Source organism: Suricata suricatta, chromosome 1 (assembly GCF_006229205.1).
Source record: "Suricata suricatta isolate VVHF042 chromosome 1, meerkat_22Aug2017_6uvM2_HiC, whole genome shotgun sequence".
In the NCBI taxonomy this organism is placed as follows: domain Eukaryota; kingdom Metazoa; phylum Chordata; class Mammalia; order Carnivora; family Herpestidae; genus Suricata; species Suricata suricatta.
In genome coordinates this window covers 39,052,233-39,114,148 of record NC_043700.1, presented here as the reverse complement: position 1 = coordinate 39,114,148, position 61,916 = coordinate 39,052,233, and the positions used below count along the sequence as shown (strand labels likewise).

At 36.5% G+C, this 61,916-nt stretch overlaps 1 protein-coding gene across 3 annotated transcripts; it reads right to left on the bottom strand.

The window, feature by feature from the left end:
- Nucleotides 1–21,248: 21,248 nt before the first annotated feature.
- LPL (lipoprotein lipase) lies at nucleotides 21,249–45,316 on the bottom strand. Of its 3 annotated transcripts, XM_029936914.1 has the most exons (10): nucleotides 45,047–45,316; nucleotides 39,201–39,370; nucleotides 34,705–34,884; nucleotides 32,874–32,985; nucleotides 31,877–32,110; nucleotides 30,438–30,680; nucleotides 28,329–28,449; nucleotides 27,242–27,424; nucleotides 26,152–26,256; nucleotides 21,249–23,151 (listed from the first exon to the last, which is right to left on the bottom strand). In XM_029936914.1, coding segments are annotated over exons 1-10 (1,437 nt in total). In that variant the 5' UTR covers nucleotides 45,135–45,316; the 3' UTR covers nucleotides 21,249–23,150. The 3 variants fall into 3 exon arrangements, with proteins under 3 accessions (XP_029792774.1, XP_029792791.1, XP_029792781.1); XM_029936931.1 differs by lacking the exon at nucleotides 31,877–32,110; XM_029936921.1 differs by lacking the exon at nucleotides 34,705–34,884.
- Nucleotides 45,317–61,916: the final 16,600 nt, after the last annotated feature.

Genomic DNA, 61,916 nt, shown 5'->3' with positions numbered 1-61,916 from the left:
TACTACATGGCAATGAGAGGGAATGACATATGGCCCTTCGTAGGAAAGTGGATGGACCTTGATGGTGTCATGCTTAGTGAAGTAAGCCGGGCAGAGGACAGAAACCATATGTTTGTACTCATAGGTCTAGTAGGAAAACAAGAGAGACCTAATGGAGAACCAGGGGGTTTGGAGGAGGGAGAGAGAGTTGGGGAGAGAGAGGGATGCAAAACTTGAGAGACTATTGAATGCTGAGAATGAACTGAGGGTTGAGGGGGAAGGGGGAGGGTGGAAAAGAGGTGGTGGTGATAGTGGAAGGCACTTAAGGGGAAGAGCACTGGATGTTGTATGGAAAATAATTTGACAATAAAATATTATGGATTAAAAAATAAATAAATAAATAAATAAATAAATAAATAAATAAACTTAAGAAAATAACCCTCAATAACGTAGAGACAGATGGCAAATAGCTCAACATCCTAAAGCCTATATATGAAAGACCCACAGCTAATATCATCCTCAATAGGGAAAAACTGAGAGCCTTTCTCCTACACTCAGGAACAAAATAAGGATGTCCACTCTCAGCGTTACTATTTAACATGATACTGGGAGTCTTGCCCTCAGCAATCAGACAACAAAAAGAAATAAAAAGCATCCAAATAGGCAAGAATGAAGTCAAACTTTCACAATTTGCAGATGACATGATACTCTAGTAGAAAACCTGAAAGACTTCACAAAAAAATAGCTAGAATTAAGACACGAATTCAGGAAAGTTGCAGGATATAAAATCAATGTGTAGAAATCTGTTGCATTTCTATACACCAATAATCAAGCACCAGAAAAAGAAATCAAGGAATCAATCCCATTTACAACTGAGCCAAAACTAATAAAATCTTTAGTAATAAACCTAACTAAAGATGTAAAAGATCTTACTCTGAAAACTATAGCACACGTATGAAGAAATTTGAAGAAGACACAAAGAAATGGAAAAGATTCCATGCTCATGGATTGGAAGAACAAACATTGTTAAAATGTCCTTACTAAAGAAATCAATCCACATATTTAATGCAATCCCTATCAAAATACCACCATCATTTTTCATAGAGCTAGACAAACAATCCTAAAATTTGTATGGAATAATAAAAGACCCCAAGTAACCAAAGGAATCCTGAAAAAGAAAAACAAAACTTGAGGCATCACAATCCTGGATTTCAAACTATCTTATAAAGTTTTAGACATCAAGACAATATAGTACAGGCACAAAACCAGACACGTAGATTAATGAAACAGAATAGAAAACTAAAGATGGACCTACAACTATCTGGTCAACTAATCTTTGGTAAATCAGGAAAGAATATTCAGTGGAAAAAAGACAGTCTCTTCAACAAATGGTGCTGGGAAAACTAGATGGCAACCTGCAGAAGAATGAAACTGGATCACTTTCTTACACTGTAAACAACAATAAATTCAAAATGGTTGAAAGACCTAAATATGAAACCTGAAAACCATTAAATCCTAAAAGAGAACACAGGCAGTAATTACTCTGACATTGGTCGTGGATTTGTCTGGGTTTGTCTCCTGGCAAGGGAAGCAAAAGCAAAATAAACTATTTGAATTATATCAAAATAAAAAGCTTCTGCATAGTGAAGGAAACAATCAACCAAACTAAATGGCAACTTCTTGAATGGTAAAATATATTTGAAAATTGCATGTATGATAAATGATTAATATCTAATATATATAAAGAATTTATACAATTTAAAAGACAAAAATAAATAATCCAATTAAAAATAGGCACAAGACATGAACAGACATTTCTCCAAGGAAGATATCCAGATGGGCAACAGACACATGAAAAGTTGTTCAACATCACTCATCATTAGGGAAATGCAAGTCAAAATTATAATGAGATAATACCTCACACCTATCAGAATGGCCAAAATGGAAATCAGAAAAAACAATAGGCATTGGCAAGGATTTAGAGAAAAAGGAATCCTCAATGCTCCATTGGTGGGAATGCAAACATGTGTAGCCACTCTGGAAAACAACATGGAGGTTCCTCAAAAAATTAAACAGAACTATCCTACAACCTAGTAGTAACACTACTGAGTATTTATGCAAATCATACAAACCACTCATTTAAAGGTATACACACACCCCTATGTTTATTGCATCATTATTGATAGTAGCCAAATTATGGAAACAGCCACATGTCCATTGATAGATGAATGGTTAAAGAAGATGTGGGGTGTGTGTGTGTGTGTGTGTGTGTGTGTACAATGGGATATTTCTCAGAAATTAGAGGATAAATCTTGCCATTTGGAATGACATGAATGGAACTAGACAAAATAAGTCAGAGAAAGACAAATACAATATGATTTCACTTATATGTGAAATTTAAAAAACAAAACAAATGAGCATAGAAAAAAAAGAAGAGACAAACCAAGAAACATACTCCAAACTGATAGTTGCCAGAGGGAAGAAGGTTGTGGGGATAGGTAAAATAAACTATGGAGATTAAGGAGTATGGAATTATTGAATCACTTTATTGTATACCCAACACTAATATAACATTCTTCATTAATTATCCTAGAATTTAAAATTTAAAAATAATAAATAAAATAAAAAAGATGCACAGATGATTAAACATTGTTTCTGGGTGTGTTTGTGAGAGTGTCTCCAAAGATTAGCATTTGAATCAGAATCAGTAAAGAAAATGACCTTTGCCCATGCTGGTAAGAATCATTCAATATGTTGAGTGTCTCAATAGAACCAAAAGGCAAACCTATATGCTGGGCCTGAGACATTCATCTTCTACACTCAGACATTGGCACCCCTGGTTCTTGGGCTTTCAAATTCAGACCAGGACTTAAACCATTGGCCCCCAATTTTCAAGCCTTTGGACTTGGACTGACTTCTATCACCTGTTTTCTAGGTTCTCTAGCTTGTCGACAGCAGAGTGTGAGACTTCTAAGCCACCATACTGTGAGAGTCAACTCCTATCATAAATCTCTTTATATCTCTATTTCTATCATTGTCTCTATCTCTATCATCTCTATCTTTTTGATATCTTTATATATGCTATTGATTCTGTTTCTCTTAGAGAACCCTGACTAATACGGTGCTCTTCAAATTGAGATTATACCCTTATATTTTATTGGAGAGTTTTATCATGAATGTATACCAAATTTTGACAAATGTTTTTTCATCCTCAATTTTTTATGTTTGCAAATAATTTCAATTAATGGACATGTGTGTTATTCACAAATTTGCTAGTAAAAACAAAACTGTGGTCAGTGGCACTATGCTAATATATTTTTGCAGATGTGAATCTTCAAGATAAAATTCTTGGAAGAAGGGATATTTGAGAAGGATATGCATTTATAGTTTTTATAATAATTACCAATTGCCCTCCATGAGAATTGTACCCATGCACAGTCCTGCCACAAATGTAAGAGTTCATATTTCTTTTAAGGGTTGCTAACAAAGAGTATCTTTAAACTTTGGAATTTTCCCAGTCTAAGTTCATATAAAGTGGCTTTTTGGTTTTTTGTTTATCTCTTATTATGAGAGACTATCTTCACATGTTTGAGGGTCTTTTTACATTTACTTTTCTATTTCCATTTTGCCCCTATTTGAGTGTGTGTGTGTGTGTGTGTGTGTGTGTGATTTTATTTATTTTTAAACATTTGTTTTTAAGTATCAATTTTTTTCATCAATTTGTTATCTTCTGACTTTGCTTTTGGTGTATGTGAAATTCATATATCAGCTAATCTTAAATGGTTCACATTTTCCATTATTTTTTTCTGATAAGATTTTAGAAATGTAACATGAGTAAATATGGAACACATTGTAATTTATCAATTCCTTTAAAAAATAGTCTTGTGGAAAGATGTCCACGAGTGGTTAAACATAATAATAGTGGACTATTTCTTATATTTTTATAGCTTCATACCTCTGATAATATACTTGGCATTGGCATCTTAACCCAAATTCACATATAGAAGAATCCATGGACCTCATTTTATAACCCAGACTCTCCAATGTGGGGACTTCTGAGAGACTAATTTTTCTAGCCCTTATTTAGATAACAAAGTGCTGAGTTCACAATGATGAACTCTATTTAACCTCTACTGTCATTGCCCACTGTATGACACTATCTCACATGATGTTGGCACACACAGTAAAAAAAAAAAATAGTTATTTTTTTCTTTTAAAATCAACATTAACTATAAAGTGTTAAGATATGAATAGTTTCCTTCCTTCTTTCTAACTTCTGCTTTCTATTTTTTTTGTTAACCCCAACTCAATTCACCCAAACTTTATTTAGCTTTTTTAGGTCAGCATCTCAGTTCCTCTTTGTTTTCTTCTTAGGACTTATGGAAAATCTCTTCCTGGAGCTAATTATGTTCAAGTTTGTTACATTCTTGAGAAATCCATTTTAATAAATCAAAGAATATACTTTTAGAACATCCTAAATGTCCTGTTCCCAGAAAGAATGAATACTGGTCAGTTTTTTTTAAGTTTATTTACTTATTTTGAGAGAAAGAGAGAGCATAAGAGGGGCAGTGAGAGAGAGAGAGAGAGAGAGAGAGAGAGAGAGAGAGAGGGAGAGAGAGAATGCCAAGCAGGCTGCACACTGTCAGTGCAGAGCCCAATGCAGGGCTTGAACTCATGAACCATGAGATCATAACCTGAGCTAAACTCAAGAGTCAGATTATTAACTGACTGAACCACTCAGGCACCCCAAATGCTGGTCAATTTCAATTATACACATTACTTGTATAAACCTATAAAAGTAGATATACGGAGGGGGAAGTGAAGAGTTTCATCTCTTTATGGGAGTTGTCAGAATTTTAAAAGTTCTTATTCCTTTGCTCAATTGGTTTGTTTCTTAAATGAGAGACAAGCCAAGAAACAAATTCTTAACTGATAACAAACTGACGGTTACCATAGAGGAGGTGGGTGGGGGATGGTGAAATAGGTAATGGGAATTAAGGAGTCCGTTTGTAATGATGAACACTGGGTAATGTACAGAATTGTTGAATCACTATATAATACACCCAAAACTAATATAACTCTGTATGTTACCTATACTGGAATTGAAATTTTAAAAATAAAGAAAAAAGTCCTTATTCATGATAGTCACCATTAATTTATTTATGCATCTATTTAACAAAGAGTTGTTAATATAAATGTAAATATATTTATTTTTTCTACTGTTTTTTTTAAGTAGGAATATGATGTAATCATTATTGTTAAAGAAACTTGGTATCCACCTGAGAAGACAAGACACACAATAATGTAAATGCATTTCTTGGAAAATAAAATGATAGAGATAACATAAAGCCAAAGCACAAATATAACACAGAATTTTCTAGCCCCTACTTCATATCCAGATACCTTCCACATCTTTAAATCTTATCTAATTTTGATGAAGGACAGGACAGTGAGTAAAGTCCATGCTGACATGTACAGTGCTTTTGAATGAAATACAAAAAATAATGCCCACTGGGGGCCTCTGAATTACAAAAAGGCACTTCTGAGCACATGAAACATATGAAGATCCATGTCATGCATAGCTTTCCTATCTACTCTCATATGCCTGCTCAAACTTGCTATGACCCTAGCACCTTACAAATTGCCGGCATGTAGTAGATGCCTCCTAAGATTTGTCAGCCTGAAGTGACTCTACACGCCTTCTTTTCTACCTCCAGCTGTTAACAATATCACTTGTCACAGCTCAACACCAAGAATCATTTAAGTGGCAAAGATGTCAAGGCTTTCTGATTGAGTCCCCACTGAAACCAGCGAAGCTTTCAAAAAACACCAGAGACTCCTATGCATCAAAGTTTACTGGGAAAATGTTTGGCCAAAGGTGCTACCAGACCCCATGCTATGAATGCGCAATCTACAGGCACATGGGTGGCTCAGTCAGTTAGGCGTCTGATTTCACTCAGGTCATGATCTCCAAGTTTGTGAGTTTGAGCCCCGCGTCAGGCTCTGTGCTGACAGCTCAGAGCCTGGAGCCTGCTTCAGAGTCTGCGTCTCCTTCTCTCTCTGCCCTTCAGCTGCTCATGCTCTGTCTCTCTGTCTCTCAAAAATAAACATTAAAGAAGTGAATGCTAAATCTAGCCATCCACAGATTAGTCGCTTCTCTCTAGATCTCAGGCATACCTCCATAGGGGCTGGGCTGCAAGACAATAGGAAAAACAGACACATTGCAAAACTCAAAAAAACTCTCTTTTCCATCCTGGTCCCTTGTCCATGTGTTGCTGTTGTGTATTGTTGCCCTTTATTTCCCTTAGGAGAATTTTTTCCTGCCAATAAATTTGTTGTGGACCATTCTCAAGTGCACTGAGATGCTCACAAAGGCTTGGAAAACAATGACTTTGAAGTCAAACATGAGTCTGAATGCCAATTTGTCCACTTACTAGCTATGAGTCTCTAATTTCTAAGTTACTTAATTTCTTTGCCTCTCAATGTATTTATCAATAAGAGGGAGATAAAAATAAACAGTCCCCTGACTGTTGCAAAAATAAAACAAATATAAACAAAGTGGCTTGCACAATTTATGGCACATAGTTCATGCAGAGAAAGTGGTATCTATTATGTTTTTTTTAATTAATAGTTTATTGCCAAGTTGGTTTCCATATAACACCCTGTGCTCTCCCCTACAAGTGTCCGCCTCCATGACCATCACCCCGCATCCCCTTTCCTCCTCCCTCTTCAGCCCTCAGTTTGTTTTCAGTATTCAAGAGTCTCTCATGCTTCACCTCACTTTCTCTCCCTAACTTTTGTTTCCCTCCCTTACCCTCCAATTGGTCCCTTGTTAGGTTTCTCCTGTAAGACCTATGAGTGAAAACATATTGTATCTGTCCTTCTCTACCTGACTTATTTCACATGACACCCTCCAGGTCCATCTACTTCACTACAAATGGCCAGATTTCATTCCTTCTCATTGCCATGTAGTTTTCATTGTGTATATATACCACTTCTTTATCCATTCATCAGTTGATGGACATTTAGGCTCTTTCCATGATTTGGCTATTGTTGAAAGTGCCGCTATAAACATTGGGGTACATGTGCCCCTATGCATCAGCACTTCTGCGTCCCTTGGGTAGATCCCCAGCAATGCTATTACTGGGTCATAGGGGAGTTCTATTGATAGTTTTTTGGGGAACCTCCACACTGTTTTCCAGAGTGGCTGTACCAGTTTACATTCCCATCAACAATACAGGAGGGTGCCTGTTTCTCCACATCCTTGCTGACATCTGTGGTCTCTTGATTTGTTCATTTTAGCCACTCTGACTTGTGTGAGGTTGTATCCCAGTGTGGTTTTGATTTGTATTTCCCTGATGATGACTGATACTGAGCATCGTTTCATGTAGGTGTTGGCCATCTGGATGTCCTCCCTGGAAAAGTGTCTATTCATTCATGTCTTCTGTGCATTTCTTTGCTGGATTACTCATTTTTCAGGTGTGGAGTTTGGTGAGTTCCTTGTAGATTTTGGATACCAGCCCTTTATCTGATATGCCATTTGCAACTATCTTCCCATTCTGTAGGTTGCCTATTAGGGTTTGTTTTTTTTTTTTTTTTACTGTTTCCTTTGCTGTGCAGAAGCTTTTTATCTTGATGAGATCCCAGTAGTTCATTTTTGTTCTTGATTCCTTTCCCTTTGAGGATGTGTCGAGTAGGAAATTGCTGCTGTTTAGGTCAAGGAGGCTGTTTCCTGCTTTCTCCTCTAGGGTTTTGATGGTTTCCTGTCTCACATTCAGATCCTTCAGCCATTTTGAGTTTATGTTTGTTTGTGGTGTAAGAAAGTGGTCTAGTTTCATTCTTCTGCATGTTGCTTTCCAGTTCTCCCAGCACCACCTTTTAAAGAGGCTGTCATTTTTCCATTGGATACTCTTTTCTGCTTTGTTAAATTTTAAATGGCCATACATTTGTGAGTCCAGTTCTGGGCTCTATATTCTATTCCATTGTTCTGTGTCTGTTTTTGTGCCAATACCTTACTGTCTTGATGATGACAGCTTTGTAATAGAGGCTAAAGTCTGGGACTGTGATGCCTCCCATTTTGGTTTTCTCCTTCAATATTACTTTGGCTATTCAGGGGTTTTTGTGGTTCCATATTTAGGGTAGTTTGTTCTAACTTTCAGAAAAATGCTGGTGCGGTTTTGATTGAGATTGCATTGAATGTATAGGTTGCTTTGGGTAATAATGACATTTTAACAATGTTTATTCCTCTGATCCATAAGCACTGGATGTTTTTCCATTTCTTTGTGTCTTCTTCAATTTCCTTCATAAGTTTTCTGTGGTTCATCCTACAGACATTTTACATTTTCAGTTAGGTTTATTTCTAGGTATTTTATGGTTTTTCGTGCAATCGTGAATGGGATCAGTTTCTTGATTTCTCTTTCGGCTGCTTCATTTTTGGTGTTTAGGAATGCAACTGATTTCTGTACATTGATTTTGTACCCTGCTACTTTACTGAATTCATTGATCAGTTCTAGAAGGCTTCTGGTGGAGTCGATCGGGTTTTCCATGTGGAGTATCATGTCATCTGTGAAAAATGAAAGTTTGACTTCATCTTTGCCAATTCTGATGCCTTTTATTTCCTTTTGTTGTCTGATTGCTGATGCTAGGACTTCCAGCACTAGGTTAAACAACAGTGGTGAGAGTGGACACCCCTGTCGTGTTCCTGATCTCAGGGGGAAAGCTCTCAGTTTTTCCCCATTGAGGATGATATTAGCTGTGGGTTTTTCATAAATTGCTTTTATAATGTTTAAGTAAATTTCTTTTATCCCGACTTTCTCAAGGGTTTTTATTAAGAAGGGATGTTGTATTTTGTAAAATGCTTTTTTCTGCATCTATTGACAGGATCATATGGTTTTTATCTTTTCTTTCGTTAATCTGATGTATAACATTAATGAATTTGCTAATATTGAACCAGCCCTCTAACCCATGAATGATAGATAATTCTTTTTATATGTTGTTGAATTTGATTTTCTAGTATCTTGTTGAGTATTTTTGCATCTGTATTCATTAAGGATATTGGTTTGTAGTTCTCTTTTTTTCCTGGGACTGTGTCTGGTTTGGGAAGAAAAGTGATCCTGGCCTTGTAGAATGAATTCAGAAGTTTTCCTTCTATTTCTATTCTTTGGAATAGCTTCAGAAGGATGGGGGGTAATTCTGCTTTAAATGTCTGGTAGAATTCTCCTGGGAAGCCACCCTGCCCTAGGCTCTTTTCTTTGGGAGATTTGTGATAACTGGTTCGATTTCTTCACTGATTATGGGTTTGTTAAGATTTTCTATCTCTTCCGTTTGAAATTTGGTAGTGCATGTATGTTTAGGAATTTTTCCATTTCTTCTAGGTTGTCCAGTTTGTTGGCATTTAAAATTTAATAGTAATGATGATTCCTTGTATTTCTGAGAGATCAGTTGTAATAGATCCATTTTCCTTCATGATTTTGTCTATTTGGTTGTTCTCTCTTTTCATTCTGTGAAGTCTAGCTAGAGTTTTATCAATTTTGTTTATTTTTTTCAAAGAACCAACTCTTGGTTTCATTGATCAGTTCAATGTTTTTTTTTTTAATTCTATATTGTTTATTTCTGCCCGGATCTTTATTATTTCTCTTCTTCTGCTGGGTTTGGGGTGCTCTTGCTACTCCCCTCAAGTTTCCTTAGGTGCTCTGTTAGATTTTGGATTTGTGCTTTTTCTAGTTTGTTGAAATAGGCCTGGATTATACTATACTTTCCTCTTAGGACTGCCTTGCAATATCCCAGAGTGATTGGATTGTTGTATTTTCATTTTCATTTGTTTCCATATATTTTTTAAAATTTCTTCTCTAATTGTCTGATTAGCCCAATCATTCTTTAGTAGGGTGGTTTTTAACCTCCACAGTTTTGGAAGTCTCCCAGATTTTTCCTGTGATTGATTTCAAGTTCATAGCATTGTGATCTGAAAGTGTGCATGGTATGATCTCAATTCATTTATATTTATGGAAGGCTACTTAATGACCCAGTATGTGATCTATCTTGGAGAATGTGCCATGTGCACTTGAGAAGAAAGTGTATTCCCTAGCCTCAGGATGTGGAGTTCTAAATATATCTGTCAAATCCATCTGTTCCAAAGTGTCCTTCTAGCCCATTGTTTCTTTAGTGATTTTCTGTCTGGTTTACCTACCCATTGCTTAGTGGAGTATTAAAATCCCCTGTGATAAGCACATTCTTATCAATAAGATTGTTTCTGTTTATGATTAGTTGTTTTATATATTTGGGCACTCCGGAATTCGGTGCATAGATGTTTATAGCTTTTCTGGATGGAGAGACCCTGTAATTATTATATAATGTCCTTCTTCATCTTTTGTTACTGCCTTTACTTTAACGTCCAGTTTGTCTGTTATAAGTATGGCTACTCCAGCTTTCTTTTGACCCCCAGTTGCATTATAGTTATTTCTCCATTCCCTTTCAATCTGAAGTTGTCTTCAGGTCTAAGATGAGTCTCTTCTAGACAGCAAATAGATGGCTTTTGGTTTTTTATCCATTCTGCTACCCTGTGTCATTTGATTGGAGCATTCAGTTCATTTACATTCAGTGTTATTATTGAAAAATGTGGGTTTAGATTCTTTGTGTTCCCTGTAGACTTCATGTTTGTAGTAACGTCTCTGGTACCTTATATTCCTTCCTACATTTCCCTCATAGTGTCCCTCTTAGGATTACTTGTAAGGCTGACTTGGTGGTAATATATTCTCTTAATTGTTGATTATTTGGGAAAACCTTTATCTCTCCTTCTATTTTGAATGACAGAGTCGCTGGGTAGAGGATTCTTGGTTGCATATTTCTCCTGTTCATCACACTTAAGATTTCCTGCCATTCCTTTCTGGCCTGCCAAGTTTCAGTAGATAGGTCTGTAACCACTCTGATAGATTTCCCTTTGTGTTTAAGGTCCTTTTATCCCTAGCTACTTTCAGAATTCTCTCTTTTTCTTCATATTTTTCCAGTTTCACTAATATATGTCGTGCCAAAGGTCAATTCAAGTTACATCTTAGGGGATTTCTATGTGCCTCTTGAATTTCCATGTCTCTTTCCTTCCCAGATTTGGGAATTTCTCAGCTATAATTTGATCAAGCACTCCTTCGGGATATTTTTCTCTTTCTTCCTCAGGAACTCCTATGATACGGATATTGTTCTGTTTGATTGTGTCACTCAGGTCTCAAATTCTCCTTTTGTGCTCCTGTATCAATCACTCTCTCTTTTTCTTGGCTTCCTCTTTTGCTATAACTGTGTCTTCTAATTCACCTATTCTCCTCTCTGCCTCTTCAATCCGTGCATTGGCAACCTCCACTTTATTATGCACCTCATTTATAGCCTTTTTTAACTTGTCACAGCCATTTTGAAGGTCCCTAGTCTGTGTATCAATAGCTTCTCTGATGGTTTTTTCAAACCCAGATATTAATTTTATGATAATTGTTCTAAATTCTTGTTCAGTTATGTTGCTTAAATCTGTTTTGATCAATTTTGTACCTGTGATATCTTCCTGGAATTTCATTAGAAGAAAGTTCTTTTGTTTCATCATTTTGGCTAGCTTTTTGTCTCTTGTCAGTTTTAAAAGCTCATTATGCACTGTGTACCTTTTAATATTGTTCTATTAAAGGAGGCTCATTGACTGTCCAGGAAGTGTTCTTTTAATGGTGTCTCTTGATTTCTCTTGTGTTGCCTTTGATTATTTCATTTCCCTGCTCAGTGATATTTCAGACTCTCCACCAAGTGTACTTTGTCTTGTTTCTTGAGGTAGCCCTGAAAAAACAACAGACAGACAAACACACAGGGAACAGAAGCACACCAAAGCACAGACAAATCAAATATATAAGCAAGTCAAAACGGGAAAGAAAATTAGAAACGAAAGGAAAGGAAAAGAGAAAAAGAAGTGGGGGACAGAAATGGCAAAGGACAGTCTGAGAGTGTAAAACCTGCAGAGGGGAGAGATAAGAAAGAGATAAGGAAAACTATATCTGTATGGCAGGAATTGATCTAATCACACCAGTGTATAAATGTTGGTCTTCTTTAGGCTTCAGGAGGGGAAAGGAGAAACGAAGGAAAAAAGAAAAAAGATTTTTTTTAAGTTTTTTAAAAACTTAAAAAAAAAAAAAAGCAGCTCTCCAGCGAGGATAACCGTGTTTTGGTGTTGGTCAGGTCTCAGGGGCTGCTCTCTGAGGCCTTGCCTTAGGGGGTGTGGGGAGAGAAATGGGGGCGCCCCAAGCCCTTCTCAGACGATGCGTTGCAAGCTACTTTTTTAAGTCCAACCTCCCTTTGCCATGGGCAGGTGAAATTGCTTTTTTTTTTTTCCTAATCTCTGCCACTTTTCCAAATCCTAGTCCATGCACTTTAATGCTGTTACCCCAGATGAAATGGGGCAGATGAAATGAAATAAAATGTTTTTTTGCAGGCATGCCACTTTCTAGCCGGAATTGAGTAAGGGGACTGGGGAGACAGCTTTTCCCTGGCTCTGCCTGAAGTCCCCAAGCTGCAGAGCCCAATGGAGAACAAGCATGCTAAGGGGGACTAATTTCTCTCCCTGAGCCCAGCAGCTACATATGGGATGGTGTGTCTCTCAGTACCAGGCAGAGGTCTCCCCTGCTCCTGCATCCACTCTATGAGCGTTTTTAGTCTCTCTTTCTCTTCCCCTCGGCTTTGTTCTACACGGCCATTTCACGAGGGGCTCCAAATGGCCTCTCCAAGCACTGCTTTGCAGGCCATTTTTTGCGCAGCTTCAAATGACTACGCCATGCACCACTTCACATGGTCAATCTGCTCGTGGCCCTCCACAGTCCTGTGCCGCTAATGCACACATGGCCCTCTGCAGCCTGGAACCACCTTTTTGGATGCTTTCTCTTTGGGTCGGTGCTCCTTTACCTTAGCATCTCTGGTCCCAGTTTGCACTCACTCAGCATTCATGAGGCTGTCATCTATAAGGACTCTGTACATCCATCTTCCATTCTTGGAGATCAGAATATAATGGCTTTGGTCCTTCTCAGTTTGATAGTTGTGGGCAGGTGGAGATTACAGAGCTCCCTACTTCTCCGCCATCTTGCCGCTCCCTATTATCTTTATTAAAGCAATATCTGAACAAATACATACTACACTTATGCTGATAGATACTAGTGATCATGTGGTAATGAAAGAAAAGAGATTGAGGGAGATGTTATGCCCAAGATTTCAATATCATCCCCAAAAACCAGAGACCGCCAGGGAGACCGAGTCACCCATGCAAAAGCAAAGGGCTTTATTACGGGCTCAGGCTGGCCGGGGCTAAACTCAGTCTCACAGACTTCACCAGCATGGTGGATCCATGCTGAGAGCCCTGAACAAAGGCAGGGTAGGGCCTTTATGGGTTTGGGAAGGGGGAGTTACACGAAATTGTGACACAGGTACAGTGATCCAATCATTATCGCATAACATCATTGGCAGTAACTTTAACCATACACATTGTCCAGAGTGTTCATTACTTTTGATGAGACCCAATCACAACATTTAGAGTGTTTACCAATCACAGAGTGGACCCAGGACCCAGGACCCTCATGTAGGGTGTGACTAGCCTTAAGCAATAAGTGATTATCTGTCTTCTATCTTTAGGCCTGACCTTAGAAATGTTAAGGGTGTTAGCTGGCCTTTCCTGATTGGGTGTTACAAGGGTGGTCCCTCCTGCCTTGGGCAATGTGTGCCCTTTTATTGTCTAATGATTCTGAGAAACCGACACCTAGGCCTCCAAGGTCAGAGGGAAAAATTGAAGCCTGTCATGGAGTCAGTTTGATTCAGACCTGTGTCCTTACAGAGGTAGTTTAGAACAGTGATTATAGTCACTAAAGATACAGAAAAGATAAGGTGGTTATTCTAGGCAGGGAGAGCCACATGAGAAAAAATGTGTAAGTTGCAGTAAGAAACCTTGTTTGGGAAAAGAGGTCATGCTGTCTGGGGCAGAGCTTCCATATTAGATTAATGAAAAATTATTTGTCTGAATTAGAGAAGTATGGGAAATACAATGATTTCTTATCTCTCTACTTATCCATTTCCCTTGACTTGCAATTTGGACCATTATATCACCATTAAGGGTCTAAAAGAACTCCTAATTTTGTTTTGGCTCATCCTGACTCAGGAGATTATATTGGGTATATATCTCCTGGCAGCTATGTTCTGGTAGTGCCTAGACTTTATACAGAACATTTCCTCAGCTATAATCAGGCAATGATATCAACCTCATGGATTATTATAGGATTATAAAATAGGATACATGTGAGGGCCTAGAACCATAATTTCTGGGTCGCAGATCATATGCCAACCCTCAGAATCTCATCTATGACATGATTTCTGCTACCATACTATTCCCTTATAAAAAAAAAAAACCAAAACTGTGAGGAAAATTCACCATTCTTGGCTTATGCAGCCAAATTTTGTTAATTTTATTATTGATCTTATCCCCTTAAGCAAATTCTTCTGTTTTGTCCTAAGAATGAGTTTCATTTTTATTGTGAAATCTTTGGGTTTTACTAAAGAATTGCCTCAGTTTTGCAATTAAAGATTTCTAAGCCTAAAAAAGTCTAAAGATGTGGAACCCTGTCAAAGGAATGAGGTCAAAGAAAGAACTTAGGTCTAGGTACTTAGACTTCCCTTAATCTCACATCTTAGGCAGATTTCCATATTAGGTCCAGAAGCCCTGGATGAGAAGGTAAAAAAACAACAAAAACAAAAACAAAAACTTGAGCCAGAATAAAATACAGAAATCATATGAGAACGTTTGTGCAGGATTCCTGAGTTTAGCCTGTTAAGAGTCCAAATATGCTGAAAAATCAATCATTATGAGTAATCTGTGAGGATCAGAGAACAGATTTGCCAATGTGATTCAATGGAGAAAGGGCAGACTTTACAACAAATACTGCTGGAACAATTTGACTACATTAAATAAAAATGCAAACCATTACCACCATAGCAACAACAAAAACCCCTCTATCTATAGTTGCACTGTATATAAAAATTAAGTAGAAGTGGACTAAATGTAAAATGGAACAAATTGCACATACGTATATGCACACACACATGCACATTCACATATATACCCACACACATATTTGTTCACATATGGAAATAACAATTTACAGTTTTGTTGTTAGTAAAAAGATTGTTTTGAGTAGAAGAATGGGATGTTTTACTATATTCTAAAAAGCTCATGTGGCTGTTATAGTATTACTATACCAATGGGTAGCCAAGGCAATTGCAGAGTGAGTAAGGGAAGATGATTGCAATAATCCAGGTAGACTTGATAGTGATAGCATTAAGAAGAAGAAAAATGGTTAGATTTTAGATATATTTTGAAACAGACCTGATAGGATGTTCTGACTTATTGACTATACCTTGTGGAAGAAAAAAGAAGGATTCAAGAATAAATTCTAAGGTTTTCTTTCTGAAGAACAGGCAGAAGGAATTTGCCATTATTAACTGGTTGTGAAAAATAAGGAATTAGTAGGTGTTATGATCAGATATTTTTAACATGTTAGATTGGCAATGCTTATTAGAAGGCCAGCTGGAGACACTTATTTATTTTTTAACTTTATTAAGAAATACTTGAGGCCAGATGGCGGAGAAGTAGGGAGCTCTGTAATCTTCACCCACCCACATCTGTTAAACTGAGGACTGAAGTGACAATACTCATCTGCAAGAGTGGGAGGAAAACACACAAACTCCAGAAAGAAGACCACCTCAAAGATGCTTGAGTGAGTGAGTGCTAACTGGGGAAATTAAAAAACGGACCAGGCCTGGGAGGTGCAGAGGAATGGGAGCCCCAGCCCAACACCGGAAGAGAGCGAGCCCTGGAGAGACAAGGGAAAGAGAAAGAGACTGAAAACGCTCATAGTACTGTCTCTAGAGAAGAGATCAAGAACTTGGCCTGGAAAGGAGAGAGATATTGTCATCCCATTTATAACCGCTGGGCGCAGGGAGAGAAATCTGTCCCATATAGCTGGTGAATTGTTTCTTGGGTTCCTAAGTGGCACCAGGAGACACAGCCTCCTCCCCCTGGCTGGGAAGCCAGATGCCAGCAGGAGTGCACCTAATCTCAGGTGGTGGCGGTGGGAGTCCCAGGAAGTGCCAGGAGAAACAGCCCCCTCCCCCTGCACGATCCCAGCTAGGAAGCCTGCCACCAGCGCGAGTACATCTCATCTGGGGCAGTAGCATTAAAGTGCATAGACTAGGCTTCTGAAGCGAGGTGGGGCTTGGAAAATACAACTTGGCTCACCCAAGGCACAGGGAGATCAGACTCAAAAAAGTGGCTTGCAGCTCATGGTTCTAGCAGAGATTGGGGTGCTGCAACCACCAATGTGGGGACTTGGAGAGCAGCCCCCCATCCCCCACCTACCTACATCAACCACATCCATCCACCCGAGAAAGCTGCTTTTTTCCCCCTTTTTCTTTTCTTCTTTTTTTCTCTTGCCATCCAGATATATTTTCCCTTATCTCATTCTTATCTCTCCCCTCCGCTGGCTATACACTTTTAGACTGCCCATTGTCTTTTGTTGTCTCTGTCCCCTCCTTTTTTTCTTTTCTTCTTTTCTTTTCATTCTTTTCGTTTTTTCTTTTTTCTTCCTTTCCCCTTTTGGTTTGCTTGTTTGTTTGGTTTATCTGTGCATTTTCATGCTTTTGTTTCCTGTGTGTTTGTCTGTTTCCCATTTCAGGGCTACCTCAAGAAACAAGCCAAATGGTGGAGAGTCCCAAACATCACTGAGTAGGGAAATGAAATAATCAAAGCCAAAATAAGAAAAAACCAAAGACACCATTAAAAGAACACTTCCTGAAATGACAGGCCCTGGACAGTCAATGAGCCTTCTTTAACAGAGCAATACTAACAGGTGCACAGGGCATAATGAGCTTATAAAACTGACAAGAGACAGAAAGCTAGCTAAACTGAAAAAACGAAAGAAGTCTCCTCTAAAGAAATTCCAGAAATAAGTCACAGCCACAGAACTACACAAAACAGACTTAAGCAACATAACTGAACTCAGAACAATTGTCATAAAATTAATTTCTGGACTGGAAATAAGCATCAGAGAAGCTATCAATATAAAGACTAGGGACCTTCAAAATAGCTAGGAGTAAAAAAAGGCTATAAATGAGGTACATACTGGACTTTAACGTAAAGGCAGTAACAAAAGATGAAGAATGACATTATATAATAATTACAGCATCCCTCCATCAGGAAAGGCTAACAATTAAAAACTTTTATGCACAGAATTCGGGAGCACCCAAATACATAAAACAATTAATGACAAACAGAAACAATCTTATTGATAAGAATGTGCTCATTTAGGGGACATCAATACTCCACTTACAGCAATGGATAGGTCAACCAGACAGAAAATCACTAAAGAAACAATGGGCTAGAAGGACACTTCGGAACAGATGGAATTGATAGATCTATTTAGAACTCTGCATCCTGAAGCTAAGAAATTCACTTTCTTCTCTAGTGCACATGGCACATTTTCCAAGATAGATCACATACTGGGGCATAAAGCAGCCCTCCATAAATATAAACGAATTGAGATCATACCATGCACATTTTCAGATCACAATGCTATGAAACTTGAAATTAACCACAGGAAAAAGTCTGGAAAACCTCCAAAAATGTGGAGGTTAATTTTTAACCCTACTGAAGAATGATTGGGCCAATCAGACAATTAGAGAAGAAACTAAAAAAATATATAGAAACAAATGAAAACGAAAATACAACAATTCAAACACTCTGGGATTAGGACTGCAAAGGCATTCCTAAGAGGAAAGTATATTGTAATCCAGGCCTATTTCAACAAAGTAGAAAAAGTGCAAATTCAAAATCTATCAGAGCACCTAAAGGAACTAGAAGGGGAACAGCAAGAGCACCCCAAACCCAGCAAAAGAAGAGAAATAATAAAGATTAGGGCAGAAATAAACAATATAGAATTAAAAAACATATTGAACTGATCAATGAAACCAAGAGTTGGTTTTTTGAAAAATAAACAATATTGATACATCTCTGGCCAGGCTCCTCATAAAGTAAAGAGAGAACACCCAAATAGACAAAATCATGAAAGAAAATGGATCTAATACAACCAATCCTTCAGAAATACAAGCAATCATCAGAGATTACTATGAAAAATTAAATGCCAACAAACTGGACAGTCTAGAATTGATCCATGAATTCAGCAAAGTCACAGGGTACAAAATCAATATACAGAAATTGGTTGTATTTTTATACACCAATAATGAAGCAACAGAAAGAGAAATCAGGAAACTGATCCCATGCACAATTGCACAAAAAGCCATAAAATACCTAGGAAGAAACCTAACCAAAGATGTAAAGACCTGTACAATGAAAACTATAGAAAACTTATGAAAGAAATTCCAGAAGAAACAAAGAGATGGAAAAACATTGCCTGTTCATAGATTGGAAGAATAAACATTGTTAAAATGTCATTATTACCCAAAGCAATATACACATTCAATGCAATCCCAATCAAAATCGCACCAGCATTCTTCTCAAAGTTAGAGCAAAGTATCCTAAAATCCGTATGGAACCACAAAAAAAATCTCGAATAGTCAAAGTAATATTGAAGAAGAAAACCACAATGGGGGGATCTCAATCCCAGACTTTAGCCTCTACTACAAAACGGTCATCATCAAGACAGTATGGTATTGGCACAAAAACAGACACATAGACCAATGAAATAGAATAGAGAACCCAGAATTGGACCCACAAATGTATGGCCATTTAATCTTTAACAAAGCAGGAAAAAGTATCCAATGGAAAAATGACAGCCTCTTTAAAAGGTGGTGCTGGGAGAACTGGAAAGCAACATGCAGAAGAATGAAACTAGACCACTTTCTTACACCACACACAAAAATAAACTCCAAATGGATGAAGGTCCTGAATGTGAGACAGGAAACCATCAAAACCCTAGAGGAAAAACAGGAAACAGCCTCCTTGACCTAAACAGCAGCAATTTCCTACTCGACACATCCTCAAAGGGAAGGGAATCAAGAACTAAAATAAACTATTGGGACCTCCCCTTTCCCATATGTTACTGTTCACATAGGTCAATGTGGGAGGTGACTACCTAAGGATGAGAATAGCAAAGGATGGGAATTATGGGGGCCAATTTAATGGCTGTTTCTTACACTATTCCAGTTATTTTATATATGTGTTTTGTCTGCAGACACATAGTTCTATGTGTACAATACTATGATAACAAAATAAAGAATTGAGGTGTAATGAACTAGTTGGTATCCAATGTAGAGGGTGTATTTAGTGGGAAGCTTCACCACTGCATGCATGCTGTGTCAATAGTCACAAAGGGTGTGATGGGACTAATGTAAATCCATCTTATTCTAGTAGAAGTCCCAGAATGTATGTTCTAATGGTGAATTGATGGTGCTGTTTGTATATGAAGCAGATTTATACCTAAGCACATATTTTTAATGTCTTTGGGAGGCCAGATAATGTAAACATGAGTTATTAACCATTAAAAATCAGTTCTAGTTTCATGTGTGTTCCTAACTTGCAGTATAATATCAGGCAAGTCTATTAACCTCTCTGGGCTGATTAAATCAACTAAAGAATGAGTATATGGTATTAAGTGATTTCTTTTAATTTTTAAATTTATTTTTATTTTTATTTTTATAATAGTTTATTATCAATTGGTTTCTATATAACACCCAGTGCTTTTCCCCCAAGTGCCCCCCACCATGACCTCCTTCTCTTCCTTCCATTTCCCCCTTCAGCCCTCGGTTCATTTTCAGTATTCAGTGATTTCTAAAATGCTGCTACTTGTAGAAATGTTTATTTGATGACATTCTAAATACACAAAATTTCCAATAAATCTTATAATTTAGAAGATAGTTATCTTTATGATAGCATTTCTACAGTATGATAAATGCATCACAAATAGGCCTGCAGTCTAACTGAATCAGGGCTAAAATAAAACATTTTTAATAGAACAAGGTTATGGCAGCATTCACTTATAACAAACTGCCATGTGTTGGGCCTTTTGATAGACAAGGCTGGTGTTAGAGGATACTAGACAAACACTGCAGATTCCTTCTGTAGAGGCTAAAGGGAAGTGTTCTTAAATTATTGTTTTCATAGGTTATATGTGAATTTCATACAAATGAAATTATGCGATATGGAGTCTGTTACATCTAGTCCTTTCATATAGAAAAACTACTTGAGATGCACCCAATTTGTAGCAGATGCCATCAGTTTGTTCTCTTTTCAACAGTATTCCTTTGTATGAATATGCCACATTTTCTTTATGTCTATACCTGTTCATGGACTTTTGTGTTGCTTCTCCTTTGGAGCTCCTATGAATAATGCTGCTATAAACACTGTATGAAGGCTTTGTGAATATATTTTCACTCCTCTTGGGTGTATACCTAGTAGTGGGATCACTGGGTCATATGGGTTAAACTCTATAACTAATTTTTCAAAACACTGCCAAACTATTTTCCACATCAGCCACACCACTTTACATTCCCATTAACAATATATACAGGCTCACATTTCTCTACAGCTTTGACAATTCCTGTTATTGTTTTTATTTTTCATTATATCAATAGGCATTTCTGTGAACAAAATTTAAACTGGAGAGTCTTATTGTCAGGGAGACCCCAATCCAGAAGACCCTATGCCTAATTAATAATGAAGTTTGGATCAGTGGCCACTGAAACAATTGTTTGCTAGATTAAATTCTTCCTAATTGTACTAAGAAGCAATCCCTACTTAGATGCATACACAGCTGTATGTTATTCTTTTCACAAAGAAAGTTTTTAAAAAATTCACCTTCCCATACCAAATAGTTGATTTTATCACACAAATTCACTTAGTAGGTAATAACTAGACCTCAGAAATAAAAATAATGCATTTTAGAAAATGGCCAAAACTTTTTAAATTAATCTAACATTTTAATAGTGAAAGAGTAGGTATAAGCAAGGAAAGTTCTGGGTCTTTTCTTTAAAAAAGTCTGTATTATTTCCTTTTATACTTAGTTTAAAGCATCTCTAAGGCTTGGTACAATGCAAATATAAAAATAAAATACAATGTGCACTGTAATTTTTAGAAGCTACATTTTTTTCAGCAACATAGTAATTTTACTTAGTAAATTTTACTTAGTTAAAAAATATGCTGAATGAATCTCTCCTAAGAATAAACATCATTTAGAGGACTTAAACAATACAAAATAATGACAGTGTTGTAATAAAATTTTTTCAATTTTATTAAAAGCAGATTCCATTTCTTAACATAGTTAATTAAGTTTCCTTAAAAAAAGAAGCTTACTTAAGGTATTATTTCATCAGAGTAAGTTGGCTCAGTGAGATTGTCACTGATAAAGACATGTACAAAGTTTTAGCATCACCTGTCTATAAATGCAGATAGCCACAGCCATTCCAATATATATAATCTCCCTTTACTCATACACACATATATTTACAGCTAATAAATATAACACTTAAAGCCAAAGTATTTTTAATATACATATATAGTGAAGTCTGCAGAAATCAGAGTTACTAGGCCCACACACTGATTTGATCCATATTTTCTCAAGTTTATGTATCCTTGTTCAAAGCCCAAATTCAGGAAATTAATAAATTAGCAATAAAGGGGGATGACAAAAACAAATCTTACAGTATTTTATTTTTAGAGAAAATTCATTCCAAGTTGGCTGACATTAATCACAGCATTTATCCTAATTTTCTCAAATGAAAGGCTGAAGTTCTGGCACCTCTGGAATAATTTCTACTTCAATATGTCCCAATACTATTATCTCTTGACTTTTTACTTTCCAAGCTATGCTGAATAATCAGCATATATCCAGGGCTTCCTATGTGAGTATATGTTCAGATACCCACACATGTTCACAGTTTGGATTCCCAGGAATAACCTTTGAGATTTTTTTACTTCTTTATCAATTTATAATAATACAAAGAAAATATATGATATCTAATTTATAAATAACTGTTCAGCCACTATTGGCTACTTGTTAAAAACAACAAATCTCATGGCATTTCATGGCAATTGAGGATTCTTTTAATTGCTCACAATGGTTTTAAGCAATGTTCCATAAATACTTTTTCATCTCCTTAGTAAAAATGGTCCTTGTCTAAAACTTACATGATGCAAAATTTGACCTTGAACACATATTTTCTTATCAAAACCAGGAAAGAAAGAGACATGCTAAAAGTATGACTCAGCATTACTGAGATAAACCTAAAATTGAATAGGGCCTATCAGATATTAAATGACCTCAAATTGATGAATACAACTTCAGAAATCTGCTAATAAAATAGTGGTATCATTTTCTTTCCCACGGTTAAAAGTGTGTGTGAGCTGGCAATAATAGGCTCATAGAACACACTGTTAAAATATAATCTTGAGACAAAGAAGGAGGAGAGTTTAAACAATAAACTATAGACCTATTAAGACTAAATTGTTCTAAATGTTATATTTCTTTTAATTAGTAACTTAGCAATGATGCAACCAATTGCAGGGATGGTTTAAAGTTTCAGTGATTAATCAATTTCATCTTCTATTCCTCTAAGTCACTAGTACTTGGTTAACTCTTGGGAAACACAGAACCCAATGGCAAGAGAAGAACAATTCCAAAAAAGTCAGATATTTTGACTAGTAAGTAAATGGGTCCAACACATGCCACCAAAAAAAAATCATTTCTATATTCAGACTTGGAGAAAATGTTATGAAGATATCAGTCCTGAAAATGCAGAATTCCATTTAAAATATAAAATTTCACTCAAATTTAGGCTGACTAAACTTACTATATAAAGGTTTATTATTTTACCATGGGCCCAAATGGTTCTTATTTCTTTCTCAAAGGACAAAACACAGTGATTTGCAAATCTGCTGTCTTTTAATGTTGGAAGATGTGTTATTTGGCCACTATACCCTTCAAGTTGAATTAGTCACTTATTTTTTTTTGTATCTGAGATTATATCCTAAAATAACAAAGCAGAGCTAGGGATTAATACTCAGAAAAATTGTCTTCAAAACAACCAAAGCACTGGGCATCTTTTGTAAAAGTTACTTCATTCTTCATGGAATTCATGTTCTGTTCTTTCTTCTGTAGATTTGCTCAGTTTCTGAGAAAAAGCAGAAGAGGAAGAGTAACTTATTATCTCTTTAGTGTTTTATAATCCTCCCTCCTCCCACATTCATGATATAAAAGCATTCATCTGGAAGATCAAAACAAAGGTTGTGAGTATATACCCAGTGAATATGTGGATAATGGATCATATGTGGATAATGGTAGGCTTGTGGGAATGAAAGACACTCTAATATCTACTTAGCTGTATCCCAATAAGGACTATCATTTTCAGAGGACTGAAGCAAATGATTTCAAGCAAGATATGATTTAGGAAGATTTCTTAATTCTAAAACTTGTCAAATGAAATGGCTGATTATTTTCTTCTCTTGTGGCACTAGACTTCGTAAGAGTTTTATCAGAAGATAAGAGACAGAGAACTTTTGATTTAGTCACAGAAGAGAGAAAATGCAGAATGTTATAAGCCTGATTCATAATTACTTCCACATAACGTTAAGTTGCATAAAAATAGCTGCTTAAACATCTGTGGTATCAGTAGTTTTATAATCAGACAAGGAATGTACCCTTAGATTTTCTCAGATAAATTATTATGACTTATATAGAGTATGACAAGAAATACTTTTAAAACAGTTGGAGGTATTTCCTAATCTTTTAGGTTTTGTTTTTACATTCACATATAGATTTAAAGTTATATTGGATTTGGGGAGAACAAATGAGTATATGTGTGTTTATATATGTTTGTATATGACATAAATGTATGTTTAAAGCTTCATATAGGATTTGTTTTCTAAAACTTAAAGGAAATGTGTTTCAGATTTTTGATGAGGGAAAACAAAGCAATGAACCTGAGTAGAACAGTCTCTACTTAGTTTTGGTTATTCTGCCTGGCTGAATACCATTAACTACTCCATTTCAAATTATCTTGAGTGCTCTTATGTTAATGTTTTTCATAAAGTGGTTTCACCTTAATGTTCAAAGTATGTCATAATTCTATTTTTGTAAAAAATGAAAAAATATATTATATATGCATTGAGAAGGTCTGAAACAATAAAAATTTAAATGTGAATTGGGAGTTGTCCTTAGAGGATAGAGTCAGAGCAATTGTATTTTCTTTTTGCCTATTTTTTCCTAATCTATATATAATCCATAATTATCCATGGATAAATTACATCATAAAATAGAAATGTAAAATAATAGAGATATTCTCCATAGGGTCTCTAATATGATCTTCTGATTAGGCAATTCTTATTCTGTACTTTTGTCTATAAATGTAACTGAGAGAACAAATCAGAAGCAATTGGTTTTTTTCTACATCTGGATGATGTCGTCCCCAGCCTTTCCCATCATTTCTTGTGTTACTGGTGTGTATAACATGATCAAAGTTTTCCTCACCTTTTACTTGTAATCCACTAGTAGTTGGAATCTGACAGGGGAACGAGCAGAGAAATGAAAGAGGGAAAATGTGAGAATTCAGGAGGGGCTGGGGAGAGTCACATGTGAATCTCCACTTAGTATTGTCACTCTGGAAAGATTCAGCTGACAGCTGTCATGTGGATTAGTCTTAAAGATCAGATAGGTAAAAGCCAGGGGATTGTTTTGAGATGGAAAAAAGAACCGTCTCCTAAATTCTAATTCCATTAGCTCCCCATCTTTGGTGATTTTGAGATGGGTGCTTGATGATTGCTCTTTTGGCTATCTGTTCTAGAGTCCACTGCCACTTGGAGGCTTTAAGAAGTACTATGTGAGGGCACCTGGGTGGTTCAGTTAGTTAAGCATCTGATTCTTGATTTCAGCTCAAGTCATGATCTCAGGGTTTGTGAGTTCAACCCCCACATGGGGCTGCATGTTAACAGCATATAGGGCTTTGCGCTGACAACCCAAAGCCTGTCTTGGATTCTCTCCCTTGTCTCTGCCCCTCCCCCACCTTTTCTCTCATGTGCGTGCATGTGCATACTCCCTCTCCCTCTCTCTCTCTCTCACAAAATAAAAATGAATAAACTTTAAAAAAAGAAGGACTATGTATTGCAGCTGATGTTTTACTCCCCTGGATACATCCTGGGAGGGGCTACACCCAGAGCCATTGTAAGGATGCAGGTCTGAATCAAACTGACTCCATGACAGGCTTCAAGTTTCCATCTGACCTTGGAGGCCTAAGTGTTGGTTTCTCAGAATCATTAGACAATAAAAGGGCACACATTGCCCAAGGCAGGAGGGACCACCCTTGTAACACCCAATCAGGAAAGGCCAGCTAACACCTTTAACGTTTCTAAGGACAGGCCTAAAGATAGAAGCTACAGATAATCACTTATTGCTTAAGGCTAGTTACACACCCTACGTGAGGGTCCTGGGTCCACTCTGTAATTGGTTAATACTTTAAATATTGTGATTGGGGCCCACCAAAAGTAACAAACACTCTGGACAATGTGTATGGTTAAAGTTATTGCCAATGATGTTATGCGATTATGATTGGACCCCTGTACCTATGTCACAATTTCCTGTAACTCCCCCTTCCCAAACCCATAAAGGCCCTACCCCGTCTTTGTTCAGGGCTCTCAGCACGGATCCACTGCGTTGTTGAGGTCTGTGAGCCCAAGTTTAGGCCCCCAGCGAGCCTAAGCCCGTATTAAGCCCTTTGCTTTTGCATGGGTGACTCGGTCTCCCTGGCGGTCTCTGGTTTTTTGGGATGATATGGAAATCTTGGGCATTACATCATGATTATAACTATTGTGTCATATGCTCTGCATACAGGATCCATAAAGGTAGCAGGGATACAATACAGAAAATGCAGCAGTGAAGATTTTGTGGCAGTTCAAGAAGTAAAATAAAAACATAAAAAGAAAGAAAAAAGAGAAATAATTAAGAAAAACAAATGGGCCAGTCTGATGTGTATAAGTGGAAGGGCTTAGAAAGATCACCTGAAAATTCTAACAAGAATGAGTACAAGTCTTTAGTCATGAGATGAAGAGCAATGTATGAAGCAGTGTCCCTCATAATGCAAGCTCAGGATATCCAGAGAGCTTTAGCCCATGATGCTTACCAGCCAGACTTTTTGTTCAGGGACTTGTCATGGCATTTCACAAATACCACAGATGCCTTTCCTTTCTGTAGATGAGATACTTTCTCCCTGGAACAGAAGATTACCCTGTGGACGAAAATGTATGTGAACATATCATATGGGAAAATAAAAACAACTGTTCAAAAATACATGGTTTAATCATGGATCTTTAAATCTTACATAAACAGTCTGATTGATTAACTGTTTTGATATTTCCAATAGATCACTGTTTAAAGTTAAGCCAGAGGGTTGTTTGAGGGCCTAATCACAGTTCAGCAATAAAGGTAGTCAATCTGGATAGCTTGGGGCAACCTGAAAGTCACAAGGCTTTCACCGTCAGATAATACATGATCTACTTTACCACTTCCTTATATCTGCATTAGGGAATTCACAAACCATTCTTCAACTGGCCCTATTAGAGAAACAAATGCTCTGCAGAACCTCTCCATCCACAATCTCTTTTTTGTTTGTTTTGTTTTATTTGTTTGTTATAAAAGAAAATGACCAAAGGAAAGTAATTTATCAATCCTTATTTAAAATGTCATTTTTATTAACAATAATGGCACACTATAGTTTGCAAAATCCCTATACATTTAGTATACAAGGTTTAAAACCTCTGGGGCTCTCTATGCAATTTTTTAATAGATATATGTGAGGTCGGGTTGGGGAGACAGGATGAAGATACCTTGGAATCTCATTCTTCTTGAGAAGGTTGGTTTTAATCTTTGAATGTCAAAGTGACATCTCTGAGGTTCTTTCCACAACTGTTTGGTACTTATAAGAAACAGTGTAAAAAAGAAACTAAGATCCTCACCTCAGCTCTCACTCAATAATTGTGACCAATTCAGGGCTTATGTTTTCTTTCCATGAAATGTAGAAATACTATTACTTCCCTAGTATGATAATAAAAGAATACTTCTCCCCAAAATTATAGGTGTAATTACCTAGGTGATATAGTTTTAAAAACAAAGCTTACTAAAATCCCACTTGAACACTGAAGGTTTCAAGAGTATTCTCCCTAGGTAATGACAGAGCAAGCCTAATGTGATATGAAAGAAATCAATGTAATTACTTTTTTTGGGTCTCTCCTGCCTTTACTCTGATCTTCTCAATAGTAAACCCAGGGCTGCTCCACCAGTCTGACCAGCTGAAGTATGAATCGCTCCTCCATTTGAGTTTCAACATTAGCAGTTCCCCAATATCCACCTCCGTGTAAATCAGAAAGGAGTATGTCTTATTTGCAGAAACTTCAGGCCTAAATAAAGTCAGCATATTTGGTTAGTGCTGGGTTGTTATTTTATTCATTTTTCTTCCTCCCAAGACATATAAATAGTTTTATTGTTTGGGAGATATCTTAAACATTCAAAAAATGTCCAACAAAATACTCAAGATGAAGATCAATGGCATTTAGTGATTTTTAAAAGACATCTAAGCCCTTTTAATCTATTCTAATTTTTAAACTAGAAATGTGAACTATTTAATACATTTCTTAAGAAAAAAATTCATAAATGAATCAAAGACATTATATTCATTTTCATATATGCTCTTTCAATCTATACTACTGTGTGAAAATGTTTACTTTGTTACAATCATAGCATACACATAATTTTCTATTCTTTACTTCATATTTTGCCTTTCATTTTCACCAGATTTTACCTGGTCTTCTATAATTATAGGCTTAGAAACTAGATAGATTATAATGACTTATTAAACCACAATTCATTTAACTGTTGCCTCAATGTTGGGTACTTATATTATTTCTAATTTATGCTGTTTAATGACCAATGTAAGGAATATCTTTTGCCATAAAGCTTTTTTTTTTTAAAAAATCTGTTGTGGGGCACCTGGGTAGTTTAGTTGGTTAAGCATCTGACTGTTAATTTCAGCTCAGGTCATGATCTCACAGTTTGTGGGATTGAGCCCTGTGTCGGGCTCTGCAACTGGCAGTGCATAGCCTGCTTGGGATTCTCTCTCTCCTTTTCTTTCTGTCCCTCCCCTGCTCACACTCTTGCTCTCTCTCAAAATAAATAAATAAAGCGTTTTTTAAAAATTCTGTTGAATATTTCTTTCTCTACTCTTCTTCTGTTCTAGGGATCAATGGGAGGTACCAGTACCATGATAAACCCACATACTGGAGGTAATGCCAAGTGGTTACTCACAGGGTGAAAGGAATGTTCTCACTCTCGGCCACAGTGCCATATAGAGAAATCTCAAAGACCTGGTTGGTTTGTATATCACTTTCAGTCCCAGAAAAATGTATCTTTACTTGGTAATGGAAGACTGTAGGGAGAAAATTGGAACAAGTGCTAATCAGTTTTTATGGAAACGTTACAGTCCCTAAATAAGCAGGCAATTCAGAACCACAGACTCTGTCTCACTAGTGATTAAGTAGGAAGTGCTCACACACAACCATCACTGTGGCTTGGAAATATTTCTTGATGTCTGCACGGTGTTTGTTACTAGAATTTACAGACCTTGAATTCCACTCCTTTTCAGAAAAGTGTGCGTTTAGTGCATAGGAAGAATCCAGGTATATCTGAATTGCCAAACAGCTCTAGAGTGTAGTCATCTTTGACTGGGTACAAGAAAAATCAAATCAACAAAGCAAACTACACATGATTCTTCCTCCATAAACTATATCTTTCTTTTGGCCATCTTGTCCCTACATATCTATATGGAGCATATTTGGCATTTGTTAATGGAACACTGTGACTGTGTTTCTTCATGTTTTGTGGGTATGTCTGATACCCTACCCTATGTGTAAATTCCTTCAGGTCAGAGGATCATGTTTATCCTCTTTATGCCCCCATCATCTAGCACAGAGTATGTATTATAGCAAGCTCACAATAAAACTTATTCATTGAATCATCAGTGAGACTGTAAAGACTACCAGATCCTAAAGTGTTTGGGAGAGTTTCTGGAAATAAGTACTTGAATTTCTACATCATCTCCTCCCTGGTCTCCCCAGCTCTATTAAAACACCTGCATAGATGGGATGGAAGGAGATTAAGGGGATAGGAAAGGCAGCAGGCTTAACACACAGCTACTAATGAGTAGAAGAGAAACTGTTTCTCTTCAGTGGAGCCCTTGCAAGCCTCACCATAGACCAGAGCAGGAGAAGCTGAGACTGCTGCAGTGCCCCTAAGAACAGTGATGGAGCACTGCATGGCACTGAACAGGATGCCTTGGGATAAATGATACCTGCTAAGTCTCCAGAAGAGACTTCTCTTCTCACCTCACACACACTTTCTCATTCTGAAAAGTCAGGGAAACTAAGGGTTTCCTCATTGGTTAAAAGGTTTCCTTGAACTGTTGGTGCTTTAAACCATTGGGCAACCAAACACACCTCTACAGATGTCTACAGAAGGTTCTAACACACCTTACAAATGGGTGCTTCTATCAGATAATATTTTTACCCTGGGAAACTGTATTTCAGTATCATCCCTTCCTTTGGACTTCCCCTTGGACTCCACATATGTTAGCTTTTCTGGTATTAGTTCCCCTTGCCAGATTTACCTAATTATCTCCTTTCCTGTCTCCCATCAATCTCTATAATTGCTCTAAATAAGCTGCCAAGTTTGAAATTCAACTGGGAACAAATTCATAACAAAATGTAAATATCTTAGAGTTTGGTATATTTTCTCCTCCCAGGAATAGTTGACTTTTAAAATACAGTTAGCTCTTGCCTAAAGCAAACTATAAGAGTTGGCAAATCTCTTCTGTGAATTGCCAGATAGTAAATAATTTAGGCTTTGCAGGCCATACAGTCTCTGTTCCAATTACTTAACTCTGTGGTAGCACAAAAGCACCCTTAATCAATAAAAATTTTAAAAAATGAATGTGTGTGGTTGTATTCTAATAAAACTTTATTTACAAAAACAGGTAAGGGGCTGGATTTGGCCTCCTGGGCCATAGTTTGCTGACCCTGGATAGACAGATAGATGGTTTCAAATGAGCTCTAAGCCTGGTACTAATGGCCTGTGCCCATGCTAATGGTCACAAGTACAGAGGAGGGTGGCAAGCAAGGCTATTACAGAGGTGAGTGCAAGTTGTACACTGGGCCTTACTGGCAATGTGAATTGAGAGCTTCAGTAAAATGGAGAGTGTAACTACTTCTCTAGCAACAGAAATATAATGAGGGTTTAGGGCTTAATAAAATTATGCACTACTTCTGTTGTAACGGGCAGGCTCAGTACATGTGACATAATGAGCATGATAAAAAATAGAATCAAACTGATTTTCCTCATTTACAACATTCTCCAGCCTACCTTTGTAAGGCATCTGAGAACGAGTTTTCAGGTACATTTTGCTGCTTCTTTTGGCTCTGACCTTATTGATCTCATAACCCAAGTTGTTGCAACGGTTTTTCCTACAACTCAGGCAGAGCCCTTTTTCAAAGGCCTCTTTTGAATTGCACCGGTAGGCCTTACTTGGGTTTTCTTCATTCAACAGAGAATCAATAAAGAGATGAATGGAGCGCTCATGGGAACACTTCACTAGTTGGTCCACATCTAGAGAACAAGAGGTAAAAAGAAAACTTAACTCCATTAAAGTCCACAATGAGTGTTTCATCTTGCATGTCTAAACTAGTTAGTTTAGGTGTGATATCAAAATAAAATAGTCTAAGTATCTAGTCCTATAACTCCTTGAGTGTAAGTTCTATTTAAAGAGGTTTTCTTGATGGGAGTTTCTTACCTATCTCTAGGTAATTACCTATCTCTAGAATTAAAATTGCAAATTTGCAGACAATTTTTGACTTTTCTGCTCTCTTATGTTTGTATGTTTATGAGTATATAACAAGAGACATTCAAGGTGGAAGTTGACTTCCTCCAGTTTGTCACATCCTTCTTTTATATTGAAAACATAAAATACTTCTACATGTATCTAGAAGCAACATCACAAAAGGCAAAATTATTAAATGAATAGTATTTTAACATAGACACTATGTATAATTGGAGGTTGTGTCACTACTAGTGATTTTTGTATTAAATGAATTACAGAAATAATCAGCAATGTAATAAAAGTATATGTAGTACCATAAGCTTCTATAATAATTAAAAATAGTAGCATTATGCTGTAAGTCCTATAACATGTGTACAAAAAGCTTGCAGTCAATATCTGTAGGTAAGTTTAATTGCCTATAAAGGATGCAAAGATCCCTTAAAACAAATTATAAATTTAACACAAACATGATTATTGAAGTAAATATTAAGGTAATATTTAATTATATTTTCTTCTTTAAATTTTGGAATATTTATTGTTAGAGACTGGTAATTTGTTCTTATTTTTACTTTCTCTCTAAAAGGCTAACAAAATAAATTTGGATTAATTATCATGTCCTTTATTTTTAATTCAGAATAAATTGTATAGTTTCACAACTATATTTAGAATATCACAACATGTGCCAGATGTCATTTTATGCTGCTATTATCCAATGTAGTGGAGTTTTCTTGTATAGTACTCACCTTTCTTTCCTTTTATCTCTGGAAGCTCGGTACTCACTGTATTCTACAATATAATACATAAAAGAAAAAAAAATGTCTATCTATCTGACCAAAGGAAATAGTAAGAATATTACAGCTTCTTCAGAAACCTATCTTGGCTAAATGTGTATGTTAAAATTGGATGCTTGTGGCAAATGGGTAGGAGACTGGGTCAATAAGAATTAAGAATATGTATGTTTAATTAACTTCTAAATCATATTTACCTCCAAGGCCTCTTTCTGCAATCACACGGATAGCTTCCCCAATGTTACATCCTGGTTGAAAAGTGCCTCCATTAGGATAAATGTCAACATGTCCTACTGGTTTCTGGATTCCAATACTTCGGCCAGGTGACCCTCTGGTGAATGTGTGTAAGACATCTACAAAATCTGCATCATCAGGAGAAAGGCGACTTGGGGCTTCTGCATATTCAAAGTTAGGTCCAGCTGGATCCAGGCCTTAATAGGGGGAGGGGAGGGAAAAGGCCTTATATATTTTTTAATTCCTATTAGTTTTAGTCTCCATTAGCATTAGACAATGTAATGTCACCTTGGCATTCGATTGTTCATCATTTGAATGTAAGTGCAGCCACATAGATTCTTATTAGCTCCTTATTCTGTAGCGATTGGATCACTAAGTTACTGAAAGTCATAAAAGTAGGCTTAACTCCTTCTGAAAGGAATTTGAGTCTTTTAAACTAGCCATTAAATAGCAATTTTCATTCAGAATGACTAGATCTCCTTTTTTAAATTATTTTTGAACCTGTTGAGAAGGACTTCAAACAGTGCTGAGTTGGTTCTTTTTCTCTATGCATGCCAAATCATCCACTACCTTTGCCCTAGTTGACTGCCTTCCTTTTTCCAAACAAAAGCCTCTGGTGTTGGTCCTTTTACATTTTTCCCAGTACTGATGTGAGAGGTGACATACATACCACCAAAGCACAGAGCCCCAGGAAGAGGGAAATGAGCATCCCAGAGACCATTGGCTTTTTGTGCTTAACTCTATTCTATTTCTCTTCTGACAGTGGTGGTAAGTCCAGGACAGCTAGGGCTAATAGTCTCTCCTACTCCAGAAAAAAAAGTGCTCCCATAAGATAATCAAGTGGGTGGGCAAACAAACACTACACACATATAGGTATATTTGACAAACATTTTGATTCTCTTTCCAAACGAAAGGCATCTCAACTCTTCTGTGGTAAGACTACTGGCACTGCTTTCTTACCAGTAATTCTGTTGACCTTCTTGTTGGTCAAACTTCCTGCAATGCCAGCAGCATGGGCTCCAAGGCTGTATCCCAAGAGATGGACATTGTCCAGAGGATAGTGAAATTCCTCCTTTGGAAGAGAAAAAGAAAAAGGGGTTCTTACAGTTCTGTACAAAAGATCAAAGCTACAAGAAAAATACTGTTTTAGAATTATAGGCAATACTAAAAATTAATTCTACTTATTTATGTTTTGTGTTATAGACCAAAGAAACACTTTAGTATTGAGATTTTCTCTGTGTTTAAAAAAAATTTTTTTTAATGTTTTAATTTATTTTTGAAAGACAGAGAGCGCGAGCAGGGGAGGGTCAGAGAGGGAGATACAGAGTCTGAAGCAGGCTCCAGGCTCTGAGCTGGCTGTCAGAACAGAGCCCGATGCGGGGTTCAAACCCACGAACCATGAGATTGTGACCTGAGCCAAAGCTGGATGCTTAACCAACTGAGCCACCCAGGTACCCCGAGATTTTCTCTTTCTTTAACAATATTTGTGTTAGAAACTTTTCCCATACATCTGCTACTAAAATTTATGGAAATGTAAATTTCCATTTATATGAAAATATGTGTATGGATGTACATGTGTATGTATAGCTATATACTTATATGTATCTATATGTGGATACACACATATATTAAATACATATTTAACTTTAAACCAGCATTCCCTACTCTAAATGCCTTACATCACTTTATTCTTTAAGGTTAGCCAGGAAATGTGTTAAAACTGCAAAATATTATAGCAGGAAAAGATTGCAGACACATACAGTCTAGCCTCTTTATTCAATAGATGAGAAGCCTGAGACTGAGGCAGGTGAACTGATTTTCCCAGGGTCACTTTCCTGATAAGTAATAGAGTCAAGAAAAGAATTTTTTTGTTTTTTTTGTTTTTTTTGTTTTTTAGTTTCCGAGAGATGGGGCATGCTCAAGTTGGGGACAGGGGCAAAGGGAGAGAGAGAGAGAGAGAGAGAGAGAGAGAGAGAGAGAGAATCTCAAGCAGGCTCCACACTCAGAGCAAGAGTCCAATGTAGGGTTGATCCCACAACCTTGGGACCAGGACTTGAGCCGAAATCGAGAGTTGGACACTCAACCAACTGCGCCACACAGGCACCCCAATAACTTCTATCTTTTGATGGTCAGTTGAATAAACACAACTTATTTTTTACCTCCAAGTGTATGGCTTAAGTAATTTGGCCTTGTTGAAGTATTAGCTTTCTTTCAACTGACCCCAGAGGATGACTTCAGAGAATAAAGTGGATAAAAGTGGCAGCTAAGTCAGAAGTCTTGACCATTAGCCACCTCATATCCCATAGACTTTTCCTGCCAGTTTCTTCCTAGTTCAAATCCATCACTCCCCTAAACCTCAACAAAAATCTGGATCTTTAATCCTCACTAAGAAATTGATATTATTAATATTTTCATGAAAGACATTGGCATTCTAATGGGTCAAAGGCAAGATAACATTTCCATGTGCTAGCCAACTGGTAAGAAAGGACTTGGCTAAACCTGACATCTTCCCTCTGCCCTGAAATAACAAGTTTTGTCTGTTCTGCCCACTCAGTTTTTGGTCTCACCAGATCTATTCACCATGAGAATATCAATGGATAGGGAAGGGCAGGACTATGCTTTGGCTTTACAGTTTTATCATTCTTATCATAATACTGCTTTCTGAAAAATGCCCATGCTTATTATGAAGATATGAATTGCCCCAGATGAAAAGGAACAAAGACCAGCCATTTGTCCCGCTCTGGCCAAGAGATTTGTTTTGGACACATAAGGCTTCTTCCCCCAGTCTTACCGCCATCCAGTTGATAAACTTGGCCACATCCTTTCCCACCAGCTTGGTGTATCCTGCAGACACTGGATAATGCTGCTGGGCCCGTGACAGCCAGTCTACCACAATGACATTGGAATCTGGTTCCCTCTTGTACAGGGCAGCCACAAGTTTTGGCACCCAGCTCTCATACATTCCTGTCACCTAAAGAGGATGATGCAAGCTTTCTTAAAATACCCACTTACAACTTGTTATAGATATGTCAGCCTAATATACTCGCACTGAGTGGAAAGAAAACAAACAAACCTGAAAGGATGCCCATTAGCTCAGGAAGAAAACTCAAACCATGCAAAAGAGTGTTTAGAAACTTGTGCTTACCCCTTCTGAGGCAAACTTGAGTATGCCAAAGAAGGGTGTCGAGCTGAGGAATAGCAGAGTAGGATTTATAACACCAATTTTTAAAAGCTTGGTTTATGAATTCTGTAAAACCAATAATTTATGTGAAAGATAAATCTGAATAAGTTAAAAATTTTCACTGGAATTATAGACTATTTTATAATAAATTTAATTAAATTACTTTCAACAAGGTTAATAAATTTTTCCCAAATTATTTTGCACTTTTTTCTTATAAAAAGTCATATATTTACATACAACATTTGATGTACTGATGAAAAAAAGTTTTAAGCATATTAATTCTAACAGGAGGTAAATTTGTTTATCAATCTGTTTGAGTTTCAGTTCAGATTTTTTTTTACAGTTCTCTCAAATTCTTCATTTTCAGAGTGGAAATTAATGAGGTTTAATAGTCACATTTCTCAGATTATTAGATTGGCTCTGGTTGGAGATAAGAAGACTGCCAACTGCAATTCTTTGTTTCTTCTCTAAAAAGTCAAAAGAACTATAGAGTTCTCACATTAACTCTTTTTATGTAAAATTTTAATTTACGCTTTCGGAGAGGACATCCAACACTTCTGCAAAGATGCACATTTTAAAATAATCAAAACACATTTTTTAAAAAAAGCACATTATGAAATTCTCCACCATCCTTTCATGAGCTTGCATGTAGCAGTAACTTGATTCAAATCCCCAAATCTTCCCACCCTTACCATGACCTGATAGCAAATAATATTGTAGCCACAGTAAAGGTTACTCAAATATGTACTCAATAGAGATGGTTATGAGATACATGTTTAAGACAGCTTTTGAGGGAAGATCCATAAAACCTATATTCTTCTTAGAATAATTACAAGAGCAAATCTAGGAGTCTTTAACTCTCAAACCATTGGGCTTCATTTGGAACTTTGATCTTATATGATAGATTCTTTCAGATTTATGCTTTTATTTTGTTTAGTTTCTTTTAAAAAAAAATTTTTTAACATTTATTCATTTTTGAGAGACAGAGACAGAGCATGAGTGGGTGGGGGCAGAGAGAGAGAGGTTGACACAGAATGCGAAGCAGGCTCCAGGCTCTGAGCTGTCAGCACAGAGCCTGACGCGGGGCTCAAACCCACAGACTGCATGATCATGACCTGAGCTGAAGTTGGACATTTAACTGACTGAGCCACCCAGGCTCCCCTGTTTAGTTTATTTTCTAGACTAAAAGTATCAAAACTTGAGTTCTTGTTTCACTCCTGACACTAACAACTGCACCATTTTTCACCTCATTGCTGTGGTAGGAAAAAGCAAGCCTGAAATTCAGGCGATCTTGGTTCTCATCCCAGCTCTTCCAGTAATTACTTCTATGAATGTAGGCACTGTTTTAACCTTTTAGGTCACCTACAAAACAAAGGAGTTGGATTCAGATGATCTTGAAGTTACCCACCACCTCATAAATGTCTTCTTACAATCATTCTGACTTCCAGTCAGAATAATGCCAGCTTTAAAGCTATTGCCATTTCAAGCATGAAGAGAGAGAGAGAGAGAGAGAAAAAAGGAAAGGTACAAAGGTGATGTTGGCTCCTTAGAAACTCATTTAAACCTTCTTTGAACATGTCTCAGTGGGTCTTTGAGGGAACAAGCTAGAACACTCTCCTAGCCCCAAACCCCAATGAATTGGTCCAGTCTTCTCTTTTCTTTTAGAGGTTGGGGGTTTGCCATGCTTTGCAACTGCTTTTCAAGAGAAGATGATGTCAATTCTTTGGAATGTAACATTAACCACTCCTCCTTTCAGCCAGGCCTGAGGGCCTCCTACCACAATGAGAACTCTACTTAGTGCATTGGTCTATGAAACCTAAGCAGGTGGCAAAGCTCCAGGACAGCTGTGTCTAAACAGCCTTCTGGGATGTGCCCTATGCACACTACATGCTAAGCATTCTTTTGGATTTTCCACGGCAAAACTAAAGAACCTCCTCATTTCCCTTGGACTTAGGACAGCTCACCTCAGACAAGGCAGAAAAATTTTGCTTGCTCAAAGCCCCTATTATAAGTCTTTTTGTACTATCAATGTTTCCAAATTAGGCAATATGTCAAAGAGCAAGTAACCCAACTTATTTTCTATAGTGACTGATACTTTTTATTAACTGCCTAAAAATGAATCTAATCCTTTCTTTTTTGATAAAATACTGCTGTAAGTACCCCTGAAAAAAGGGGTGCAAAAAACTTTCTTTAACTCTAAAAAGATATTATTTACTAGGGTTTTTTTTTCCTGAGGTTCCTTAAATCAGCACAAAGTTTTTAAATCTTTGATTCTCAGAATCATAGCTGAACTGAAGCCTTTTTGTAGCTAAATTAGTTACTGCATAGACCAACCAGCCAGCTCTTTATGATGAAACTCAGTCTCATAGCCAGTGGCCTAGCCTTGAGCTCAGGCACGCAAAATGTCAGGACACATGATGTGAAGGATATGGTGGGCTTAGTGGGCAGGCAGACCCATGATAGAAATTGGCGCAATCGACTGATACTGGGTTAGTCATGTCATCTTTGCATGAGAAGGCACTATGTTTATTAAAAAATTCTTAAAGCATCAAGTTCTCTCAGGGGTAAGAATGTGATGTCTGAGACATTCAATTTATTTTGCCATATAAAATGCTTATTAAACTTATTATACTTTTTAAAAATTTGTAAAAGTTCTATGTACAATCAAAATGTCTCTAAAACTACCACCAATTACTTTTTCCTATTTAAATCTCTTAAAATATAAAAAGATCCATGTTAAGAATTTGAATATATATTTATCATAAGAATAGTAATTTATTATGTCAACTTAGTAAATAGATTAAAAAAATAAATATCCATCTAAATTATGCTAATAGTTGCCTTCATCTCCATAAAAGTTACAGCAATTGTCCTGTATTGTTAATAGGAATGGAACTCATTAGAATTTATTTGGTACATGATATAATGGAAGGATAAATTCTCTTTAACTTCTCCTTTTATATAACTTCTTTTTATATAAAAGATGAAATCTGCTAACTAGGGTATTAAAATATTAAAAACCAACCGAAGTAGTTAAGTAAGAACTGAACCATGTAAAGTGACTATCTGGCATATTTAGAGAGCACTACTTTATTCACATTCTTTACTTTGTTGTTGTTGTTGTTTTCTTTTCTAAGTTTTAAATTCCAGTTACTTAACATACAATGTAATATTAGTTTCATGTGTAAAATTTAGTGATTCATCATTTCCATACAACATCTGGTGCTCATCACAAATACACTCCTTAATCACATCACCTATTCATATTCTTTTTTTCTATTTTTTATTTTTTATTTATTTTTTATAATTTATTACCAAGTTTGTTTCCATATAACACCCAGTGCTCTTCCCCACAAGTGTCCCTCTCTATGACCATACCCCCCTTTTCTTTCCCCCCTACCTATTCATATTCTTAAATGTAACCACAGTTTTCACCTTTTCTATTCATTATGCATGACACTTCCCTGGCTAGTCCTCTGTCATCTATTAAAAAAAAGTTCCCTAACGTTTACAACTGAGAATCTTGGAAGTAGATGGACAACTAGTCTAACCTCATTTTCCTACACATCAGTCAACTAAGGCCCAGAGATAAGAAGTAGCATCAGTCATATCACAGAGCTGGAGAATGGCAAAGCCAGAGCCAGAATCAATACTTCCTCACTCCACTCAACCCTCTCTTCTCTCTGTCAGGTTATTTCTCTTAGAAAAGGATGTGTTTTGGTGATGTGCTGCATGAATCAGGATCATTCCAAGTGTGTACTGGTTTCTTAAAATGATAATATATATTCTGCTCTGTAGGTGAACAAAACCTTGTTTTCCCACCTCACAAGAATGGCTGGTTCAAGGGCACCAAATAGGGATCACGGCAAAATGAAGGGAGTCACTCTTTGGGGGAAACACTCATGAACCTGTGATTTTAGATTCCATAATCCCCACTCTGAGCCAGAATTGCCTGTACTCAAGTTTAAAGTAAAGCAAAGCCATAGGAAAGCAAGCAGAAGTACAGGATATATGAAGACTTATCACGGGATTCCCAACAAGTGGAGCAAGGCAGTCAAGATGCCTGGGCCACCCTGATATGCTCTTTCCTAAAAAGACTGTCTTACCGTCCAGCCATGGATCACCACAAAGGTTTTGCTGGTGTGGTTGAAGTGGCACTTAGCCACAGATTCTGTCACTCCAGGAATGAGGTGGCAAGTATCTTCAGCTATGTCTTCAGGGGTCCTTAGAGCAAATTTACTTTCGATATCTATAAAATCTCTTCCTCTTGTAATTCCTGAAAAGGAAAAATTTGATAGGTGGCTAATTGGAGGGATGCTTATTTTATTTGCTGGAATAGCATGTTTTAGATTTATAAGCAACTACCACCAATGCTATTTTTATTGCTAATTTTTTAAATAAATGTAGATTGCAAGAGAATGATGAATTTTCCATTAATAATAGAAGTTGACAAAGACCAGAATCCTGATCTCCTGGTTACAATTCAAAACTCATTCTCCTAAAAAAAAAAAAAAAAAAAAAACCCAACTCATTCTCCTAAAGAACAATGGCTCATACCTCTTACATTATAAAATTCCACTTATTTCACCCTCTTTCATTCTTGGATACATAAACATATGTATTTTTTCCAAAATGTTATATAATAGACTTGAGAATAGTTTGTTTCCTTTTGAATAGCATAACTTTTAAAAATATTAGCAATAAGAAAATTTGGAAGCCTGAGGACCTTTTTATATGAAATTGTTCCCACCCCAATAGCAAGGTACATCAGTTAAAAATATTTTAAAAAATCATTTAGTGGGTTGTTCAGAAATGTATATACTATGTGAACTGGTTAATACTTTACCCAAATATTTTTTTCTATTATTTCTTATGTTTTTACTGTCTTCTATGCAAAGTCGAAGTTTACAGCTTTGTAGTTACAAAACTAGAGCAAAGCAGGTTTGGGAATGAATTAACTTTGATTCTTCATAGTCAATCACAAGTGAATAAGGAGAGAAATAAAATGTCAGCCTACCATTTGAATCTCTTGACAATAACTATAAATTTTGATAAATCTTCATGTAATACCACAGTGAACACTTGAAATAAATTACTGCAAATAAAATCAAACTCTTATACAAAGCAAACATAGTCAAAAGGAAGTTATATTAGGGGAAATTGCATGTGAAAGCCATTCACCCATCAAAAATACACTCTGCCTTCCATCTTATTTCAGATGTACATCTTCCTGTAGTACTCTGATGCCCTTATTATTTGCCTGATAGTAGAAAAAAATTGTAGATTTTAAATCTGATTTTGCTCTAAATACCCAAGAAGTTTTTTTTTAAATTGTTAGGAAGTACTTTAGAAAATTTCAAACTAAACTAGTTTCACCTGGTCTCATATTTCTCTACATCAAATAACGCATCCTTCTCAATATCTTATTTTAACATGTTTGATTACCAATCTTTTTGAAGTAAAAATCATCCAAATGACCTGGCAGATATATCTCACCCACCACCTACTTGTCAAACTGATATTTAAGACTACTGCCTTTCACAACTCCAGAGAGTGCCACTCACTTTGGTCTATTTTCCTCTAGAATTATGCAACATGATGGTCCTAGAGTTGCTGGTGGTTTTGAAATAACTAATAATATTCTCAGAAATTATTAAGTCTAGCTTCATATATGTACATGAAAAAATATTAAATTCATAGATTCTATACAGATTATCTGCATGGCCCATTGAGAGGTCCAGTTTGCTACTACCAACATTTCCTGTTAGGTACATAACTTCTACATTTGAAAAAAAGGAAATGCATATATTCTCAAACAAATTTGTATTTGGGCACTTTTATTTCTTTTCCACAAAGAGATTATTTTTCATTTTAAGGTACAGAAAGCATAATGAAGCATTTGACAGGAAGATTGCACCACTCTATAAGCTATGTGCTGTTTTCAATTATTTTCAGTTCTATATATGATATCAGAAATGGTATTAGTGTTTAGTCAGTCATTCTGACAGAACTTTCACACTGCTGGTATTTGTAAGAGTATCTCAGCATCCTAAAAATGAATGTACTTTCCAAGCCTACCTTCTCACACAACTAATATGGGTCAGCCAATACCTTTAGTTTGTTCCAGTATACACTGGGATTGCTCTTAGCTGGCACATGAATTGATTTGACTCAATTGTTAAGGGAATTACTGATTTCCATACATGTAAATGATATTAATGACTGCACTTATCTTTCTAAGGGGGGACCTATCAGATCCCCTTAGAAATTAAAGCTACCTTAGAGTAGTGGGAAGGGGACTGCCTAAGGTATATTCCTTTATAAGTATTCCATCCTGAATTAAACATCATATCAGCATAACCACTCAGACCTGTTCCCATTAGACATGGCTTTATTCAACACTAAGGTAAGACTTGAGTACCAGTCAAGTTACAAGTTAATGCATTTCTTGACTATGTAATCTTTATTTCTAATTTCTTAAATAGCTAAAATTCTAAGTGTATAAACAAAGACAATATATCCACTTAACGTGGAAAATAATTCATAGAGGTGAAATTAGATTGAGAGGTGAAAGCTCTTTAAAGGTAATTTTATGGAAGACATGTTATTGTTCCTAGGAAAGGAGAAATATTGAGCATCCCAGGAAAGATATTCTAAAGGCAGTTCACAGTTATCAGATGGATAGGATAAGCGGGTATCTGAAGATGAGGTACAAGAGTTTAATTATAATGCAATTCCTTTGAAGTTTTCTAACCACTACCTCCAACACACACACACACACACACACACACACACACACACACACACACACCTAAAGGACTTCATCAGTAATTCACCTTCTCTCTGAAACTGATAGTCATACTTACTGACTCAGGCAGCTTCTGCAGAGTGCCAAAAACCAACCTGCATGGGTAAAAACAAAAACAGTTTGGGGCGCCTGGGTACCTCAGTCAGTTAAGCGTGCAACTTCGGCTCAGGTCATGATCTCATGGTTTGTGGGTTTGAGCCCCACGTCGGGCTCTGTGCTGACAGCTCAGAGCCTGGAGCCTGCTTCAGATTCTGTATCTCCCTCTCTCTCTGACCCTCCCATGTTTGCACTGTCTCTCTCTGTATCTCAAAAATAAATTAAGAAAAAAACTTTTAAAAAAAGTGGAATCTGCTATTTTGCTGTCATCACCCATCACATTTAACTCACATGTTAGCATGGAAATTCACACAGGCAGGGAAAATAGGAGTGCAGCTACTGAGTACTGACTCGTATCCTCCTTGCCTAGCTCTTGAAGTTTCCTAAAGAGGCTCTGCAGAGACTCAGGTGACTCTATGAACAAAGAGCCTGAGAGCAGTGCCTCATATCTTCACTTTTTTCTTAGAAAAAAATCAAGAATAAGTAAAGTCAGCCCAGAAAAGTTTCTGCTTACCATTCTCTCACACTTGTATCTTTTGGCTATGAAATTCTTACATTCCTAGATGAATTCCTTTGGAGTAGAAAAGGGGTGGAAATTTGCTGTGATGGAGGAGACATAATATAAAGGGGTTAGTGGTGGGAGAGTGAGAGTGGGAGAAAAGGATAGAAGGGATTGATTTCAAGTCTACTTAAAAATGATTCCTCCCTTAATACATTTCCAGCCAGCAAAAGCACACCTTGGTTAAAATCTAATTTAGTTCATCAATCACCAAGTGTCCATTTAAACCAAAGAGTATGAATTAGAGGCCCTTACAAGAATTTTTTCCAAGATTTTATTTATTATTTTAAGTTCTCTCTACATCTAATGTGGGGCTCAAACTTACAACCCAGAGATCAAGAGTCTCATGCTCCACCGACTGAGCCACCCAGGCACCCCAGCCTAAGACAATGTTGAGTGTGGTCTGAACTCCACATTTTAGAGTTGAGGAATGCAAAAACCAGAGAAATGACACTGGCTAGACCGAGAATTTAGGGTCATGAATTTCTAAGGAGCCAGCAAAAACAAACAGTGGACAGTACATATTCATGTGTTTTTTATGGTAAAGTAACATCATACCATGGTGAATTTTCTTAAATTAAAATTTGGAATTTGTTCCTACTATCTTCTTGGAACTATGAAGAGAACTATGAAGGGAATACTACATAAGATATTTAAGATATTTCCTAATTGAACCTCCAATGTTCTTAAACTGATCTGACAGAAAAACATACTTTTTTTATCCAGTCAGATTGATGAAACCTACTTTAAAAAAAAAAAACAAAACACCACCTAACAAAAATGTTCCATCACAACACACTGCCAAAATAAACTTTCAACTGCAAAGTCATGGACAAACTTAACTATAACTTGAACCACTGTGGACATACTGCCTGAAAGTACATCCAAATGACACTACCCTAACAGCAATTTTACCATGGAAGAGAAAAGAAAATGTCCTCCTTTTATAACTTGTTTCAGTTGCTTTTTGGTTGCTGTTGTATGTTAGATGAATCAAAGTTCAAGGGCAGGCCTGTGACCTCAATAGATGGAGGATCTGGAGCTGGGCCTTTGTCTTCCCCTCGGATAAAGAAATTCACATCTCTCCTGGAGACAGGGGTTCCAGGGTGGTGACTGAAGTTCAGGCAGACTCAGGCAAGTCCACGTGTTGGCGGCTGCTTCTGGAGTCAGAGCAGCAGGACTGAGTTCCCAGGACATTAAGAGCAGCCAATTGCAAAATCGGTAACCCCCAAGTCAGCGACCACAGACTGCTGGTCCTGCTACACGTAATCAGGAGGGTCTGCCCTTCCCTAGTTATTCTGGGTGCTAAGAAAAGCTGCATCTGCAAGAATAGAAGCTAGGGAGGGGTGCCTGGGTTTCTCAGTCCCCTCAGGTCATGATCTCAAAGTTCCTGAGTTCCAGCCCTGCTTGGGTCTCTAAACTGAACGGGAGCCTGCTTGGGATTCTGTCTCCTCTCCCCTATCCCACTCATGCATGCTCTCTCTCTTTAATAAAGAGAGAGAGAGAGAGAGAGAGAGAGAGAGAGAGAGAGAGAGAAAAGAAGAAGAAGAAGAAGAAGAAGAAGAAGAAGAAGAAGAAGAAGAAGAAGAAGAAGAAAGGAAAAGAAAAAAGATAAAAGAAAAGAAGAAAAAAGAAAAGAAAAGAAGAAAAAAGAAAAGAAGAAAAGACAAGAAAAGGAAAAGAAAAGAAGAGAAAAAAAGAAAAGAAAAGAAAGAAAAGAAGAGAAAAGAAAAGAAAAGAAAGAAAAGAAAAGAAAGAAAAGAAAAGAAAAGAAAAGAAAAGAAAAGAAAAGAAAAGAAAAGAAAAGAAAAGAAAAGAAAAGAAAAGAAAAGAAAAGAAAAGAAAAAAGAAAAGAATGGAAGCTGGGGAGCTTTCCAGCTCCGGAAGGGGTGCAGGGTGCTGGCGCCTCAGGACTCGCTGCCACCCGCGCGACTCAGTACCCCACTACCCTGGTAAGTCGAAGAGCTAGCGTCCATTGCTTCTAAGATGCCCACAACGCTTCCTCCCCTTCTCTTCGTGGCCTTCTACAGAAGGCGCTACTCAGTCGGTGCTCTCTAAGGCTGGAGCCCCCGTCGGTCGCGGTCGCGTCTGCGCCAGGGTCACCTTGACCTGCGTGCCTTTCATTCCAGAGCCTAAATGCGAAAGAGTTATTATGGATCACCACCATTTAATTCTTTCCTCCGACCTTTCTCCGTCTGCCCTTCCTGCTACCCGCTACTCTCAGTCTCTGAGCCTACGTACCCGGAAATACGGCCTCAGCCAGATTGGAAGAAACAACGCAGGAACGACTCCAGCAAGACTCTAGCAAGATTCGGAGGGAGAATACCCTCCCTGCCCCTCCCGGACCCCAGCCCAGTGACTCTTCTTGCAGTCCAGTGCTCTGGGCATCTGCAACCCCTTCCACCTTCCTCCTTCCCATTCTCGTAACTTGTGGAAGAGGCCAAAGAGTGAAGTCTGCAGGTGAAAGGGAGTGTACACGCAAAACTTACTGTCGTCGGCAGCCACTCTTCCACGGGTCACAGTCAGACTCTGAAGCCATATGCCCAGAGCCATCAGGAACAGGGCTTTGCTCTCCATCTCCAGGCGCGGCTCTCTGTAGGAGATACAGGGCTGTGGCAGGAGCGCGAACAGAGTATTGGATCAGCTGAGCCTGAGACGGGAGCAGACTGGAGCTGCGGTTCAGCGTGCGGCAAGCTGCGCTTTAAAAGGGAGGGCGAAGCAGCTAGAAGTGGCAGGTTCCCTCTGAGGAGGAGAAGGAAGAATTGAGTCTGACACTGTTTCCACTGCACGGCTGCTTATGTGACTGGAAATATGCAAATAAACCTCATCACCTATTGGCTATAAAATCAGAAGTTGGGGGAGGGCCCTAAATTCACTTTCAACTATTTGAGCAAACTGTAATGAGGATCAACCTCGCCAGAGAAAAGAGGGGGAAAGGGCACAAGGGAAAATTTACGTTCTCTATAAAGTTCTTATTTACTCTTCCTAAGGATTCTGGCTCACAAGGGCCCCCTATCCAAGCACCAAATACAAATGTATATGGATTTATGTTAAATACTCTGCAAGCACCAGTTTTCCAAGGATGGGAAATTAAACTGTTAAACTTCACTTGCTCATTACTTAAACTACACTTCTCTTTTGATAGATCCTGTTTGTAACTTGCAGTGTTTTTTGGTGTTGTTTTCTCCTAAAATTCTCTTGGACAACGGCAATTTAAGGATCCACGGACACACATTGTTCCGTGGCTTATTCTTGCATAATCTTGTATATTAACATTGGAAAAATGGATTAGCCTACCTGGTGAAGAAAAGCCCTTTATTCTAAGTTTTTAAGTTTTCTCTCATGAAAATTATACCCAATCCTCAAACTCATAAAAGAATTCAAGGATGACAATTTATCCTCAGAGACAGAATATTGAGGTCAGGTAACTTAAAACTAGATTGTTATGTGAACTGAAAAAAGCCTGTCATAAAAAAAAACACATTTTGTATGGTTCTATTTATATAAAATATCAACAAATAGGCAAATCTTAAAAACAGAAAGTAAATTAGTGTTTTCCTGGAGACGGGGAATAATGGAGAAGTTTTGGAGGGAAGATGAAAAAATATTGTAAAATTATATTCTGGTTTTTGTTGTACAGCGGGGTATATATACTAAAAAACATTGACTTCTACACTTTAAATGGGCAAAATTTATGGTACTTAAATTATATCTTAATAATGCTATTTAAAATGTTATATTGGGGCACCTGGCTGTCTCAGTCACTTAAGCATCCAACTTGGGCTCAGGTCATGATCCCCATGGTTTCAAAATTCCAGCCCTACGTTGGGCTCTGTGCTGACGGCTCAAAGCCTGGAGCCTGCTTTGGCTTTTGTGTCTTTCTCTCTCTCTGCCCGTCCCCCACTCACTCTCTTTCTCTCTCTCTGAAAAATATAAACATTAAAAAAATGTATTGAGGTACGCAAGTAAAATAATAATGAAATCACATTGGATATTGGGGGTTTTTTGGCCAAAATGTTACTAATACTTTCAAATATCTTTCTACATGTAAAGAATTTGCATTAGCACATAGGTCAGTGCTCAGTAGCTGCGCTTCTATTTGACCTGCCCCTGTGAATTTCCATGCTAACATGTGAGTTAAATGTGATGGATAATGACAGCAAAATAGCAGATTCCACTTAAATGGAGTAGAATTCAGCATTGGAGGGTTAGATGAATAGCAGCATTGAAAGGTGGGAGTCAGACACAGGGGAAGAGTTACAATGGGAAATTTTTACTTTCTTTCAGGCAGTGTGTTTTAGCTTAGCCTTCCTTCTTTGCTTTATTTCAGGAGGAGAAATTAGGTTATATAATTTGCTGCTTCTGTTTTTACAAACATCTTTTCTATACAAATGAAAAACAAACCTGTTAGGTGTTTATATTGGAAAAGACTAATGAAGTTGGTCAAATAGGATATTGGTTTTTTGCCCTCACCAAACTGTTTTCGTTTTCACCCATTCAAGTTGGTTTTTGGCACTCTGCAGAAGCTGCCTGAGTCAGTAAGTATGACTATCAGTTTCAGAGAGAAGGTGAATTATTGATGAAGTCCTTTAGGCATGTGTGTGTGTGTGTGTGTGTGTGTTGGGGGTAGTGGTTAGAAACTTTAAAGGAATTGCATTATAATTAAACTCTTGTACTTCATCTTCAGATACCCGCTTATCCTAACCATCTGATAACTGAACTGCCTTTAGAATAGGAAATTCTGGTGGGATGCTCAATATTTCTCCTTTCCTAGGAACACTAACATATCCTCCATAAATTTACCTTTAAAGTGCTTTCACCTCTCAGTCTATGCTTTAAAAAAAACAAAACAAAACAAACAAAACAAACACCAGGAAACCAGATTTGGAGTGGCCTGTGCTGTTATGCTGCATGTCTATCAGAGTTGCAGAGATTTCCAGGAAGGATTAACTCATAGCAATTCCGCCTGGTAAAAAAAGGAGACAGTTTGGCTCCAATCCCCTGACAAGCAGTGGACAGGTGGGTGTGGTGGCATCGCACTCTCCTGATTGGCTGTTCTCAAAGTGATCCCAGCCCTGAGTTGTTCTGCAGAGGCCCAAATTGATCTCCACATGTTAGAGAAGTGCCTCAGTGAAATGCCTAGTCCAAATTTCAGCAAAGGTTTATTTGATTACCCCTAGCATGACACTTGACTATTTTCATAATTGGCAGTTCCTTTGTAACAGATTTAAAAATCTTCAGATTAGAAGACTCTAAACTTTTTATAAATGTTTGACAAACCAGCATGACACTTGCTCCTCCTATAAGTTTTAAATGATGTAAATAAAAGTTAAATGGGCATAAGGACCAGTAACTCCAGAACTGTAGTGAACTTCTATCTATATATCATCTATTATTTACATAAAGAGACTGCTATGTGCACACACTGAGCACTTTTCATCCCTTTCTGCATTTAATCATTACAAAAAATACCCTGGACTTAATAATATTCCCATTGTACAGTTGAGGGAAGTTGAAACTTAAGGAAGAATAAATAACAGGAACCACAAATCATAAAATATTTCTTCCTTTGGCAATCCCAAGAAAGAAAAAAAGTATCTGATGGTTATGTTAATTGTGCTGCAGTTAAAAACTGGAAAAGGCTGAGAAGCAGATGTTTATTGTACATGCGTAATTTAGAGCATATATTTTTTGCAGGCTTTTTTTGTTACATTAAAATATAATTAAATGTTTAAGTGGGTTCTAAAAGAACATCTAGATCTGGTCTGTCTCATAAAAATTACATTTAATGTAGTAGAAAAGAACTTGGCTAATGAAAATAAAATTCACAAATATAAACTTATAAATATAAAAAGGACTTAAAATCTACCGACATTTAATAAGAAAAAATAAAACCAGCACATTAAACAAAAATGGCCATAGAAGACTTTTCCAGTGCCCCTTAAGCATTAAATTGTAGATAGGGAGGAGTACAAGTTGAATCTGTCAGGGATGGTGATGTGACAGTGACAGTAAGGGTGAAATTGAGATCATAGGTCTGGGACGTGGTGCCTGAGACTGGAGTGGTCCTACTGAGCAGTTGTTAATTGGGGATGCTAGTCTTGTAGACATCTTTTATTTATTACCTAGCAAAGTTATGTTGAAGACATTCCAAGTAGCAGTTTAAAAGAAGGTTAAATTCAGAGAGAGTATAGCTTTCCATTGGTAAACTGGATGTTGTGTTTTGAAAAATATAAACTATAAATAAATATTATATTTAGCCAATATATTATACTTAGCCCATTTGCCACTGTCTCCTTCCTCCACCAGGTTTGAATAAAGGAACCAGTGTTACTTTCTTTGCTTTGGGGTGAAGGAATTGTGTAGTGTGGAAAGAATTGCTTCAAACGATAAAAGTATGGTGTTAAATAATCCAGACACATTTAAAGGATTTTAGTTTTCTTGAGTTGGGGATAGTCTACCCTTCTCTTCTTCTAAAAACAAAAGAAAGTAACCAAAGAAAAAACAAAAAAAGAAATGAATCATATTTTAACATTAGCATTAAAAGATTTATCTAAATAAAGTTCAGAAGAGAAATAAAACATAATTTTTAAAAGAAAGAATAATAATTTCAAAAGTTAATGCATTTCAATGACATGTCCAGGAACAAGGCCTTATGTTGAGGGAGACACATCAGAACATACCAGAGAGATGTTGTCACAGTAGAACTGTGACTGGCAGAATGGGAGAAGGGTGTAGGTCTTTTCTAGAAGAGAGCTCATAAAACCAAAATGAATGTCCCACAAATAACCTACTGGATTTATAATCAATGTTCATTTATAAGTAGTTTTATTTTAAATTTTTTTCAAAAAAAACTTAAAAATTTAAATACATGTAGTAAATAAAAGAACACTTTCTTTGAGACCCAGTTCATGACTTGAAAATGTAAGACGACCACCAGTGTTTTTTGCTGATGGCTTCACATTCTGAGGTAACTTCAGAAAAAACATCAAAGCCCTAGGCTAAAGTGAGCTAAGTCGGACTCAGCACACATATGTTTTCTTTTTTATTTTTTTTAATAATAGTTTATTGTCAAATTGGTTTCCATATAACACCCCCTGCTTCTCCCCACAAGAGCCCCCCTCCATGACAGTCACCGCCTTCCCTCCTCCTCCTCCCCCTTCAGCCCTCTGTTCCTTTTCAGTATTCAATAGTCTCTCAGATTTTGCGTCCCTCTCTCTCCCCAACTCTCTTTCCCCCTTCCCCTCCCTATGGTCCTCCATTAGGTTTCTCCTGTTAGACCTATGAATGCAAACATATGGTATCTGTACTTCTCCGCCTGACTTACTTCGCTTAGCATGACACCTTCTAGGTCCATCCACTTTGCACAGATATGTTTGAAGTGCCCCCTGCTGACTTCCTGATGACACTAACATCTCAGAAAAGCTATTTCAAGAGGCTTCTGACAGAATTTGACTTGAGTAATTGTTAAGCTCTTTTATAACTTGAGGTTTTCTTGTTTATTTTGTTAAATTATATGTAACATGAAGGAAAGTATTGTTCTTGTTACCTCTCTGGTACTTCCCACAGCACTAAGCTGTGCTGGGAAGTTAAGAAGTTCTTGGTCAATAGTTGTCTGGTGAATTAATAACACCACACATACACTGCACAACATGATCCAAGTGCTAAATGGGAGCGAAAACAAGATATTTTTTTTATTTTTAATTTTTACTGAATTTTGTAGTTATGGAATGTGTTGTCATAATCTAGTCTAGTTAGGCCAAATTTATTTGGGTTAGAGAAATGAAGGACAACTTTATCTGACTGGAGCTTTCTGCTGGCATCAAATATTTTTCTTCTTCCTTTTAATTAATCTTTTACTTAAAAAGTAATATATTCTTGACCAAAATAAAGCCACAAAAGACAAAAAATTTAAAGCAGCCCAAAAGTGTGTGCAACCAAAGTCTTTCTCTGACTTCATACTTTTAGTCTTCTAGTCTTTGTCTAGAAGCAACTACCTGTAGTAGTTCCCTTTCTTGTTTACATTTCTAGAAAAGTCTATGTATTTACAAATATAAATGTGTATATATGTATGTTTTATTCATTACAAATTCACCTCTTTTTACAGTAATGTGAGCATCCCATAAGTACTGTTTTGCAATTTATTTTTTTAATTTAATATGTGATGTAGAGATAACCTTATGAAAAAGAGCTCCCTTTTAAAACATTTTAATGGCCATGTAAGTTTTCCTTATATGGTTGTGCCATCATTTATTAAACCAGGCATTGTTAATAGTTATCTAGATCTTTTGATAATATAAGCTAGGTTATAATGAACAAAGACAAATTCTTCAAAATGATTGAGTCATAAAGTATGAATATTTATCATCTTAATAAGTAAAGCAACTTGTCCTCTAATGAAACTGCACAATTTATATTACTACCTACATTGTAGGAAAGTTGAGTGATTGTGGAAATTCCAGCCATCACTGTGTATTACTGAATTACTTAATCTCTAGCAATCTGGAATGTGAAAAATGGTTTCTTGTTTTAATTTTTATTTTAAATCATAACAGCTAACTCTCATATAGCACTTGCTATAATGTAATAACTAATTTTAAAACTAATGTAATAATTTTATAACTAATGTAATATAAAATACCTTTATTAAAATATAAGTCATGCATCATATAATATATCCATTTAAGATATATAATTAAATTACTTTTAGTATGTTTACAGACTTATGTGAACATGACCAATTTTAGAACATTTTATACTAAGGTCTGTACCCATTAACTGCCATTCCCCTCTCCACCCTCCCCCAGTCCCAACCCTAAGCTACTTTCTGTGTCTATAGTTTTACCTATTCTAGATATTTTAGAAAAATGAAATCACACAATATGTGGTTTTTGTGGCTGGCTTTTTTCATTTAGTATAATATTTTCAAGGTTCATTCATGTTGAAACATGAGTACTTTATTCCTTTTCATCACCAGATAATAGTTCATTATATGCATATAACATTTTATTTATCCATATATCAGTTATTGAATATTTGGGTTGTTCCCACTTTTTGGCCATTATGAGTAATGCTGCTAATACACATTCATGTACAAGTTTTTGTGTGAGCAGTATGTTCTTAATTCTCTTGCATATATATGGAGGAGTAGAATTACTGGGTCATAACTCTATTTCTAAGCCTTTGAAGGACTCTCTTATTATTAAGTAGCTCCTTCTTTACAGAGTCTCCCAAATTTCCTTCTGAGAGTTTGTTATGACCTCTTATGTTGCAAAATAGCATTTGTTTATTGAGTATTATACATACAATATGATGCTATTTAGTGTATATTTATTGCATGAGATTGTGCCCTCACAAACTGAGAATGAAATCTCAATCACAGCTTCTGTTTCCTTAGCACTAAACATAGAATTGGGTACCATCATAGGTATGCAAGCATTTATACAAACAAATGATTGAATAAAGAAAGGAAGCAAAAGTTTACAAGACAAAAATGAGTACATACTGCAAATCATTCATATTTGTCTTAAAATTTATTTTCTAGTTTCTTTGGCAAAATAGTTAAGTAAAAAATCCAGAATTTAAAGGATAAATTAAAACCTTTGAAGACTGAAGCTTATGAATTACTGAACATGACAGTGTAATGCCATTCACAAATGAAGTAAAGGGAAATGCAAATGAGAACCAAATCGAGGATCTAGATCTGAGCTTACATTATCATAAATATTTACTATGACATATATGTTATAGCAACCAATATAATTTTATAAGTGATTTTTTCTCCTACCTGTATAGATATTTTAGTATAAAACTAACCTTGCCATTTTTATGATTTTTTTGTCATCATTAGTAGAGTTAGAGTACTATTTTATCAAAAATTATGTATATGTTGTCTAGTACATACTAGGTATTTATCCAAATGATACAAAAATGCTAATTCAAAAGTGGCACATGCACCCCAATGTTATAGCAGCACTATCAACAATAGTCAAATTATATAGAGTTCATCAACATTTGTTCATCAACTGACAAATGGATAAAGAACACGTAGTATATATTATATATATAATGAAATATTACTCAGCAATCAAAAAGGATGAAATCTTGCCATTTGCAACAATGTAGATGGAACAGAATGTATTATGCTAAGCAAAATAAGTCAGTCAGAGAAAGACAAGTATTATATATTTTCACTCATATGTGGAATTTAAGAAACAGATAAACAGGAAAAGGGAAAGAAAAATAAGAAAAGAGAGGGAGACAAATGATAAGAGACTCTTAATTAAATACAGAGAAGAAACTGAGGGCTGCTGAAGGAGTGTTGAGTGAGGAGATGGGCTAAATGGGTGATGGGCATTAAGGAGGGCACTTGTTGGGATGAGCACTGGGTGTTATATGTAAGTGACGAACACTAAATTCTACTGCTGAAAACATTTATCACACTATGTTAACTAACTTAGATTTAAATTTAAAAAATAAATTAAAAAATAAAAAATAAATAAAAAGACTATAATATAGGGGCACCTGACTGGCTCAGTCAGAAGAGCATGTGACTCTTGATCTTGGGGTTGTGAGTTCATGCCCCATGTTGGGTTTAGAGATTACTTAAAAAAAAAAACTTTAAAAAAGGAATATAATGTAATTTATCAGCTATTGTTCTATTAGTCTTTAGCTTAGAATTCCCTTGTTTGTGAAGCTAAAATAACATAAAGTTGGGGTAAAAAAATATGTATATGTTGCTCAGTATCAATTCCAATACCTTTCATTCAAGATGTGTAAACAGTCTAATAATAATACATTGTGAGAAATGTGAGCAGTCTTCACTATTATAAAGTCTAAGACATCATAGTCAGAATTGAGAATTTGCTTAGATCTGGAAAATTCTCAAAGAACCACCAGGAAAGTCACCACACAAAATTTATCTTTGGAATTATTTCTAAAAACCTTATTCTCTGACTTTACACATCAATTGCCATATGTCCTCTCACTACACAGAGTTTTAATTGACCCTTGTTCAAAATTATGCACAGCCATCCCAAGCCTACTGCACATACCCCACCCTAGATGCACTCTTTGGACTATTTCAAGCTACAGGTCAACCCAGTTGACTTATTACCTAATAGCATTGAAGGAGGGAATAAATATCTGCCAGGACCTTGAGTCCACATTATTAAGGGTTTTCTCAAGAGGCCTTGAACCCAATTTGTCTGTTTGGCCAGAAGAAAATAGGCAGTCTCATCATCTCAGTCCTGCCTGAATGCAGACTTTTCCATCTTGGACTTCAGCTGTCATAGATTTAGTGAAAAGTTCCAAGGAAAGCAAATCTCATTAGATCTTGACAGAGAAGATTGAGAATAGGTGGCAAAGCCCACAGTGAAAGAAGATGAGACCACAAAAGTGGGAACTTTGGGCCTATTCCTGCTTGTTAGGATCCTGGCACAGAGATCAGTTTGACATCAACAGTCTCAGCTGGAATGCTCTATTCACTCAAGAACTGTGAATCCTTATCTGTAATGTGCTGAAACTAACTTATATCAGCTTGCCACTAAGGGAGTATTTACACCACAGAAATTGGCAATTAGTACAAACTAAGTTTTTTTTGTTTTTATTTTTGTTTTTCCCCAAGAGAGTAGGCTAAATGTTTACCAGTACAACATTTTTCCTACTCTATAAAACCTACATGTAAAACACAGGTTCTCTGAGTGCCCGAGTGGCTCAGTCAGTTAAGCTTCAGACTTTGGCTCAGGTCATGGTCTCTGAGTTCAATCCCTCAGTAGGGTTCTATGCTGATAGCATAAAACCTAGATCCTGCTTCGGACACTGTGTCTCCCTTCCTCTCTGCCCCTCCTCCGCTCGCTCTCTATCTCTCTCACTGTCTCAAAAATAAATAAACATTTTTAAAAAAATAGGTTCTCAACCAAGAGTGATTTTGGCCAACAAGAGAAATTTACCACTGTTTGGGGACATTTTTGTTTATCATAAGAAAGCTGGCTGGGGAGGTGTTACTGCCATCTAGTGGGTAGAAGCCAGAAATGCTGCTAAACATCTTTATACAACTCCACATAACAAAGAATTATCCAGTCCAAAATGTCAATAATTTTGAAACTGAGAAACCTTGTTGTAAACCTTGAGAAAGCAGAGCTTCCTGGTATAATATTCTCATTATCCTGATCAATAAGACTCACATAGATTTTCAGTGGTAGAACTGACTAAGCTATTCCTGTAATTATTCACTTAAAGGCTCATGGGGCCACCTTCAATCATTGCTAGTGCTAGTTATGTTTAAAATTTAAACTTTGCAGGTGCTTCACACCTGAAATGTTGTTGTCTCTTCTGCATCATTCATACCCACCATATGGCAGCCCTCCTCACCTCCCAATGACTTGTTTCTCATTGCCTTTTTCTACCTATCCCAGTGACATTCTGTTCCTATAACCACCCCCTACTACTATCTTTAAAAGAAGATACAGATTTATTGAGATATAATTTACATACAATTTATCTATTTTAAATAACAATTTAATGTCTTTCAGTATATTCACAGATTTTCATATTACCACAATCAAATTTAGAACATTTCCATTAACTAAAAAGCAAACCTCAAACTTATAATTTCCCAATTTCCCCAAGCTCCTCATCACTAGAAAATCAAAATATACTTTTGATCTCTATAGATTTGCCCATTCTCAATATTTAGTATAAATGAAATTATATAACATATAGTTTTGTCATCGCGTTAAATCATGTGTCAGTACTTCATTCCTTTTTTATGACATAATATTCCATTGTGTGGCTATACCACATTTTATTTATCCATTTATCAGTTAGTGGGCACTTGGATTGTTCCAACTGTTTTTGGCTATCTTGAATAATGCTGTATCCATGGATACAAGTTTTTGTATGGACATCCATTGAATCAAATGGTAACCTTGTGTTTAATCAGTTGAGGAATTGCCAGATAACTTCCCAAGTAACTGTACCACTGTACATTCCTACCAGCTTGTATAAGCATTCTAATTTCTCTATATCCTCACCAACACTCATTATTATCTGTCTTTTTGATTATAGACATCTTAGTGTGAAGTGTTATCTCATTGTGGTTTTGATTTACATGTACCTAATAATAATGTTGAGGGTAATATTGTGTGTATACCAGCCATCTGTATATCCTTTTTGGAGAAATGTGTGTTCAGATCTATTGCCCATTTTTCAGTTGGATCATTTGTCTTTTATTATCGAAGTATAAGTGATTTTTCATGTATTCTGCATACAAATTCATTATCAGATATATAATTTATTATTTTTCTCCAGTTCTGTGGATTGTCTCCTTACATTCCTGATGGTATCCTTTTAAGCACATAGTTGTTGTTGTTGTTGTTGTTGTTTTTAATATTGATGAAGTCCAATTTATGTATTTTTTTAATCTTCTATAATGTGTGCTTTTGTGATTGTAAGGTTGCAAAAATTTGCCACTATTTTTTTTTCTAAGAGTTTTATGGTTTTAGCTCTTACATTTAGATCTGTAATCCATTTTGAATTAATTTTTATGTATGCTGTCATACAGAGGTCCCAGCTTATTGTTTTGACTATGAATATCCCATGCTCCAGCAACATCTGTTGAAAAGACTATTCTTTCCCCAAACCTATTTAAAAAAATCATTTGACCACAAATGTGAAGATTTATTTCTGAACTCTTGATTCTATTTCATTGATTATATCTCTGTCTTCTAGTCTGTACTATACTGTGCTGATTGTTATGGTTTTGTAGTAAGTTTGAAAGCAGGAAATGTGAGTCATTTAACTTTATTCTGTCTTTTAACATTACTATGGTTGTTTTAAGTTCTTTGAATTTCCATATGTTATTTATTTCTAATTTCATCCCACTATGGTCAGAGAACATACTTTATATAATTTAAATTCTTTTAAATTTACTGAGGCTTGTTTTATGGTGTAGCATATTTTATATCCTACAGAATATTTCATGTGAACTTGAGGAGGATGAATATTCTGCTACTGCTAGTTGAAAAGTTCAGTAGGTGTCTGTATCATATATATTTTTAATTTTCTGTGTTAATACACATGTTTGGGCATCTTAATATTTCTGGCTGAGGAGAGACTCACTGAAATAGCCAATTCTTAGAAACAGCAGAAGATCCACCTGAAGACATGCCTTTGATAATGCAAACTAAACCAGTCTAGAGCCATATTTCCTTCGTTTAGCCTGTCATCCCAGGAGCACATATTTTTCTGTCTTAATCATTCCCAGGCCATACACTAGGCAACTAGAGACCACGCTTAAAGCTCAAAGCCCACCAAAATTACTCAGTGAGGGTTTTTTTAGTTGCGGTGAAATACGTATAACATTAAATTCACGGTTGTAAGCATTTTAAAGTGTACATTCACATTGTTGTGCAATTCTCACCACTAAGAATCTCCAGAGCTTTTTCATCAACCCAAATCAAAACTCTGCTTATTAAATTATAACTCTCAATTTCTTTTTCTCTCCACCCCCTGGTAACCACTACTATAATTTATTTCTCTGTGATTTTGACCATTCTACATCTTTCATATTACTAGAATCATAGAATATTTATACTTTTATGGCTTATTTCTTTTAATACAGTGTTTTCAAAGTTCATCAATGCTGTAGCTTGTGTCAGAATTTCTGTCCTTTTTAGGGCTGGATAATTTTCTATTGTATGCATTTACCACATATTTCCATCAGTGAACATTTGGGCTGTTTCAACTTTTTGGCTATTGTGAATAATGAACATTGGTATATAAGTTATCAATTTGAATCCTTGTCTTCAATTCTTCTGACTATACAGAATAGTAGTATTTTTTTTTTTTGGAAGAACTGTCATGCTTTTTTTCACAGAAAGTGTACCATTTTACATTCCCACCAACAATGCATAGGGTACTGATTTCCCCTACCCTCACCAAGTCATGTTATTTTCTGTTTGGGGGTTGGTTTAGTTTAGTTTATAATAGCCCTTGTAATAGGTATCAAGTTTTACCTCAGATTCTCTTCTTGGATATTCTATTGTTGTGCATTTACCCATTATCCATTCCCCCAGGTGTCTCTGAGTCTTTGCCTCCCAAAACATTACTGATACTTGTCCCTACCGGAGATCTGGTTTGGGATAAATTGAAACTAGTACTTCACGAAGCCCTTTGATTAGAATATAACAAATAAGGTCTTCTCTGCTTCCTTTGATTTGAACGAGGGATTGGGAACTGGGCTGCTGTATTCAGTGGTCTACCATTATGTCTTCACCTGTAATCTCTTACCCCAAGCATCTGTGGGTTTAAGTGTCCCTTTAGCTTTCTTGAGCCCTCTGCCTGGGATATGAGTGAAGAAAAAGAGAGCAGTTCTTCAAACTGCCCCCAAGTCTTCCAAATAAGGTCTGCTTTACCCCTTTCACTTCAAGGGAGGAAATTGGGAATTTGACTGCTTTCTCCTCTAGATCAAGCCTGTCCACATGGAACACATGGAGGAGGAGATAGGGAAAAGGCAAGCAAAAAAAATCACATAATTTCCTACTGATTTAAATGTGTCTTTTTCTTAGTTGGGTATTCACTTAGTTGCTATAGACTTGTAACTATTTTTCAGAGCTCCTATTAGTTTGTTTTAACAATGTTTTGATTGTATCCTGATATCTTCATGGGAAAACAAGAACTCAGAGTTTCTTACTGTGCCATCTTGCTGATGTCACTCCTCTCCAATAAGTTTTGACCACCCTAATCAAGATTTTTATCACAGCAGAAAGTTCTCTAATTCATTGTACAAATTTATATAAAGGAAATCAGAGTATACACTCTATCATATCTCTTTCAGTCAGCTAATATTTTTTATGTTCATGCATATTGTTTGTATGTTATTTTGTTCCTTGTTATTGCTAAGTAAGATTTCACTGTATAAATATGAACTCATGTTTACATAATCATGTGTTGGTAGATATTTGGATTATTTCCATGTTTTTGCTATTACAGATAAAGCTTTTATGAATATTTTTATATATGAATATATGTTCATATATACATACACATATACATATTCTCTTGAGTATATAACTATTAAAATAACAAGATCATAGAGAAGTTTTATGTTTAAGAAGCTGTCAAACTGTTTTTGTACCATTTTGGACTCCCAGAATTGGAATTTTCATAACTATTCTCATTTACCCTTTATGTATTCAGTCTTTTAAGTTTTAGACATTCAAGTATACAGAGTGATAGTACATTGTTGTATTCTACATTCTCTGATAATCAATGATTTAAACATGTTTTTCATGTGCTTATTGACAATTGGTTATCCTTTGTTCATGCATTTTGCCTAATTTAAAATTGTGTTGTTGATCTTATATATTATTGAATTAAATTCATATATTCTGAACATGTTTTTATCAGATATACTTACTAAAAATAATTTCTCTCAGTTTGTGGTGTGCCTTTTTATGTTCCTTACAATCTTTTTTGAAAAACAGAAGGTTTTAACTTTAATGAATTCCAATTTATCTTTCTTTTTCCTTATTTAGTTTTTTCTGTTTTTTTATTTTTCTTGAACTCTTGCCAACTGCAAGTTTACAAAGATATTTTACTGTGTAGTTGCACAGAAGTTTCATAGTTTTAACTTTTTTAATATCTATAATCTTTAATTTTATAAGGAAAGGATACAGTTTATTATTTTCCATGTGCTTATTAAATCATTGTATCATTTCTTAAGTTGTTGCATCATTTGTTAAAAAGACTATTCTATCCCCTTTGGCACCTTTCTGAAAATCAACTGATCTGATATGTCTGATTTCTGTAAATTGTTGTTTAATTTATTTGTCTACACTTATGCCAGGACTCCACTGTCTTTATCGTAAAATTACAGTAAGCTTTGAAGTTATGCCATTTAAGGACTCTATTTTTTTCTGGTAACACTGCTGACTTTTCTTGTCAAGTTTATCTCAAAGACTATATTTCAAATGAAACTTATTACAAAGACATTGATAAGGATAAAGAAAAAGATAAAGTTTTTTTTAATTTAAAAAAGGTGTATTATTTTGAGATCTAGTCAAATTCTTGGAAGACTTACAAATATGCATCCAGGAGCACTCCTTCAACTTGGCTGTCCTCCTTGTTCTACTTGGTTCTTTATCAACCTTTTATCTACTCCCAACTTTAGATTGTTTTATCTCCACTTAAGAAACCGTGTACTTCTATGTTACACTCCTCATCCCTAATTCTGAGCTTAGAAATGACCTAAAGTTTATTTTGACCAATTATAGAAAGTGACAGCCAATTATAGAGACTCTCTAGAGATAGAAATATACACAGTATAATGACAGAACAGTGTCAGAAAAATTAAATCACATGTCCAAGTCTACCACTATGTCTGCATATACCACCACACTATCTCTGTAGTCTGCAAAAGGCATCTGTGAGCATTTTTTGATATGTTTTTCAAACATCATCTAAATTTCAATAAAAAATAAGATCAACGAACTCCAAACATTAAAGTGATATGTATATTCTTAAATTTTTACTTTTTCTGTTTTAATTCTTTGAATTTTGGTGTTGAAAGGACCCTAAGAGATTGATATCCTGTTCCATTGTTGAATGAGAAAACCAAACTTTCAAGCAGTGTCTTGCCTATAGCCACAATAATTATTCATACCAGAGCTACAACACAAAAGCCCAATGCTTTGCTAATTTTTGTTTTTATTTTCAGCAGAAAGTCTCCTTTATTCATCTTACAAGACATGGTATATTTAATATTTTATTTATTTTTTTAAAGTTTATTGTTAAATTGGTTTCCATACAACATTCAGTGCTTTTCCCCACAAGTAACCTCCTCCATCACCACCACCTATTTTCTCCCTTCCCCCTTCAACCCTCAGTTGGTTTTCAGTATTCAATAGTCTCTCAAGTTTTGCATCCCTCTCTCTCCCCAACTCTCTTTCCCTCTTCCCCTCCCCAAGGTCCTCCATTAGGTTTCTCCTGTTCTCCTGTTAGACCTATGAGTGCAAACATGTTGGGAGCTGACGATTCCTTGCCTCAGGCAAGGATATATCGCTCTCCAGGGAGTGACCAAAAAAACAAGATTTACATCTGGAGGCTAGGAGAGTGCATTTCCTGGTCCAGGAATCGGAGACAGTCATACTGGGCCAGACGAGAAAAGCAAAAATGAACAAAAGATCAACCACATTCAGGCTTATACAGCGTTAATCTTCCCCTGCCCAATATTGCAGATGAAAATCTGGGTACTCCTTTTGATGCTGTGTTCGAAGTTTCAGTTTTGGTTTCCCTTTTTTCTAATAATCATTTGACTCTGTTACCTGGCAACCAACCTGGGTCAGTTTCCCGCCCCAAATCCTATATAGGTGTGGATTATTCTCTTAATAAGGGGGCTTGATCAGAAACACTTGACTTGCCTCTCTCTCTGTGCTCCCCTTCCTGCCCTACTCTCTCTCCCTCTCTCAGGAACGGACCCACAAGGATTTACCGCCCCGCCGGCTGGGGTGGGACCAGACACAAACATATGGTATCTGTCCTTCTCCTCCTGACTTATTTCGCTTAGCATGACACCCTCGAGCTCCATCCACTTTGCTACTAATGGCCATATTTCATTCTTTCTCATTGCCATGTAATACTCCATTGTATATATATATCACATCTTCTTGCTCCACTCATCAGATTATGGACATATAAGCTCTTTCCATGTTTTGGCTATTGTTGATAGTGCTGCTATGAACATTGGGGTACATGTGCTCCTATGCATCAGCATTTCTGCATCCCTTGGTTAAATCTCTAGCAGTGCTATTGCTGGGTCTTAAGGGAGATCTATGGATAGTTTTTTGAGGAACCCCCACACTGTTTTCCAGAGCTGCTGCACCAGTTTACATTCCCACCAACATTGTAGGAGGGTGCCCGTCTCTCCACACCCTCGCCAGCATCTATAGTCTCTTGATTTGTTCATTTTAGCCACTCTGACTGGCGTGAGGTGGTATCTCAGTGTGGTTTTGATTTGTGTTTCCCTGATGATGAGTGATGCTGAGCATCGTTTCCTGTGCCTGTAGGCCATCTGGATGTCCTCTTTGGAGAAGTGTCTGTTCATGTCTTCTGCCCATTTCTTCACTGGGTTATTTGTTTTGTGGGTGTGAACTTTGGTGAGTTCCTTGTAGATTTTAGATACTAGCCCTTTATCTGATATGTCATTTGCAACCATCTTTTCCCATTCTGTTGGTTGTCTATTAGTTTTCTTGATTGTTTCCTTTGCCATGCAGAAGTTTTTTTTATCTTGATGAAGTCCCAAGAGTTCAGTTTTGCTTTCATTTCCCTTGCATTTGGGGATGTGTCAAGATGGCTGCG

Bases quoted from the DNA above. Each gene is read 5' to 3' on its own strand.
- LPL (XM_029936914.1), bottom strand. From the start codon at position 45,134: ATGGAGAGCAAAGCCCTGTTCCTGATGGCTCTGGGCATATGGCTTCAG. The intron at 32,986-34,704 runs GTAAGACTGGGG...TCTCTTCCAAAG, and splicing joins AGTTTATCAACTGGATGGCG to GAGGAATTTCACTATCCTCT. The intron at 28,450-30,437 runs GTAGGCTGGAGA...TTCTCCCTACAG, and splicing joins TTCTCAGATGCCTTACAAAG to TCTTCCATTACCAAGTAAAG.